Source organism: Gossypium hirsutum, chromosome A03 (assembly GCF_007990345.1).
Source record: "Gossypium hirsutum isolate 1008001.06 chromosome A03, Gossypium_hirsutum_v2.1, whole genome shotgun sequence".
Lineage (NCBI taxonomy): Eukaryota > Viridiplantae > Streptophyta > Magnoliopsida > Malvales > Malvaceae > Gossypium > Gossypium hirsutum.
The window spans coordinates 72,108,798-72,180,886 of record NC_053426.1 but is presented as its reverse complement, the minus strand read 5'-3'; the positions used below and the strand labels follow the sequence as shown (position 1 = coordinate 72,180,886).

Here is a 72,089-nt window from a genome sequence, read left to right as displayed (position 1 = left end):
TGTGCTAGACCATGTGACGAATTTAATTTTTAAATTTTTTTTCATAAAATAGGTGCAGACTTCGCACGCCCTAGACACACGCCCATGTCCCTAGGCCGTGTCCTTCACACGGTTGAGACACACGGCTGTGTCTATGCCTGTGTGGCAAAAAATAAGGCTATTTACCAAGTCATTTAGACATCCTTACTTGCACCAACTTGCACAACATCAAGCAACACCAAATTTGCATATACATACAACCAAATTAGCCACAAACAAGATATCAATACATCATTTGCACATACTAACATCTATCATGCATAAACATCACATACTTTCTTTTCCATTCATGCCAATTTCATCTTCATGATAAGCTTCATCACATACATATACCAATTACCAATAAATTAATATTTGCCAACTTCCAATGGCCATATACAAAATGAATCATTAACCATTACCATGCCAACACATTTGGCTAAACCAATATGACACATAATAAAATGACCAAGTCCCTATACATGCTATACTCAAATATATTGAAACCAAGTATACCCAAAGAAACCGTTTGATAGTGTGAATCGAGCTCCAACGACCTTCGATCCCCATGCTAGCTTGGCGACACTATAAGGAATGGAAAGAAAAATGGAGTAAGCTTTAAAGCTTAGCAAGTTTGAATGTAAATAATAAGCAGCATTAATCATACATTAATCATATAATTATTCAACATAAGTTAAAATAAATATCATCATGTATCAGGCACACCTTACTCATTAGCATTCTTACCAAGAGTTCATCTCATACTAAAGTTCATATTCATGAGTTATACATGCATACCTGTACCAACTCGTAACATAGTAACATACTTTGTCATACTCTTCGGATTACCCATTGAACACTTGGAATACTATGGGATACACGGAAAATCTTGCACGTAAGTGTCACATATGTAGCCAATGCTACCTCATATCTTATAACACATACGGCTCGCACACAAGCTAATTGCGAGCCTACTCACACAAGCTCCCAGACAAGACATAGCTACATGGACTGCTCACACAAGCTGTCAGGCATCCGCAACACATGCTGGGCTAACCAGCCACCGGTGGGATGTACATGACCAGCACCTGGATTCACATAGATCACATAACACATAGTTTCCTAGTGACATGTCACATGTATCCTAAACTATTCTTAAGGTTCAACAGGGATTTTCTCATCGTTGAAACTTCATTGAATGTTTACAATTTATGCAATATTAAGCATTAAATACATAATATAACATTGCATTATTTATACACAAACTTACCTCAGTACAAAATAGTAGGAAATGGACCTAATCGTCAATAACCTTATTCTTCCCTTGATTAAGGTCCGAACTTCATTTTTCTTAATCTATAATAGAAATTTTAACTTATTTAATTTTCATATTACTCAATGCTGTCCCCAAAATCAAATTATGGCAAAATTACAGTTTTACCCTAACTTTTTATATTTTTACAAATTAGTCCTTAGGCTCGTAAAATGAAATGTATCTATTCCAAAACTAGCCAAACCTAAATCATGCTCATAACAGCCCACGTTTTTTATCAAGTCACATTTCTACTACCCATTTTTACAACTTTTACAAATAAGTCCTTTTTATGCATTTTCACCAAAAATCACTTAGTAAAAGTTGTTTATCACACCTTAAACATACAATATCTTCCATCAAACATCAAAACACATACATATCACACATGGGTAAATTTTAAACATGAAACCTACTTTAAAATTATGTTAGATAACTTGTGCTACTCGGTTTTAAGCGAAAACTAGCAAAAGGGCTTAATCGGTAAAAATACCTAATAGTCATAAGTACATGTTAAAGTGAGAATTTGATGTTGCCATAGAAGGGAAAAATGATCAGCATGTGATAAAGCATAAGAAAATAGGCTGAAGTTTAATTTACGAGCTTTAGGGCAAAAGTGTAAATATGCAAAAGTTTAGGGGCAAAATTGTAATTTTTCTAAAATATGATTTTGGGTCAATTTGAATAATGTGAGTCCTAATTAGACTATATTTTAAATGATAGAGCAAGGAAAACTGAAATTCGGGCTAAAATGGAAAAATACCAAGTTGTGGACGAAATGGTAAAAGTAGCCATTTTCGCATACGAGGTAAGTTCATGTGTAAATAATGTAACATAATTGTTATTTTTAAGTTATTGATGTTAATTATATGATATGCTGATTTTTTTATCGTGAAATATTATGCTTTGTGGTTAATGTTGAGTAATATGCAAATTATGTTTACTACTTGATAAATATGAATTGCTACCGAGTATCGGTTCCGATATTCCATGGAAGACGGCAATGTGAGATCGAGGAAAAAGCCCGTTTGAACCTTAGGAATAGATTAGGATACAAGTGACATGTCACTAGGATGGTTGAGCATCCGAACTCGTTGAGTTGAGTCCGAGTTCACTTATGGATGCGAATGTCCGAACTCGTGGAGTTGAGTCCGAGTTCGTGAAATGTAACTAGGCATCCGAACTCGTTGAGTTGAGTCCGAGTTCACTTATGGATGCGAACGCCCGAGCTCGTTGAGTTGAGTCAGAGTTCACTTAGGGGCGGGTTACATGATTTCTTGATTACATATGCGGCACTTATGTGAAAATTATCCGTGTATCCGAGTTGTATTCCGATGTGTTCAACGGGTGAAATTTCTAGTGAACTGAAAGAACACTTAAGATGCAAGCGACGTTTTGGTAAGTGTTGTGAAATGGACACTTTGGACAGGTATGTTCTTAACCCTCGGGTTGATAATAGATACAACAACGATAAGGTAGTAAGATGATGAATGATGTTTAGAAATATGATATATGTTTTTGTGATACCATGCTAAAGTTGTTTGGTATATTTGTATTGTTATGTTACTTGTTATTTACATATGAACTTACTAAGCATTTATGCTTACTCCCTCCTCTTTATTTACTGTAGTTTTGAACAAGCCAGCTCGGGAATCGGGACGGGTCGAAGGTTCGATCACACTATCCAAAGGACTTTTATCTGGGTAAATGGCTTGTAAAACTTAAGTATGGCATGTATAGCAATATATTTATTTTGTGTAAATAATTTTATGATATGACCATGATTGGTTGAGAAAATGTTTGATATTGATAAGTCATGGTGATGGTTAAATTTAGATCATGTTTGATATCATGGAAGTTTAATAGGTTATCTAGTTCATAACAATTCATGAAAAAATGAAATTTGCCTTAAAACAGAATATTGCTCCAACAATGACATGAATTTGAAAAATCACTAAAAATAGTATAAATGGAATTAAATGATGAGCAAGTTATGAAATTGAATCTTAATGAGTCTATTTTCATATGGATAAAAAAACAGGCATATAAATTATACTTTATGATATATTTGAAACCTTGTGAAACAGGGCCAGAGTGATTTCTGGATCCTCTGTTCTGACTTTAAAATTTCATAATAAATTGTACAAAAATAATTAGAAGTCATTCTTTATATGTACAGATTCCTTATTGTGTCTAGTTTTAAGAGAAAGAAACCTTGTAGTCATTGAAATTCTGTATAGAGAGATATCTAATTCGTAATACACAGATGTTAGAGTAGTCAAACCCTGAAACAGGGGAGACTTTAACTAATAAACTGTACTAATTGACCCAACCAAAAATTCTATAAAAATATTAGTAAATAGATATATGAGTATAGATTTAGGGAAAATTTATAGATCTTGATTTCGAGTTTCGTAACTCGATATATGATTTTTCTTGTAACTGTGATACGAGTAGCTAGAAAGCTGTGAATGTAGAAACAAAAGATTTGAAGTTCTTAATTTGATAAATTATGTTCGGTAACTCCTCAAGCTCGACTCCGGCAACGGTTTCGGGCATGGGGGTGTTACAATGATGCTTTTCGTCAACACTTTGAAAGCCCCGTTCATTACCCATATGTTGGAAAGCACTACCCTGAGCTTCTCAGACATAATAATGTCTCGCGAGATGATTGAAAATGCAATCAGGAGCGGGAAGATAGACGCAGGAGAAAGTGCCAAGAGGTCAACCCCAAAGAGAAATAAAAGTGAAGTGAATAATGTGAGCAAAGGGTATTCCAAATTGGTCAAAGTAGGCCAGCCGATGACTGTAACCACTAGTTATCAAGGCTCTTCAAGGCAGGAATCTAACTCGAGGTTGAATACAGAAAGGCTCCGGTTTACACCTATCCCAATGTCATATAAGGAGTTGTATCAGAATCTCTTTGATGTACATGTGGTGTCTCCGTTCTACTCGGAACCCATGCAACCTCCATTCCCAAAATGGTAAAATAAGAATGCTCAATACGAGTACCACGTGGGAATAACGGGACACTCAATCGAAAACTGCACTACATTTAAAAAGTTGGTCGAAAGGTTCATTGAAATGAGAGTTGTGAAGTTTGACGATTCCTGAGAACCAAATCGCTCCGACAATGCAGTAAATGCGATTTGAAAGTGGGGGCAAAAGAGTTTCAATGCCTTGAACAAGTCAAAAGCCTAGAAGGAATATCGAGGAATTTGAATGATATATCCGAAGAGGGAACCGAGGGATAAAAGTCTCCAAACCTTTGCATACTTGGGAGTGTTTTGAACAATGGGACTATGGAAGATATCCCTGTATTTTTAGAGCTAATCTAGAGTAATATTCAAAATACGCTTATTAGCCTAGAAGTAATAAGAATCTTTTTGTGAAATAGACTGGTGTTCAAAATTTTTATTTCAATAAAATGCATCTTTTTGAACAAATATTCTTCTTTGGACTTTCTTTCAAAAATTCATTTATTCTTCATTCATAATCATACCATACAAATAATCATCTTTAGAATCATTTATTCTTTGGAATATGCCTTTAGTAAGTCTCCAGATATCAATGACGTGAGCGACGCTGTCACTGACTCCGAGTCTCCTTTTGCGCGAAATATTGGCCTAAAGGGATCTCATCACTTTGAAGATGACAGAGATGGTAACCTATCTTCAGATTTGTTAAGGATGGTAGAACAAGATATCCTACCTTACAAAGAGTCAAGGAACAGTAGGCCTAACAGAAGAGAAAAAAGCAAGAATCGAAGCCTGTGTCACCACAAAGACAAAGTGAAGCGTCCATATCAAGATATACCTGGGCTACTAAGACCTGCGGATGCTGTTAAAAGAGGTCCCTAAGCATGTCAGAAGGACACATACTAATGGCCGGGCTAATCATGAGATTCGAATTCTATTGGTCCAACATAGAAGGGAATTACATCAGTTATGCCGTAAATGCCAAATTCATGGAGACAAGATTCATTTGCCCTTTCATTTCTTCTAGACTTTCTCTATGTGGGGCATAGAGGTTATGGGCCGATCTCGTTGAAAGCTTCTAGCAGGCATCAATTACTTCGCCAAGAGGGTAAAAGTCACTTCATACGCCAATGTTACTAAGTCGATAGTCATCAAACTCCAAAAAAAAAAGGTGCCAACAAAAAATATAAAAAGGATCATGTCTAACACAACTGCACAATGTCAAAAGTTTATTGTCTGTTCAAATATTAGGTGCCATATCGCAGTGCAGCAAAGGCAAAAAAAAAGTAAAAAAGTAAAAAAAAACAAAAAGGATCGTAGAAGATAACCGAGACTTGTAAAAATTGGCATAAAGAAGTTACTATTTACCCTCTATCCTTATCAAACGCCTGCTAGGACCTTAGCTGGGGCAACACTTTGCTCATTGGTTTATGGGATAGAATCGGTTTTGAAGATGAGATTCCTTTTCTCTGAGTCTTGTTAGTGCTGAAGTTGGATAAGGCAGAATGGATCCAATCCTGATAGGATCAATTGAATTTGAAGAGAGAGGGTCGAAAGCTATTTGTCGAGGTCCAATGCACCGGAAATGACTGATGCAAGCTTACGATAAAGAGGTTTATCCTAGAGAATTCCACGAGGGGAACTTGATATTGAAGAAGATCCTTCCTATACAAAAGGACTTCAGATAAAAGTGGATGCCAAACTGGGAAGGACCTTATGTAGTAAAGAAGGCTAGTTCTGGAGGGGCATTGATATTGACTGAAATGGATGGTAAAGATTTGCCCAAATCGGTGAATGCAAATCCAGTCAAGGAGTATTCTACCTAAAAGGAAAGAGGCCAAGGTGATAACCCGCAAATGGCGCCTTAAAAAAAAGAGAAAAAAAAGCAGAGGGCATAGCGAAAACCCAAAAAGGGCGTCTTGAGACCAAAGGGGATTCGAGTTGAAAACCGGAAAATGGTAGCTCGAATTTGGATCAAAATGGGGCATATAGCAGTCTTGCTATGCCTGAATTAACAATGAAGAAGATGTTACATCTTGGGGCATCAACAAGAGTACTCTAGATCCCCTAAACACATATTGAGCTCAAAAAAGGGGTCCTCAAGAAATTCGTACAGAGATACTCATGCTGCGATATCTGGGGCACCTATTTTCCTTTTATTCACTTCGTATTCCAACAATATTTGCTTTCTGTGATTAATCTATTCCTTTCAAATTTTGTTTCTGATGAATTTCAGTTCTATCTATTGTTACGACCTTTTTCAAGCATTTGCATTGAAATAACAATTAATGGACTAATAATACTTTCACAAAAGGAGTTCTGCATATTACTCTAGAAGCTTCTAAATAATACAAGAACCTGAAACAGGACTATTTTTTAGAACTTACCAAGCCTAAGGGTTGGAAATATTGGAGAAAAATGATTATCTCTTTGGACTTTTTATTGGTTTAACAAAAAGACAAGACGTTTCGTCGACGATACAACTTCGACAAATAACGAGCAATGCCAACCCAAGTGTAAAAGGGGATCATTCTCGGGAAAAGAAAAATGATACTCTGCATTCATACAGATATCAGACATATACATCTGGTCATTACACTCAGGGAATGGTGTAACAAATTAATCGATTGAAGATGATACAAATCCTATACCTCTGAGTTGCAGCAGAATGAATGGATGAAACCAAATGTTATTCCCTTGAAGTTTCAGTGGGAGGTACAAACTTTATGTCCCAGAAGGTATAGTAGAAGGGACTCTACAATTACAGCAGAGCAAGCTTGCTGAACAGAATGTGATTGTTTCTTAGGGTTTTTTGTCAAGAATACCAGCCGAACAAGATGGCAGCATAATACGTCAGTGATAATGCCCTGATGAACAACGAGCGATGATACCTTAAGCAATTTAAAAAAAAGATCATTTTTATTTCTGCATTCATATATCATTCATAATACATCTAGTTAGACGCATTTGATTCATTTCGATCGTAGCATTCTAATTATTTGACACAAGCATCACATCTAGTTAGGAGCATTTGATTCATTTTGATCATAGCATCCTAATTATTTTGCATAATCATAGATTCATGAAACCGATTCTATAGATCATGTCCCTAGAGGATGGTGTAGCAACATCGGTGAATTCGCAGATCTTGACTCCCTAAGCAATAGTGGAGCAGACCGAATACGGTGAGCTTTAACCCCTTTAAAAGTAGGGAAACAAGCCGAATTACAGATCTTGTCTCCCCAAGCAGTAGTGGAGCAGATCAAAGATGGTGAGCCTTAACCCCCTAAACAGTAGGGTAACAGGCCGAATTATAGATCTTATCTCCCTAAGTAGTAGTGAAGCAGATCGAAGACAGTGAGCCTTAACCCTTTAAGCAGTAGGGTAACAGGTCGAATTACAGATCTTGTCTCCCTAAGCAGTTGTAGAGCAGATCAAAGACGGTGAGCCTTAACCCCCTAAGCAGTAGGGTAATAGGCCGAATTACAGATCTTGTCTCCCTAAGCAATAGTGGAGTAGATCAAATACGGTAAGCCTTAACCCCCTAAGCAATAGGGTAACAAGCTGGGAATTACAAATCTCTTCTCCATAAAATGGCGTTGGAGTGGCTAGAAGCCACAACAGATCTCTTTGAAGTTTCAGCAGATCTCTTCTCTCTGAAATAGCGTTGGAACGGCTAGAAGCCACAATAGATCTCTTTGAATTTTTAGCGGATCTTTTCTCCCTGAAATGGCGTTGGAGCGGCTTGAAGCCACAGCAGATCTCCTTGAAGTTTCAGCGGATCTCTTCTCCCTGAAATGGCGTTGGAGCGGTTAGAAGCCACAGCAGATCTCTTCTCCCTGAAATGGCATTGGAGCGGTTCGAAGCCACAGTAGATCTCCTTGAAGTTTCAGCGGAGTAGATTGAAGTTACAAGTCTTATCTCTCTGAAGTTGCAGTGGAGCAGACTGAAGATAGCAAATCTTATTTCCCTAAAGTTGCAGTGGAACAAATTGAAGTTATAAATCACAGATCTTATCTCTCTGAAGTTGCAGTAGAGCATATCAAAACAAACTTTACCTCCCTGAAGTTGCAGTGGAACAGGTTGAAGTCACTAGTCTTATCTCCCTGAATTTGTAGTGAAGCAGACTAAAAATAACAAATCTTATCTCTCTGAAGTTGCAGTAGAGTAGATCAAAACAAACCCTATCTCCTTGAAGTTCCAATGGAGTAGATCAAAGCTACAAATCTCTTCTCCCTGAAATGGCACTGGAGAGGCTCGAAGCCACAATTCGTATAACCTTGAAGTTTCAGCGGAGTAGATCGAAGCTACAAATATCTTCTCCTTGATATGACACTGGAGAGGCTCGAAGCCACATTTTGTATCTCCTTGAAGTCTCAGCAGAGTAGATCAAAGCTACAAATCTCTTCTCCCTGAAATGGCATTGGAGCGATTGAAGCCACAAGCCTTATCTCCTTGAAGTTGCAATGGAGCAAGTTGAAGTTACAAGTCTTATCTCCCTAAACTTGCAGTGGAGCAGACTAAAGATAGCAAATCTTATTTCCATGACGTTGCAGTGGAACAGATTGAAACTATAAATAAACAGATCTTATCTTTCTGAAGGTGCAGTAGAGTAGATCAAAACAAACATATCTCCCTGAAGTTGCAGCAGAGCAAATTGAAGAAAGCAAGTCTCAGATCTTATTTCCCTGAAGTTGCATGGAAAAGATTGAAGCTATAAATAAACAGATCTTATCTCTCTGAAGTTTCAGTAGAGCGAATCATAGTAAACCTTATCTTTCTGAAATTGTAGTGGAGCAGTGGAGCGGATTAAAGCAAGAATATGCAGTGGGCTGAACGAGGCTAACTGAAGAAGATGAGCACCAAAGAAGTCAAGACTCGGCAAGACCAGGAAAAATTGGTCTTTCTTAAAAGTCTTTGCTCTGTTGTCGTTACACGACAACGAGCAAAGAGGGGTAGCTGTACAATCCTAAATTTGCCGAGGCCCAACAAGCCTAAATCAAATACAAAGCAGACTCCAGCCCAATACCCACTAAACTAAACCCAACTGTAAGCCCAAATAGAAAGCAAAAAATCAGATTTTTCAAACCCTAGGTGCGGCTTCTGAACACCTGCTCCACCATCACATCATCAGCGCAAGTGGCACACCTACTTCACTGTTCTACCGCCGTTTACCTGCAAGAAGAACAGAGCAATCAAGTAGAAAAACAAGTTGTAAATTGGCTATATAAAAGCCTAAAGATCAAATGTAATAAAACTTTTTTTTGGATAAATAAAAAAGCATTCGTTTTTTAGCAAAATAGTGATTCCAGTGATATCAAAAACACAAGAATAACAACAAATTGGGGAACCAAAATACAAAGGACTAAGGTGATTTAGTTTTTATTTTCGTCCTATTTTCGATTTTATTTCCTCGTATATATACGTATATTATAAACAAAAATATACAAAAAAAAGAAAAACGTACCTTTTCGATTTTTTAGCCACCGTGTGCGGTGGCTGGAGCGGCGACGATTGGTCAAAACCCTTGCCGGAGTAGGGGCCTCTGTAGAAAAAAAAGGGAGAAAGAAGAATTTTTTTTAAACAGAGAAATAATGAAGTTTTTAAAAAAAAATCTGATTTATATAGGCCACCAAAACAACGTCGTTTTACCCCCTCCGACCCGATCCAACCCGCTCCAGTTGAAGATCCGCGTGTTTTCTAACGGAAGGGCTAATTACACTTTTAGCTCTTCCGCTTTTTACCATTTTGTAATTAAATTTTTCGTTATTTTTAATTTCGCCCAATAATTCATTTTTTATTTCATTTTAGTCCCGCGCAAAACGCTACATTTAGAGGGAGGGGATATTTTCTTTTTCGTCCCTTCACGTTGCGCGTGTGTTACAATCTGGTCCTCCCTTTCCTTTTTCATTTTGAATTCGTCCCAAAATTTCGATTTAAGTCTGAATTAGTTCTTTTTTTTGTTATTTTGCTGTTTTACTTTCAAATTAATTATTATTATTATTATTATTTGTCATTTATTATTACTATTAATTATAATTAGTACTACTTCTATTATTATTATTTTTCATACATATATATTATTATTTATATTATTACTATCATTAACGCTCTTATTATTGCTATTATTATTCATTTTACTATTACTATTATTATTACTATTATTACTATCCTTTTTATTCTTATTTTTATTAATATTATTATTATAATCTTATTTTATTACTATTATCATTTTTTTAAAATTATTGTTACTATTTTTTTACCATTTAATATATTATTATTACTATATTATTATTATTATTATTTTTTGTATTTACTTATACGTTATTATTTTTATATCAACTAATTTAATATATATATATTTTAGCACACTTATTTTGTTTTTATATCATTACTCTTATTGTTATAATTTCATCATTTATTTTATTTATATCTTTGTAAATAATTCCAACTTTAGATTATTTATTATTTGTATTATTGTTATTATTACTATTTATTATTACCATTATTATTACTATTACTTTTACTTTTATTACTATCACTATATTATTTTTATTTTTATTTTCTATTACTATTATCATTATTATTACTAATATTAATATTCTTATTATTACTATTATTATTGTCATTGGTATTATTATTATTTTTACTATTATTATTATTAATATTATTATTATCGTTCTCATTATTATCTTCATTTTTATTTTGTCATGTTTTATATTTTTATGTATTTGCTTATTTCATTTTTCTTATGCATTTATTTATATTTTTATATTACTGGCCTTGCTTTTATTTCATCTTTTTATAATTGCTCATATTATTGTTATTAACACTGTCGCACCTATTATTATGTTATTATACGTATTAGTACCATAATTTTTTTTTATATTTCACTATAAATCACGTCATATTTTTACTCGATACATTAAAATGTTGTTTTAAATAAGCAATATTCGTATTTCGAGATTCGAGAAAATCGTGCCCTAACTTACTGGGTTTCGATTTTCTCATTTAACCTAAATAATGGAATATACTTTTAAAATCGCAATACGAGTTTTGAATAAAACGGTTATTCTCAAAAATACAAGGTGTTATGCCCTAACTTACTGGATATGACATCTTGTTACCTCGGGATAAGATTTTTTTAATAAAGGAAATTCGGTATTTGGAAGTTCGAGAGATCGTGCCCTAACTTACTGGGTTTCGATTTTCCTCGTTTACTCTAAATAATCGAATATCCTTTTAAAAGGGTTAAAATACACGAATTTTAAATAAAAAGGCAAACTGATTCTCAAAAGTTCGAGATGTCGTGTCCTAACTTATTGGATGTGACATTTTATTACTTCGAGACGAGAATGTCTTTAACATTCGAATGTTTGTTACAAAAAGAGGGATCGTATTTTAAAGTCTTTCAAGTTTTCAATTTTCGACACTAAGACACTAATCAATCAACTAGGTACCAATTTTGGGCGTTACGAGGGTGCTAATCCTTCCTCGTGCATAACCGACTCCCGAACCCATTTTTCTGAATTTCGTGGACCAAAATCGTTGTTTAAATAAATCAAACCATTTATTAAAAACAATCACTTTTACGAAGTGACTCGATCACACCTCATCAAAAAGGATTGGTGGTGACTCCCCGCTCTTTCATTTTCGTCGATCCTGTTTTTAAAAAAATGGTTTCGATACTATACACAACTTATGAAAAGAAATATTGATTCTATAAATTAAAACCCAAAGCTAACAAATTGTCAAATTAAAAGTAGAGATATGAAACATAAAACACAAAACCATTAATTATGCATTATAACATATTTATCCTATCAATTCTAACACTACTCACAAAATTCATTAGTTTGAAGGAAAACATGAAAAAAATTCATAAGTAAATAATGTTGATGTCATGAATTGAAACACCAAGAGAAAACATTGGTCAAATTATGTAGTTATTTTTGCACTTTGACATTTTGTTTCAAAGTTAAATATGAACTTCATTTAAATACAAAAAGTGACCCTATATTTTAACAAAATTACTCTAATTAAACATGTCAATCTATTTTTTTTCCTCGTATCCTCTCTCCTACAACTATTAAATCTCTTTGATTATATATATATATATGTTGCAATTTAGAGATAAAATGAAGAAGATTCCATCTTCTCGAGAATATTGTTTTGATATATGTATAGGGGTAGTAGGTGATAAAAAGAAATTGGCCTTAATATAATATGATTTTAATGATTGAATGTAGACTACATTTTCCGGGTGCTTGCTGTGTGTCTAAACTAATATAATAAAAAATGAATGGAAGATTTTATTCTCTCTAATTCCAGACCAGCAAATAATCACAAAAGCCCATACGCATTCAATGTTGCGCCTTACTTTATCCCCCTACACAATCATGTAGAAATTGGCTATAATTTTTTTAATTCCATATATACACCCATAAATTTAGAATTTTTATGTTAAAAATCAAAATCAAAATAAAATTACAAATTTTATTGTTTAAGTAAAAAAATTTTACCGTCACTTAGCAAGTAATTACACAATGGTGACATGTTTAGATAACTAATATAATTAGCGAGTCCTACTGAATTTAGTGTAATTAGAGCACATCATTACACTTTTTAGTGAGAATTTAAGTAATTACGTAAATAATTACACTCAAATTAAATTTTAAAAATTTATATTTTATACAAGTTATTAAAATTATAATATAAGTTTGAACATGTATGAGGTTTAGGGTGGTTATCACAATAAAAATTCTTCTATTATAAATTCTAAAAAATATTATATTATAAAAATAAATTATGTGTATTTTATAAAGTTATAAAAAAAATCATATCATTTAAATCTTAAGAATTTTTAAGTTATGGTAAAAAAGTTTATTATCAAAATTTTACGTGTTATAATATATTTATTTATAAAAATTTATGGTCAAAAAATATAAACAACTTATTTATGTGTCTATACTAAATATTATAAAAATAAAATACTTACTCATAAAAAAAAGTGTTATAGTTTTTTTTATGATAACTTAGTTATAAAATATAATTTTCTTACAGTCAAAAAATAAGTTATTAAAAACGATATAAAAGCCTTTATTTTTATAAAAGTTTTATATTGTTTTTGGCTTAATTTACATATTATAAAAAATGCTTAATTTATTTATTATAAAAAATGGTTATAACTTAGCCTAAGTATTTCTCCAAATTAAGTTTATTTAAGTTTTTGTAATTAAAGCTACAAACTATTTGAACCATGAATCTAAATATTATATAATAGATGCTAATTATGTAAGTATAAATGGTATACTTGCACTATATCATGGGGTATAATACCATTTGAGAGAATAGAGTCTGGCACAAGCACCAGAGACAGCTCACAAGCTTTTAATTTGAGACATTCAAGGTTTAGAAATGTAGTTGAGAGGACATTTGTTGTTCTAAAAAATATTTCTCATATTAACATCACCTTAATGTAATAGGCCCAATTTGCCCGGGCCTATAATAAATCAAAAACCAAAAACCAAAAAATATGTGTATCAAATAGAAATAAATAAACTAAAGTGTTTATGAGGCCAACGTCCATTTACAAAATTCTGGGCCTAAATTAAACCCAAACCGATTAACCCAAACTTAATAGCCTAACAATTATATCCAAAATCCTTAACCCAATAAACCTAGCCCAAATAACCCAATAATCCTAACCCATGTACAGAATTTTGGGCTTAAATTAAAACCCAAGCAATCCACTCAATACCCAGACCCGATTCTAATAGCCAAATCCGAAACCCAACAGAACCCAAAGAAACTCAGCAGCCAAGAAACTTCTGGAATATGCCAGAATAGTACCAAAGGGTCGGGCTCCCATGAGCGGTTCCCCGCACGGCCTCCTTCACGCGCGCCTCCCCTCGTTCCTCTGTACGGTCGAACCTGCAAAAGAATACACCAGAAGGAGCCAATAACAGAATACACAACAAATGACAGTAGGAAAATAGGATTTTCGAATTTTTACTTATTTTGTAAATCCAGCTATAAAAAGCCATTGATTTAATCCTTTAATTTTTTACGCACACTACGCATACTGAAATACGAATACTAGATACAAAGAATCAGTAAAAAAATCAGAAGGTGATTTCAAGTTTTTCTTTCTTTCTTCCTTCGTCTTTAATATTTTCGTTTCTTTTTGTATATATTTTGCTTCATAGAATAATTTTTTTAAAAAAAGGGGAAATAAAAGAGGTTTACCTAGATGCACCAACGAGATCCTTGTTTCCTTCGTTGAAATCGGAGTTTGAAATGGGGATTTCAGAGTGAAAACATGCCATGAGTTTAGATTTGAGGGAAATAAGGGGCGCCTCTGCATCATCCACCAATTTTAATGGTGAACTGATGGTTGAATGGCCGGATTGGATGGAGGAGGGCTACTTGGCCGAAACCCTAGTAATTGGGTATTCGGTTTGTGGCTTGAAAGAAATGGCAAATTGTCATTCAATGGCTTTTAATTTTGAAACAAAATGAAATGATGCCGTTTAAGGGTAAGGAGATTCGCGCGTTGATCCATTCCCAGACCCGGATTCGCGCCTCTACACTTCGAATAGGAAATTCCACGGTTAATCCCTCTCTTTTGCGCCGCATTTCAGTTGACCCCTATTGGTCTTATTGGTTTTTTTAAATTTTCCCCAAAAGTTTGTGTGCTATTTCATTTTACTCCGCGCCTAGGTGCTGCGTTTTGGAGTCTGGAATATTTCCAGCTTTGGTCCCCGAACATTCGCGTGCGTTTCGTATCGATCCTTATTTCAATTCCATTAGTTTATTTTATTTATAAATTATCACTTTCATTTTAAATTTATTTTTATTAAGTTTTCCATTTATATAACTCATTTTTTTAAGGATATTCACTCAATATTTTTTATGTGTTGAAATTACTTTAATAATTTTACTCTATTTCAAAGAATTATTGTTTTGAAGTTTTTATATTATATTTTTTTAACGTTGTGTATAAAATTTTATATATATATATACTTGTGCACGTATAGTATTTTGATTGAGCCTTCTATTTGAAACATTTATTATTTTTTTAAAAATTCAGTCAATATTATTATGTATGTGTTAATCTATTTCGATAATTTTGTTTGGTTTTATTTGTATAATTGTTTTGAAGTTTGTTTTATCATATTATTTATATAACATTTTGTATAATATCTCATTTAAATATTTTTTTGTATATTTTTACATATATTATTTTGGTGGAATTTTCTATTTAAAATGCTTATTGTTTTAAAATTTACTTAATGCTTTTATGTATATGTAAAGTTATTTTAGGAACTTCGTTTTTGTGTTTATAAATTATTTTAAAATTCTTCTTTATATCATATTATTTTAATATATTATATAGTATTTCATTCAAATGCTTTTATATATATTTGTACATATATAGCTAAATTAATTTAATCTTGTATACATTACTCATTCCATGTTATTTTTACAAATAATTATTTCTAAATTTATATATATGATTTGTAAATCTATTATGCGTATAAATTTGCTGCCTAAGATTATATTTCATTATGTTTTTTACTCTCTTTTCATATTTTATGCATTATTTAAGTTCTCCTTTATTGGATGTACATTGTCAATTTTAAACCAATATTCTTTGACACTTTATATATTATTTGATTTTAAAATCCTCATTCTATAACGCATATTTTAATGAATACATATATATTTCTAGTTTGTTTTTATAAATAGTTTCAAATTCATCACATCAATTCATATATTATGTGTTCATCATTATTTAAAATTTGTCTTATACCACATTTTTTCTATTTTTTTATTTTATTATTATGTATATTTTGCATTGGTTGTATTATATTAGGCTATGCATCATTGTTGTACTATTTCTTTCGTTTTATTATCTCAATTGTTCTCCATACATTTCATTTTGCTTAGATTAGCTATACTCAATTATTTGATTTAGTTGGTTAAGTAAGGTTATGTTATCTTCGTTCACCAAATATTGTATTTCCTGCATGTATATTATCCCATGCTAATTATTTTTCTTTTGGTTTACAAAATGTTGCTTTATAATTCCCAACTCTTTAAAATCAACTATTCTATTGTATTTCAAATAAAATTAATATGTTTTGAGTTTACAAATCTTTTTTTAAAAAAAATCCTAAAATAAGACAATGTTCGGTATTTAGAAATTCGAGAAATCGTGCCCTACCGTTCTAGGTTTCTATTTTTCGTTGGACTAAATATTTGACACTCTTTTGTCATTTTTGACCTAAGAGCTTTTGGAAGTCGGAACTCGATCGTATTCTCAAAAGTATAAAGGATCATGTCCTATCGTGCTGGATGTGATGCTTTATACCTTTGAAACGAGAAAATTTTGACGACCAGCTTAAACTACTCAAATGTTTTAAAAGGAACCATGTTTCAAATTTGTTTGAAAAACCCTAGACATAAGGATAGCAATTAATCAATCTGGTACCAGTTTTTAGGCGTAGTGAGGGTGCTAACCCTTCCTCATACGTAACCGGCTCCCGAATCCATTTTTTAAATTTATGTGGACCAAAATTGTTTTAAGTAAAACAAAAATATTTTATTAGGTGATCCAATCACACCTAAACAAAAAGATTGGTGGTGACTCCACATTTGGTTTTAAAAAGTCGATCCCCGTTTTTTTTTCAAATAAAAAATGGTTTCGACACTTAATATAGAACAAAAAATAAGGTTGGGTTGTGCTAGCATGTGGCATGCTTCTTAACTTCATTCATGGGTGGAATTGGACTTAATCTATACTTCGAAGAGTACATGGAAGAATGAGATCTTGATAATCTTAATGATATAGATTAGAATTTAGATGATAATGAACTCAATTAAAGACCAACATAAGGAGCAGATGATATATATTTTTTTGTTATTTTTATTAGTAATCATGTTCTCAACTACTTTTAATTAGATTAATATAATACATATGATGATTTGATTTTAACTTTGTTACTTGTTTAAAAAAATTAAAATATAAATTATGTAACTATGCAATTATAATTAGTAATTACAATTTGTATATGAAACATGAAATAGAGAATTACGATATAATTCACTCTGTCAACCAAACACATCAATGAAATTATAGTTATTTGTAATTACAGGAGAATGTAATTATTACCCTAATAATTCCACTTTAATTCGGCGTCCACACAGAACCTCAATAAATTACTAATTTTCAAATGCAATTCTTTTCATTTAAACCGAGGGATAACAACCTTTATTGGATCCTTGTATGCGTATAAACATACTAGTTTGCATTTCCATATGATGTACAAGTTGGTGATGTGGATTTATTTGAATATGTTATATAATTTTGTTAAAATTTTTTTACAATATTTTTCATTGTTTGAAAATTAGAAGCATTTTAGTAAAGAAAAACTATAATTAGAAATATATATTGAATATTTGATGTGAAATTGTTATTTAGAATTAAATCACAAATTTGTATTATTAACAATGTAGATTATGAAAAAAAGAAAGAAAAGAGTAGTTGCTACACAAAATTCAAAATTTGGATAAATATATGTATGAGAGTGATAATAATACATTCAAATACAATATTTATACAAACTTATTATTCTTCCATAACTTCAATCACAGCCTTCTAAAGTGATTATAAAATATTGCAAGAAAATATTATTGTTTGTGGGGTATGATAATCTTTTTTGATATATATCATGCTTCATGTTCGTAGCATACATCATGAAGGAACGTAACAGTAGTTTTCTCCCTTCTGTAGTTGAAATTATAATTATTAAAGATATAAGAACCACTAATCAACCTTTTAAACTTAATTTCGATCTTTGCATATCCATAATGTTGAAACCATTTTTTTAGAAAAAGTATCGTCTTTCATTTAAAAATGAAAATGGAAGTCGCTACCTTTTTTTAGGTGTGATTGGATCACTTAGAAATTTGGTCGTTTTAATAAAATATTTTAATTTATTAAAATAACGATTTTGGTCTACGAAATTTGAGAAAACGGGTTTGAGAGTTGGTTACGTGCGAGGAAGCATTAGCATCCTCGTCACGCCCAAAATTGGTACCTAATTGATTAATTAACGTCTTAATGTCGAGAGTTGAAGTTTTGAAAAGGTTTTAAAATACGATCCCTTTTTTATTAACGTTCAAAAATGCTTGAATTAAATTGAAATGAGCATCAAAGGCCCTCTCGTCCCGATATAACAAAATGCCACATCCCGTAAGTTAGGATGCGACGTTTGAATCCTCGGGAATAAGTTTGCCTTTAATTGTTATCGAAAAATTTATGTATTTTGAAATCCAAAAGGATATTTGGCTATTTAGGTTTAACAAGAAAATCGAAACCCCGTAAGTTAAGGTACGATTTCTTGAATTCCCGAAACACGAAATATTGCCTTATTTTGAAAATTTTCTTTTTGAATAATAACGAGTGCAACACTTCGCAATGTGAGTTCATTTTGTTTGGAGTAAAATGAAACGATCTATATTGGATAAATACATTGGAGCTTAATACACGATGTGATAACATGAAATAAAATATAGTAATGAGCATGAAACAATAATACATGAATACCATATTATACAAGTGAATGATAATGATATGAAAATACGAATGAACGAATTATAATACACCCAATGGTAATAATCACATAACATATGTCTCTTAAATACCAACATTAATAATCAAAAAATGAAATAAATAACATAAGATACCTTAAAATGAATAATGAGACAATTTTAAAATAAATAATACATAAAAAATAAGTTTAAGATAAATGTTATAAAAAGCAATTTAGTGTGAATAGTGGAAAACAATTTAAAATAATTAATATACAAAACAATTTAAAATAAAATAAAGCAACTTAAAATAAATAATATGTATAACATTTTAAAACAACATATAGAAAGTCTAAAATATATAATGTGTAAAAAGAAATTTAAAATAAATAATATACATGAAATAAAAACAGTTTAATATAAATAATATATATAAAAAAATATAGAATAAATAATGTATAAAATAATTTAAGATAAACAATATATAAAAATTTGAAAATAAATAATCCATATAAAAAGAAGTTTAAGAATAAACAGTATATAAATTTATAATAATAAAATAATTAAAAAATATTATATAAAAAGAGTTTAAATTAAATAAATAAGTAATGTAAAATAATTAATATATAAAATAATTCAGAATAATATGTATTAAAACAGTTTGAAATTAATACTATATAAAGAAATTTAAAATGAATAATATATATAATAGTTTAAAATAAAAAGATATATAAATAATTTCAAAATAAATGAGGTATAATAGTTTGAAATAAATAATATATGTAAAATATTTAAATTTATAATAGTTTAAAATACATAATACGTAAAAAAGAGTAATGATAAAATGATTTAAAATAAATAATATAAAAACTTAAAATGAATAATAATAATAGTTTAAAATAAATAAATAAATAAATCAAACAATCTAAGGACTAGGCTGAAATCGAATTAAAATTTAAGGTAAAAATTGTAAATAATGAAAAGAAGGCAATCAAGGACCGAAATGAATCGTGCTGAAACAATGAGGGACTGACTAGGAAATATTCCCAGCCCCTATGCACATCGTTTCAGCATGGACCCAAATGTAATAAAAAATAAATTATGCGGTTAGATTTATAGAAATAAATAAAGTAAATGAAAGGGCCAAATTGTAGCGCACACAAAGGCGGAGGGACCTCGTGCACAAATATCCCAATAATTGGAAACACGCAGATCTTGGCACTTATGCAGGTCAGATTTCGAGTCATCACCAAAACGGCGCCTTTTTGGGCTATTTGGCTCAACCCCTAAACGGCGTCGTTTTACAGGGCCTATAAAAGCCAAGTTTTTTAAAAAAAAAACTTGAGAGGCTCTCCTTTCTCTCCAAAGTCCCCCATGGCCAGCCTAACTTCGGTCGTCGGTCCACCGTGGCGGCCGCCGGTCACCGACGACAGCGTCGTTGTCCACGGTGGCTGGAAAGACGCAAAATTTCCCCTTTTACACCCTTTTTAACAAGGGTTTTAGATCAAGAAGGCAAATTCCTAAAAAAATGAGAAAGAATAGAAAAGGCTCGGCCTTTGGCATTCTCTCTGTTGATTTCAACGCCGAAGATAACATCCGACAGCAACACAGGTGAGTTCCTTTCTTTTCTTTTTATTTTTATTCTTTTACATGAAAAAAAACGCATATTTTAAAAAGAAAAGAAAAGAAAAACTAAAAGAGTCACCTTTCTCGACTTTAAGTTTCTGTTTTTCTGTTAATATGGTGTCCGAAAAATTTACAAAATGCCTGTTGAGGCTTTTATAACCGGTTACACAACCTTTAGTCTTTATTTTTTGTTTGTTTCTACGTTGTCTTGTCTTGCTTGTTTTTTTTTTTTGCTGTTGCGTGTTGGTTTCTCTTTGCAGGTGTCAGACGCGCGTGAAGGAGGCGTGTGGTGGCCAAGGGTAGGCTTAGGGGTGGCTATGAGTGGAGGCAGCATTAGGGAGGCTAGGATTTTTTTTTTGCTAAAAAGTTTTAGGCTAATTGGGCTTTTAGGGTTTTAATTTGAGTCATGTAAGTTGAATAGTGTTTCGTAATTTTTGGACATTTTATTTATTATCTTTACTTTGAGTTTTATTTTCAAAATTCTTGAAAAAGGAATGTTAAAAATTGAAAAGCCTTGGTCACTTCTGCTAAACAGGAGATTAGTATGCTATACGATTTCATATGGAATATTAGGTTCAAAAAATATAACATTCTATGATTACGAGAATGTAAGATTATGACGGTATGTTATATTATTGCATAAATTATTAAAATAGTCATTTTTATTTATCTCAAATTATATTTTAGTTACTTATGTTTGAAATGTTACGTTGTACTCACTTACGTTACCATGGTATAACATTTTAATCACTCATGTAATAGCCCAAAATTGGGTCTAGTTGGAACAGAGGTTTCGGGACGACAAAATCCGAGATAGAAATAATTATTTTATGATTATTTTGAGGTCTATGATATGATTGCATGATCTTGTGAAAATTTCGTGAAGAAATTCTATGCATAAAATGCTCAATTTGAAGTTAGGGACTAAATTGAATAAGTTGCAAAACTTGCATTATAGAAGTTTCTAGTATGAAATTGCTTTGAAATATTAATTAGGAGGTCTTAAATAGCAATTTTATCAATTTCTAAGTTATGGACATGTAACGCCCCAATTTTCGGGAATTCTGTGAATGTTGGCAAAATTTCATGCTTTAATTTTTGTCATTAGTGAGTGAAATTATGAAATAGAACCTATGTGAAAATGTTTGAAAATGCTATAGGCTAAATTGAAGTGACCAAATAAATAGGAGTGCAAAATAGGAGGATTTGCATGACAAACCTCCCATTTTACATGAAGTGGCCAGCCATCATGTTGTTGTAGACAAAATGTATACTTGATATCCATAATTTATGGTACAAATTGATACAAATTGATAATAGGTTAGGTAAATGTTCCATGATAATGGGTTAGGTAAATGTTTCATGATGATGGGCTAGGTAAATGTTTCATGATAAGAATTTCATGTCTTTTGTATTAAAGAATTAAATGGATGAAATATGAAGTTTTATTAAAAGAAAAAGGGGTGAAAAGAACAAAGTTTTGTCCATCTTTGTTCATCATAGCTGAAAGTTAGAGAAGAGAAAGGAGAGGAGAAAGCTCTTGAGTATTCGGCCATTAGGAGGAGGAAAATTGAAGGTAAGTTCTTGGTACCTTGCTTCTATTTTGAGGTTCATGAGTTCTTCTTGATTCTACCTTAACTCTTGAAGTATATTTTGATTTTTAGTTGTGTTGTGAGCATTTAGTCATGAATTAAAATGAAGGAAATGGTTGTTGTTTCATGTTCTTTTGATGAAAAATGGAAGATAGGTGAAGTTGAGCCAAACAAATGAGCATGCATGTGCCTTAGATGTTAAAGGGAAAAATCAGCTAACATGTTGTGCTTTAAAATGATGAAATGGAGATTATACTTAAGTAAAATCATAGATATGTGATGATTGATTGGTGATATACATGTTTAAATAACATGCATGCAAGGTATGTGTGAAAGAGTAATTTGGTAATAAATCTGCTTGGGACAACAGCAATAACGTGACTTTGGAAAATCACCATAAATTGTGGGAGATGAATTAGAAGCTGCATAAATTATGTAATTAAAGCTTGTTGAGTCTAGTGTCAAATGAAATAAACGAGAACATATTTTGAATTCTGTACATTGATAAATTTGATTCGTAATGAAGAGTGGTCAGATTAGTCAAACAGTGAAACATGGGAAACTTTAAGAAAAATCTGGTATTGATTGGCCATACCAAAAATTCTGAAAATTTTATGGATAGAAGATATATGAGTCTATTTTCAGGGAAAATTAACGGCACTTGATTTGGAGTTTCGTAGCTCCAGTTATAAATAATTTAGTGACTGTTGCTCAGGAAGACAGCTTGCAGTGAAATTATGATTATGTGGTAAACATTGACAAAAATTTGTTAATGAGTTGCTTATTGTTTTCTTATAAGCTTACTATGATCTGTAGGTGTGGTTGGCCGAATATTGTAAGGGGTTAATACGTAGTTCGTATTTGAATAGTTAGATTAATGTGTTAGTAATCCAATTGTAGGCGGTTCGTGTGTGGATCTCGTCAGCATATCGTCGCAAACAGGTGTGTAACTAACACCCTCTTTCTTAGTCTGGATCGGCAAAAGTCGAAAAGCCGAAATGCCGAAAACCGGTATTTTGTAGATTTACGAGTGTGCGAATGCTCGTGAGGTAAATTGATTAATGTTTTTGGTAAGCTGTAATGTTTGGACTGCAAAGTGCATGATTTCTATGCCCTCGATATTTTTGGGCTTAATGGGCCAAAATTGGAATGATGGGCCAACGGGCCCAATTCGGTAAGAACCCTCGGTACGTGATTCTGTAGTATGTGAAAGGTAGGAATATGCATGAAAAACCCTAAAATAGATAAATTACTGAAATACCTTTAAAAGTGGAAAATTTACAGTTTTACCCCTAAAAGATAAATTACCAAAATACCCCTAGGGTTAAATTGACTTAAATGCATGTTTGACTGTTGTTATTTATTGCATGCCATGTTGTTATTATCTGATGCATGGGATTGGGATATTGACGGAGGAAGTACTGAAAGTGGCTTGTCCATGTACTGGAGGCTTTGCCTCAATTTACTGTTAACTGAGCAGCAAGGCTGCAACTGTGGAGTGTTGGGTTGGGTGGGTTGAGCTATTCCTCACATGGAGTGTATGGCTGGTACGGGTGGAGTGTAGTGGTTGGTGGGTTGAGTAGTCTCCCCAAATGGGCTTGCATATGTTTACTGATGTTGCATGTATTTTGAAATGGGCCAATGGGCCATACTATTATCTGAATAAGGGGCTAAGGCCCAGTTTATTGTAATCTGAAAAGGGCTCTGGCCCAGTACCACTGTTACCCAAATGGGCTTGCATATGTTTACTAATGTTGCATGTATTTTGAAATGGGCCTATGGGCCATACTGTTATCTGAATAAGGGGCTAAGGCCCAGTTTATTGTAATCTGAAAAGGGCTCTAGCCCAGTACCACTGTTACCTGAATGGGCTTAGGCCCAATGGGCTTGAGCTGACTTGGGCTTTGAATGGGTTTTCCTTACACACTGAGTTTCCCCAAACTCACCCCTTTTATTTTCATCCACGCAGGAAATCCCCAACCATAGTGGGCTTGGAGTTGTGAGGGAATTCGGAGTGGCCACCTATTCTGAAAGTTTGATTTTCTTCTGGTGAACTGGACATCCTTTTAATTACGTTTGAGGTTTTGGGCTTTTAAATGTACTAAGGCCGCTTATTTATTTTTGATGGTTTTTATATGTTTTATTAAGATAGGTAATATTTATATTTAACTGTTGAAATTGGATAGCTTTAGGGCGCGTTTTCAAAAACAGTAATTGTTTTCAAAATAACACGAAAACAAGCAAAGCTTCCGCAATGAAGATATTTTCCAAAATTAATCACTTTTCCTAAAAAGGACTTAATCAAATCGGTTTCCTAGAAATATACACGACGTTAAGGTATGTCAATGGTGGTTTGCATGTCTAGGATTGGATCCGAAGGGAGTTTGGTACTTAAGCAGTCTGATGGACTCACCTCCTCTTTTCTGGTTTCCTACCTGGTGCAAAGCTTCCATTCACTTTAACCTATAATGAAATTATCTTTTAAAACACTAAGTAAGTTTTTCTGGATCAACAATATAAAATGTTTTGAACGCTTCGATGTGGCATGTCGGATCCGGTCATAACGTCTGGGCCGGGTTTTGGGTGCTACAGGAAAAAAATTGGACATGGATGGAATTTTTGAAAGTTTAGTAAGGAAGGGCATTTTGGTCATTTGGTAATCAAAAGAAATAAAAAGGGAAAATAAAGCCAAAATTGACTCATCTTTTTCATGGAGGCCGAAATTAGCATGGGGGAAGCCATGGCTAGGGTTTTCAAGCTTTTCAAGCTCAATAGTAAGTCCGTTCTAACCCCGTTTTTCAAGTTCTTTACGTTTTTGGAACCTCAGTAATTTGATTAAGCTTATTCTAGCAATAATTTAAGCTAGGGTTCATATTTGGAAAAATACCCATAGGTGAAATGTGTTTATTTTGATGTTTTATGATAGAATATGAGGTTTTAAATTATGTTAGACAACTTGTGCTACTCGGTTTTGAGTGAAAATGAGTAAAAGGGCTTAATCGGTAAAAATACCTAATAGTCATAAGTATATGTTAGAGTGAGAATTTGATGTTGCCATAGGAGGGAAAAGTGATCAGCATGTCATAAAACATAAGAATAAGGGATGAAGTTTAATTCCCGAGCCTAGGGGCAAAAGTGTAAATATGCAAAAGTTTAGGGGCAAAATTGTAATTTTCCAAAGTTTGAGTTAAGGACTGTTTTGAATAGTAAATTAATTAAATAAGTAAAATATGATGTTTTAGATCTTGAAAAACGAGATTTGAACCTAGAATGAGAGAAAAATCAAAAATTGGGAAAGTTGGTAAAATGACCGTTTTAGTATCGAGGTAAGTTCATATGTATAATAAGCATTAATTTATGCATGTTTCAATGTAAAATTGATATATTTACTATGATTGCCGAGGTGTTGAAAGTAAGTAAGTTGGTGTGATAATAATACAGCAATAATGCTATAATTTATATTTGAAAGTTAAATTTAGTGAATTAATTGAATTATGTTAAATTAAATGTTTATGGTGCCCAATTTATGAATTGATTTAAAAATATGTCTATGGTACATGAAGTGCATTGAATTATCATACATAAATGTGATTTCTATGATTATGGATATTATGAGAAATTGTAAGTTCATATGATTTTTAATAAGGCAATGTGTAATTTAATGTTATTACCTTGATATTAAATGAGATGTAAGTTTATATGTAAGTAATACATCAATTTTACTTGTATTATGATATTTTATAATAATGTTGGAAATATGTTTGTTGATAATTACTTGATTGGTGAAATTGTTGGAAAAGAGAGAGAAATCCCAATTGAACCTTCGGAAAGATTGGATGATACAGATGGTATGTAGCTAGGTCACATGTATGGTGTTGAGTGCACATCATGTGTACAAGAGAGTTACAAGACATTATGATGTAGCTAGGTCGCATGGGTGATACTATGTGTACACCATGTAGACAAGAGAGCTACGAGATATATGTAGCTAGGTCGCATGCGTGGTTCCAAGTGAAGGACACCATGTAGACAAGAGAGCTACGAGATAAACTGGCTAGGTCACATGGGTGGTACTAAGTGTTCACCATGTGTACAAGAGAGCCGAACTATATATGCTGAAACCACCAAGTATCGAGGATTGATCCGAAGTGTTCAACGGGAGACTCTCTATGTATTGCTTTGTGAGTTTTGTGATGAATAAGTGCAGGAACTTGGTTATGTGAATGATGTGTACATTAAGTGACCAGGATGTGGTAAGGTTATAAACAAGTAAACTATACGTGAGGACGATTTTATGGTGACCTTGAAATCATGGGCCTATACTTGTGATGTATGAAATGTGGTGAAAATGATTTGTGATATGTATGTTAAAATGAGGTTAATACAAAGAAAGTGTGAAAGAGTGAATTAGCAATGAAACTGTTTTGGATAGTAGCAGTGACGTAATTTTTAAAAATCACCAAAAATAGTATAAATTGAATAAGAGACTGAATGAGATATCAAATTAAAACTTAATGAGTCTCTTTTCATATAAAAGAAACAGAGCAAGAAAAGGAGTTCTATATTTTGAGATATTTATGTTTTTGTGAGACTGGTTCAAAATGATTACGTGATCCCTTGTTCTGACTTTGGAAAATTACAAAAATTTGGAAAAAAAAATTAGAGGCTAAAACTTATATTTTTAAAATCCCTAATGAGTCTATTTTCAAGATAAATCAACAAGAACATTATCTGATTTTGTACTGTGAGATAATTAATTTTTAGTGAAGAGAGGTTAGAACTGTTAGAAAGTGAAACAGGGGAAAATTTAATGAATAAACTGTACTAATTGGCTAAACCAAAAATTATGAAAATTTTATGGTGGAAAGATATGTGAGTCTAGTTTTAGGAGAAATTTACGGATCTTAATTTGGAGCTCTGTATCTCGAATTATAAATAAGTAAGTGAATATGACTCGTGTGGATAGTTTGTTGTGAGCATTTATTAGTAAATTGTGAAATCGTACTTACAAGAATGCTATATACATTAAGGATATGGAATGGAGAGGAGGAGGAGGAAAATAAATATATGTGGAATACATGGAAACTATGGTATATGAAATATTGATATAATGAAATAAATGATATGTGTTTATAAAAAAACAGAAAGAGAATGATGTGTATCATGACATGTATATATATATGACTAGTCTCAATGTAATGCTTGTTGGGTATGGAGTTGAAAAGAAATGTTTCAGGCAAACATGTTATTCTGCGCATCTGAATTGTGGTATTTTATAAAGATATGATCTAGCTTTAAATATGAATGCTTGATGATTAAGCTGAAGATATTTGGTAAGATGATAATCTTGGTATAAATGTATAAGTGTGTAAGAGATTAAGGTTGACCAAAGCTTAGAAAATGGCCTAGGTATATTCCACACAGGCAGAGACACGACCATGTGTCTCAGCCGTGTATGGAACACGACTTTGGGACACGGGCGTGTGGGACCTTAAAGCATGAAATTTCTAATATTTTCGTAAGTTCTCGGTTTAGTCCCGAACCCTTTCTAAAGTATGTTTTGGGCTCCGTAGACTCAAATAAGGGACTATGTGTAAGTGAATGAAAGTTTTGAAATATGAATGAAATTTTATGGCCTGTATTTTACTTTAATGTTTGTATGTTTGTTCGGTAACGCCTCGTACCTTATCCCGGCCTCGGGTACAAGTAAGGGGTGTTACAACTCAACCATTAATTGTCGTTAGTGGTGTAATGGTTAGCTGACGTGTCACGTTAAATAATCATTTCAAACAAAAATTTTAGATTAAATTTGTAACACCCCTTATCCGTGTCCGACGCCGGAACAGGGTTCGAGCATCACGGGACTTAAACACAAACTAACATACAAAACTGAGACATAAATTTCCATCCAAATTTAAAACTTTTCATTTACCAACATATTGTCCCTAAAATGAGTCTACGAGGCCCAAAACATGCATTAAAAGTGGTTTGGGACTAAACCGAGAACTTTAGAAAATTTTAAAACAGTTAGAAAATTTTTCATCAAAATAGGGTCACACGCTCGTGTGGCTTGGGACGCACCCGTGTGGGTAGGCCGTGTGGTCACACACACTCGTGTCCCTAACCTGTGTAACTCTCTGTTTATGACATCATGCACCAAAGGAAGTCACAGCCAAGCCACACGCTCGTGTGCTAGACCATGTGACGAATTTAATTTTTAAATTTTTTTTCATAAAATAGGTGCAGACTTCGCACGCCCTAGACACACGCCCATGTCCCTAGGCCGTGTCCTTCACACGGTTGAGACACACGGCTGTGTCTATGCCTGTGTGGCAAAAAATAAGGCTATTTACCAAGTCATTTAGACATCCTTACTTGCACCAACTTGCACAACATCAAGCAACACCAAATTTGCATATACATACAACCAAATTAGCCACAAACAAGATATCAATACATCATTTGCACATACTAACATCTATCATGCATAAACATCACATACTTTCTTTTCCATTCATGCCAATTTCATCTTCATGATAAGCTTCATCACATACATATACCAATTACCAATAAATTAATATTTGCCAACTTCCAATGGCCATATACAAAATGAATCATTAACCATTACCATGCCAACACATTTGGCTAAACCAATATGACACATAATAAAATGACCAAGTCCCTATACATGCTATACTCAAATATATTGAAACCAAGTATACCCAAAGAAACCGTTTGATAGTGTGAATCGAGCTCCAACGACCTTCGATCCCCATGCTAGCTTGGCGACACTATAAGGAATGGAAAGAAAAATGGAGTAAGCTTTAAAGCTTAGCAAGTTTGAATGTAAATAATAAGCAGCATTAATCATACATTAATCATATAATTATTCAACATAAGTTAAAATAAATATCATCATGTATCAGGCACACCTTACTCATTAGCATTCTTACCAAGAGTTCATCTCATACTAAAGTTCATATTCATGAGTTATACATGCATACCTGTACCAACTCGTAACATAGTAACATACTTTGTCATACTCTTCGGATTACCCATTGAACACTTGGAATACTATGGGATACACGGAAAATCTTGCACGTAAGTGTCACATATGTAGCCAATGCTACCTCATATCTTATAACACATACGGCTCGCACACAAGCTAATTGCGAGCCTACTCACACAAGCTCCCAGACAAGACATAGCTACATGGACTGCTCACACAAGCTGTCAGGCATCCGCAACACATGCTGGGCTAACCAGCCACCGGTGGGATGTACATGACCAGCACCTGGATTCACATAGATCACATAACACATAGTTTCCTAGTGACATGTCACATGTATCCTAAACTATTCTTAAGGTTCAACAGGGATTTTCTCATCGTTGAAACTTCATTGAATGTTTACAATTTATGCAATATTAAGCATTAAATACATAATATAACATTGCATTATTTATACACAAACTTACCTCAGTACAAAATAGTAGGAAATGGACCTAATCGTCAATAACCTTATTCTTCCCTTGATTAAGGTCCGAACTTCATTTTTCTTAATCTATAATAGAAATTTTAACTTATTTAATTTTCATATTACTCAATGCTGTCCCCAAAATCAAATTATGGCAAAATTACAGTTTTACCCTAACTTTTTATATTTTTACAAATTAGTCCTTAGGCTCGTAAAATGAAATGTATCTATTCCAAAACTAGCCAAACCTAAATCATGCTCATAACAGCCCACGTTTTTTATCAAGTCACATTTCTACTACCCATTTTTACAACTTTTACAAATAAGTCCTTTTTATGCATTTTCACCAAAAATCACTTAGTAAAAGTTGTTTATCACACCTTAAACATACAATATCTTCCATCAAACATCAAAACACATACATATCACACATGGGTAAATTTTAAACATGAAACCTACTTTAAAATAATGGTAGAAATAGATAGATTGGATGATAACAACTTTAAAAATGTAAAGAGCATTAAAAACGGGGTTAGGATGCACTTACAATCAAGCTTGAAAGTTGAAGAAACCCTAGCTATGGTTTCTTTAGGGAATTTCGGCTATGGTGAAGAAGATGGACACCAATTTTGACTTTATTTTCCCTTTTTATTCTTTTATTTACCAAATGACCAAAATGCCCTTAATGCATAACTTTAAAATTTTATCTATTCATGTCCATTTTTGTCCACCAACTTATCTAATGGTCTAATTACCAACTAAGGACCTCTAATTTAAAATCTCATAGCAATTGGACACCTTTAACAAGTAGAACTCCTTTACACTTTTTACGATTTAACCTTTTTGACTAAATTGAGTGCCCAAATGTCAAAATTTTTGAATGAGATTTTCACAGAATAGTTCCATAAAACTATAGACCATAAAAATATAATAAAAATGGATTTTTCTACGTCAAATTTGTGGTCCCGAAACCACTATTCTGACTAGCCGCAAAATCAGGCTGTTACAAAACTATCAATTGGTCCCCATATTTTTTCGTTGAGTAATTTAATTTTTTTTATGTTCTTTAAATTTTCTTTTTTTTTCTTTTCCATTCTCTTCTGCTTCTCCTTTTGTTTTCCTCCTTTCTCCATTTTTTTAACGTAGTTTTTCTATGTTTTCCATTTGTTAAAACTTTTTTATGTTTCTGAAAAAAGAAAAAGACGAAAGCTTAAACCAAAATAAAACTTGATTCGCTTATTCTCACCCCACAATTACAAACTCTCATCATCCATCGCCACTTTAACGAACTAATTTGGATCTCTCAATGACCTAGTCCACAAGCTCACCTCACTCGAAGACCTCGCCAATCGTGATTTATGAGAGTCTAGCCTCAACAAAGTTTCCTAAGTTCGTTCCCTCAACCTGTTAACCAATCCCCCACGATCACCTTATCTATCTTACCTACAACATTTTTGCCCTTTTGAAATTACATTGTTTCACGAATTCTTAAAATGAGCTCTACACTCTCAATGACTAAAACTGTAACACCCCAAACTCAGCCTAGACGTTAGGGCCAAATTTGCAGTAACTACGTAAAATGGTTGAAAATTTAAATTTTTGGAAACATTGAAAAACAACGCATTTTCTGTTACTTAAAAACTCCAATTTAGTAGAAAACATTTTTAATTGGTTATTTAGTTGGAACCATGTACAGTTACACTTACTAGAAATTAGTTAGTTTGCAGCGGAATCATTTAGGTTGTCATTCTTTTAGAAAACCCAGTTTGTTGTTTCAAAATTGATTGATTTACGGGAAAACCAATATTTTTTTAGAAAATGTGTTCAATCAACTATCACGCGTAAACCAGAAATAAGTTTGAAAACCCAAACAGTCCCAAAAGTCTAAAATTTATAAAAATAAACACTTTAACCCCAAAATAGAATAGTAATGAAAATAAACTAATTAAATGAATTGATTTTATATCTAATGTAACGGCTTGTTTTCAATGAAATTGGAACAGTGGTTTCGGGACCACAAATTCGATGTTGTAAAATTTATTTTAATATTATTTTGTGGTCTACAGCATGCTAGAATTATGGTATAAAAATTTCGTTAAGAAATTTTATCGTTTGTATGCTTAATTTGTGAAAAAGGATTAAATAGCATAAAGTATGAAAGTTGTGTTCTATTAGCTAAAGGTGTTAAATAGCTATAGAACTTAATTTGGAAGTCCTTATATGGTAATTAAACCATTAAAAGAGATAGTGGATATACATGGAGTGTAATAATGAAAAGTCAAAGTTGGTAAGGGTTGGTAATTTGATGACTAAAGTTAAATTAAATAAAATAAAACTAAATGGTCATCTTTCTCCTTCTTTTTCAACCGAAAATTTCAGCAAACTAAGAGTATAGGAAAGCTTGAATTTTCAACCACAAAGTCCCTTGCATGTAAGTTATTTTGGTGGTTGTTTTTGTTGATTTTTATGTTTTCGGAACCCTTGTAGCTTAAGCTACCTAATTTGGGGACTAAATTCAATATAATTGAAAGTCTAGGGTTTTTCCATGAGAGAATTTTGGTTTTTTTTTGTGTTTAATGGAAGAATATGAGTCCTTTTTGTTAATTAAACAACTTTTGTTAAAGGACTTTTGATGAAAATGTGAATTAGGGGATAGTTTGTGAAATGTGAAAATTTTGAGCTAAATGTGTAAAATTGTGGAAAGTATTGGCTGATATGAGTACATATGAAATTCGGCTAGGCTTTTATAGGGAAGAAATGGCATGAATTTCATTTTACGAGCCTAGGGACTAAATAGTAAAAAGGTCAAAAGTAGAGGGGCAAAATGGTAATTTTGTCATAACATGAAATTTAGATTGAATTGAATAGAAAGTGAATTAAATTAGTTAAATTTGATTATATCGATCAAGACAAGCAACCTTCAGATTTAAATCGGGGAAAAAAAAAGTTGTGGACTAAACGATCGTATTCTCAGTTTGAATTTAAGGTAAGTTCATATAGTTAAACAATTAATGTTTATTATTTGATTGATGACTGATATCATGGAATTATTCATAGTTATTGTTGACTTTTGAAATGGAACTAAATGTTCAAACAAGTACATCGCAGGATTGAGCAAAATCGTCTTATGCAAGTGATGAATTAACGGATAAGACCATGGTTGGACCATGGTAGTATTTGTATGTAAGACCATAGCTGGGCTATGGCATTCAAATGATAAGACCATAACTGGATTATGGCACCACAAGTGTAAGACCATGGCAGGGCCATGGGAATTCACGTATAAGACCATAATTGGACTATGGCACAAAGAAAACGATGTGCTCATATCTGTAAATCATTATCAAATTTGGAAAGACAAGGTAAGTATAATTATCGATATTTAAAGAATTCAATGAGCTCCGTGATAATACGAGGTGATCCGAGTTAATACGAATTAGTATATGTATTCGTGAGAAATGCCAAAAATAATATATAGTGATTGAATTCATGCATTACTAACCTACTCGTGTTTACTTCATAGGCTATATTGGCTGAATTGGAATTTGTCAATGTTTATTTATGCTTATTTAAATTGTGGATGAATTGGTAAGTTATATTGATTAGTGTTACGAACTTACTAAGCTTAATTGCTTGCTTGGTTTATGTTTCCACGTTTATAGTATTTCGAAGCTCGCTTGATTCAGAAGCCGTCGAAGATTGTGTTGCACTATCAAACTCTCATTTTGGTACTTTGGACTTTGTATATTTTGGGTTAAATGGCATGTATAGGTATTTTGGTTAAGGTGGCCTATATGTTGGTTGTGTAATTAGCCAAGTGAGTTAGCTTGTGAATGATATATGTTTTGATATGTATGGCCTTTTGATATATGGTGTATAATGGCCTTGTGAATGCCTTGTTATGGATTGGTATCTTGTGTAGCAAATGGTAGGAATTGAAATGAGCATATATGCTAAGTTAGGCACATGGTATAAAGCACGTAATTGACCATGTAGTTATACTTTAAAAATATCTTTGGTATGTTTAAAAGTGCTCAAATGAATGTGTTTGTGGATATCATGTTATTTGTGTGGTTTGTGTATGATACAAGTTTGATATTGGTTGGTTTAAGTGCTTATTTATGCCCTGGTTATATGCATGTTGTGATGTGTAGGTTGGAACCACTTTGGGTGAGAAAAAGGGCATCGAAAATAACTTATTTTTGTCCACGTGGGCAGAGACACGAGTATGTGTCTCGGTTGTGTGTGACACATGGCCAGAGAACATGGCCTTGTGTCCCTTGATACCTCTTTTGAAGCAAGTTAATAGCTTCACACGGTCTAAGGCGTGTGGTTTGGCCATGTGGCACAAGTAGTATACCCTCCAGTTTTCGCACGGCCTAGCACACGGGCATGTGAGGCCATTTCGAAGGGTACACGGCCTGGCACACAGGCGTGTGGTCTGGCCATGTGACCCAAGTCAAAGAGTTACACGAGGTCAGACACAGGCTGGGACACGGCCTGAGACACGTGTGTGTCTATTGGCCGTGTGAGACACATGGCCTGGCCACACAAGTGTGTGTCCCCTGCACCTTGAAAAATTTTCATATTTTTCCAAAAATTTCTTGAGTGTTCGGTTTAGTCCCGAATCATTTTTAATGTCTATTTTAGGGCATCGAGGGCCCATTTTAGGGACTACATGAATGAATCTGAATGGTTTTTTGTTTTGAATGAGAATTGTTAATAAAATGTTTGAATGATTGAGTTATAAGTGTGATAATGCTTCATAACCCTATTTCAGCGTCGGATACGGGTTAGGGGTGTTACATCCAAGCTCCCGTCGGAACGACCTGCCTAAGTCTGAGGATTACTTAAGAAAATCAATCAGACAGAAAATGAGTTTTTGAACTCAGTGTATAACGAATTACTTGAAACAGTTAATGCATATCAGACAGATTTATCAGAAATAGATTTATAACAGAGCAGAACAGATACAACATATGATCCTACCCCCAACTGCTACACACCATCTTCGACCATCCCAACACACTATACGGGTATAAAACACACATCTATTCATACACACCACTTAGTGTCAATAGGACACTCCACAAAGTAGTTGTAGGTGAGTTGCTAGGTCAATAGGTGATTTACAACTTTTTTACAGAAACACTTCCTCCACATGTTATGTACAACTCAACCCAAATGCAGATACGAAATTTAGCAGATATCAGACATATTTAGAGTAGAAATCATACATGCTGTAGTTTACATGCACAACATATCAAATGCAAATTATATACTTAACATAAATTTTTAGGTTTATTTATCATTTGTGTAACGCCCTGAATAATTATTTCTATTTCTATAAATATCTGACACAAATGTGTTTTTGCTTCAGTGGCTAAGTGTTCTGGTGTGTGTAAGAGGTCTTGGGTTCAAGTCTCACATTTGCTAAATTTTTTTTATTTTTGATCTAAGCATTGCTCTTGTTGGAAGGGCTTATATTAAATTTTCTGTTAATTCATACTAGAATGAGCCTACTAGCTCGAGTGGTAAGGGAGTTGGTGTGTTTGAGGTCTTGTGTTCGAATCCCTGCACTAGTATGAATGTTATATTTTTACTCCGTTCTCTTATAGAGTTTCGGTTGAATTGAAAGTCAGGGAAGGTTGTAAGTTAGTGGGAGAAAAATCGGGGATTTGGGATAATATTATTTTATTCATTTTTTTTCAAAATTCTCTCTTTCAAAAAAAACTGACGTTCTTTTCTGTTCCTCTGTCTTTTTCTTCCCTTTTTCTTTTCAACTGGATTTTTCTCATTATTAAGAAAATTGTGATACCTTATCACAGTGTTTCAAATTTTTGCGTTTACTCGTTTGGTAAGTAAAAGTGGTATGTTTTGCTCGAGTAGGTAGTCTTTTCTTTTAACTCGTTTAGAGCTATGTTAAATTTTTCGTTGATGCTGAACTTATGTTTTGGTAGCAGCGAATTGAGAAGATTGTGACTCTACTCTTACAGAATCGTAGTCAATCGTTCGGAGTGTTGAGGGTAAGTGAGGAACGCTTGATTTGAACTATTTTTAGTCATGAGTTTTTGGTTTAATTTTGTTTTAAGACTGATTTTGAGCGTTGGCATATCAATTCTTAGGTTCTGGAGGGCTTGTGTTTGCTATAGTATCAAAATCGAAGTAGGTGTGTTCCCAAATAGAGAAAAGAGATGTTTCGGCGAAAGCTTAAATTGTCTACTGTCGACGCCATATGGGCATGTGGCTAGCCATGTGGGTGGCTGTGTGATCGATGAAGGCATGGCTTTGCGTAAGACACAACTATGTGGTGGCTTAAGTGTGGCCGTGTTGGCTACACAGGCTAGGCCAAGTTGGACGTGTGGGCCACACGGGCTAGGCCAAGTTGGGCATGTGGGGCCACATGGGCTAGGCTAAGTTGGGCGTGTGGGGCCACATAAGCATATGGACTTTGGGCTAGGCCGTGTGGGCCATACGGGCAAGGCCAATCTAGGCGTGTGGGTCATACGGGCGTGTAGGCCCATTTTTTTGAAATTCTCCCTAAGGTCGCACAGGTTGTTCCGATCGACTATGGGCCTACTGTAGGGTCAGTAAGGGCTAACCAAACCCTTAAACTATGTGATCTGATAGTCTGATGTTTAGCTCTGAGTATAACACTGTTATGCTTGTCTGATTAGTCTGATATATATACACCTGATATCTGTATATGAGCATGTAAGCATGTTAATCTATATCTATATACTGTATCTGTATTTTGTATCTGCATTTGGGCTGGGATTTGTATATGAGGAGGAAGTAATCTGTATGTCGACATTTCATCTATATTCTGGCAGCTTGACTACGTATTATCTGTAATGTATCGTTTCAACACTATATGGTGTGTAGGGATGGGTGGGTGTTTATAACCCCATATGGTGTGATGGGATGGGATGGTTAGAGATGGTGTGTAGAGGATGGGGGTAGGACTCACTGTATCTGTTCTATTTATCTGTACCTGTATTCGTAATTGTAACTGTAAAGGACTATAGTCTGACTCTGAAACTGAAGCTAACAGTGTATATGATATCTATTTGTTATGCTTGTCTAATTCTGTTGGGTTACACATTGAGTTTACGAAAACTTACATCTGTTTGTCTGATCTGTTTTGGTAATCAGCAGACTTAGGCAAATCGGTGCGACAGAGACTCAACGGTGACCACTCGACTGTAAATTGTTTAAACTTTGCAATTTATGGTTTTATTTATGACTTTGGTTTTCATTTGAGAGTTTTTAGTTTTTGGGACTCTCCGGACTATTGGTTTTATTTTAGTTTGGATGTATTTTGACGTTTTCATTGCAATGCTTGTTTGAAATCATGATTTTACGAAACAAGGTTTCCTAAAAATATGAATTGCCCTTTTAAAAATATAACGATTTAAAGGCTTTTGTTGTTAATCATGTTTTGGTAAACAAACTAATTAAATGGCAGTTTCAGAAATAATTATGAATGAATATAGGGTATAAAAGTTGAATGGTTTATCGATACAAACTCAGTTTTCAAAACCATTCTTTGTGGCACCTCCGGATTTGGCCATAACGTCTAGGCCGGGTTTGTGGTGTTACAATTTGGTATCTTAACTACTCTTATAGATAGTAAAAAATATACTAACATATGTTTAGATTTCATGTTTTACAGTACATTTACTCACATACCAACCTTACGGAAGGCCTACGGTCGATCGGGACTTCGTGTATGGCCCTAAGGAAAATTTCAAAATTTTGGGCCCACACACCCGTGTGGCCCACACGGCCTACATGGTCAGCCCGTGTAACCCATATGGCCTGGCACACGGCCTCACACACGCTCTATAGTCCACACGAACCAAAATAGCACAAATTGTATGGTGTCAACAGTAAACTTTTTTGACTTTCATCGATTACTATTTTTTTGTTTTTCGATACACACTGGATAATTTTGATGCCAAATCATGCATGAGTAATCCTATAACCTAAATTGACAATTAACACAACCAGTTTCAATAATGATTCGTGAAATCGTAACTAATAATCGTTCCCAATCAAACTAAAACAACCTTTCATAACACACCCACACACTTACCAATGAACGAACAGCTACTACGAAAATTCTAGATCGCTGGAGGGTCGCCAACTGCCTATTGTGCTATTCCTAAAAAAACATATTAGAATTAATACAATATCACTATACTGATTTAACGCAACCCAACGTCCAATACAATTACAAATAGCACATAACATACTGAACTTAAACACCTTACCCTTGGATTTGCAGTCAAAGGATCGTGAACTATTGCCTCAAGAATTAATAGTAGCCTAAACGATTGAAGAAAATTCCCAAAACAAGAAACAAAAGAACATAAGAAAAGATAAATGCAAAATTTGGAATTGAAATTGGCGGCGTGGGTTAAGGAAATAATAGAAGTGATAAACATGGGTTTTGATTTTTAATAAAAAAAAAGAAAATTTATTTAAAAAGGAAAGGATAAAAACAACATATATTAAATACTTTATTTTATTTATTTTTAAAACAAAAACAAAAAGATAAAATATCATATATTAATTAATTGATTTTATTTATTTTTAAAACAAAACTAATTTAAAATCAACTCAAATTTTTTAACAACAAAACATATTTTATTTTAACTCAGATAGGCCTAGGAACAAAAAATAATTGAATTTTGAGATTTAAACCTAAGACTCTAACACATAACTAGAGCCCTTAACCACTAAAACAAATACTTGCTAACGATAGAATCTAACAAACCATGAATACTAAAATTTTAGGGCATTACAAAAACGACCACGATATTAAACTTAGCCTCAATTTTACCCAAACCAGTTTGGTTCCATGCTCCCTTTCTCTTGTTGGTTCATCCATGCTCGATGATAAATGCTAAAAGTAGCATGTTTTAACCTCATTCTTAATGTATTTTTGGGTGATTATTCGATGTTAATTGTGAATTTTATATTTCTAATCCTTTAAATTCATGTTTTAATGTTTAATAGAGAACTTGAAAGCAAAAGGAATGAAAAACGAGCAAAAACTAGAGTGTCGAAGCAAGTTGTATGAGCCACAAAGGCTAAATAATTCCCCATGGACGTGTGGTAGGCCGTGTCAGTTTTAGAGGATTTCACACGAACTACAGAAATCACGATTTTTAGGTTTTTCAGGCATTCTAAAATGTATATATGACAAAAATAAGAAGATAAAAGAGAGTCGTTAAAGGATATTCAAGAAAAAAACTCTAAAAGCACCATCAAAACCAACTTTGAAGTAGATTTCTGTAAAGATTGAAGATTCCCAGTTGATTTATTAGGAAGTTATTATAAGTTTCTTTATTTCTTTAGGTTATACTGAATCTTGGATGTTTTTATTTTCAAGCATGAACTAATTTTCTAAATACCTAAGGAAGATGAACCCTATGATGGATTCTTTCGTTTATTTTATGAAATAAATACTTAGCTTCTTGTTCTTAATTATATGTACTTAATTCTTGGTATGTATTTTTAGATTATTAATCCATGTTCGATGTGTTTAAATCGGACGTTGAATAGACCCTGTTTAAAGTAGATCTTGCGTAATTGAGTGGAGTTGCATGCAATCCTAGAAATAAGATGACATAAATCTATCAGATTAGAGTCAAATCTAATAAGGGAATCTATAACATGAGCTAATGCGATAATATGAGTTTTAATTAGAAAGTAATTTCAATTTATCAGCCTAGAGTCAGTTGCTCTTATGCTCGAAATAGATATTAACATAATTTAGGAATTTCTACGGATCAAGGTGCTATGTAAAGAAATTGCACACTTTAGATTGATAGTGGCAAATGAAATCTAGACAGATTATTTCCTGGGTATTATTTTGCTCCTTGGTTGTTAATTGATTATTTTCATGTTTTCTTATTTGTTGTATTTGTTAGTTAATTAATTTAGTTAATTTTAGTTTTTAATCAATCACTCAAATTATTTGGTTAAATAATAGAAAGACGGTAATTACTAGTACTTTTAGTCTTCATGGGAATAATATCTTTGCTTATCGTAGCTATGCTATTAATTGATAGGTACACTTACCTTAACTAAAAATTGATAGCCATGCTATTAATTGATAGGTACACTTACCTTAGTCAAATTTTTAGTTAGTTCTGTGGACATCACTCGACTTCCAATCAAGCTTGCTTGGGAATGTCCAAGAAGGTTTAGATCAATTTTATCGTTTGCTTAATTTTATTTGTCAGAAAATAAAAGAAAAGGAAATGAATAATATACACAATCCTGTAAAAATTTGGAAATGAATTTTTTTTTGAATATAAAGAATTCAATTTATGTTTAGATTTGATTAATGATATGGTTTTTTATATTGATTAGTTAGATCTAATTTTAGTTCAAAATTAGGGTATATTAAAATTGAGATTTAATTAAGAATGATTGGTATTCGGTTTTGAGTGAAATTCAATTTAAGAATAATTTGAAAGAAACAAGGACTTGGTTTATTTGTCGACAAAGATTATGTTTCTGCAGTGAAGAATATGAGAAAAAAGAAAAATAAAGGGAAATAAGAAAAGGAAAACAAAGAAAAAAAAATTAAATTGTTCAAAAAAGTAAAAGTTTAGGGGCTAGTTTTAATAAATGGAAAACATAGAAAAACTATGTTAAAATAAATAGAAAAGGGGGGAAAATAAAGGAAGAAGTAGAAGGGAATGGAAAATAAAGAAAAAAAAAGGAAAGTTAAAAGAATATAAAAAAAATTAAATTTCTCAAAACGAAAAAATATAGGGACCAATTGTATAATTTAATCTAAAATTTTCGTTTGAAATGATGATTTAACATGCCACGTCAGCTTGCTGTTACATCGTTAACGACAATTAACTGCTCAGTGACTAAAATATTATAACACGATAACATAAGTGACTAAAACGTAAAATTTCAAAAATAAGTGACTAAAATGTAACCTAAGGCAAAAAAAAAGTGACTATTTTAATAGTTCACCCTATATTATTTTATTTGATTTATTTGATTAGAATGTAAAATTCAAGTGTTTTATTAATAGAATATAAGATTGCCTAAAAATACATTTTACTAAAATGTCTTTGTTATAGAAATGTTTAACAAATTTAGTTCCTTAAATATTTTTCAATCTTAATTTCTATAAAATTATGATAAATTATTTCAGTTCTTACTTTCTATTACAAATTATATATTAATTAGTGAATATATATTTTGAAATAAATTCATAAATCATAATCATAATAATTCATGAAAAGTAATTGCATCACCAAGTATAATTATAACTATAATTAATACACTAACAAATAAATTATTAATAATTTTAATTTTAATGGCATTCAATGTAAGAGATATATATTTTGTTCTTAATAATAATTAGTGTTGAATTTTATTTGAGAAAAAAATTTTAAATTGATTAAAATAATAAAAATAAAGGATAAATTGATCTAAAATTTAAGATTATGCCTGTAATTTAAGATAATTTAAAGAATAGGTTATCATGAAATTACATTAAATGTTATATCATATTGACACTATTTGAGAATATAAAATTACGAGATTGATTGAAATGTTTAGAATCCAAATAATAGAATAGAATAAAATATTAGAGATTGTTTCATGTTCCCTTGAATTAATTTTGTGTCGGTTAGGGTAGGATATCCTACACATTATGTCGTGTATGTGTGCGTGATGGAGTATTGATCTATGGTGGAAAAAGTAAATTACTAAAATTACGCTAATAATCTTAAAATAATACAATATTTAATATTGATTCATGATTATGATTGGTATGATAATAATGTGAATTGATATATTAAAAGATTATGTATTAATTTTGTTGTATATAATTCAAAGTCTTTTTAAAACTTCAGTACATTTTATACCCCTAATATTATATTAATTATAAATTACCTTTAATTATGTCAATTAAATAAGTATTGTTAGTGTCTCTTTAATGATCAAGTTTCTTTAAAACTATGCTTCTTAAAATTCCCATTAGTTATGGTTTGAGAAATTTATGTTAATTATGATATAACAAAATAACTTATTTAAAATTTTTATATATTTAAATTTTAATAGAGTAATTAAAGGAATTTTATGAAATTAAAAGTGCACGATGATATTTGATTGTTCTTATTTTTCTTTTTAATTACTTTGCAATCATTACTACTTCCATTATCGACGTATAGCATAACAAAGAATGTGATTATCAAGAATATAACTTTATAATGTTTGGTATACTAAAAAAGTATTAATTAAATTCTCGAGAAAATTATATTGATGTGTTTAATTCATTAAGCAATTTATTATGGATGTGATGATAAAATTCGAACTTACCCCATAAAATAAAATACAAATTTGATTAATTTTAACATTTTTAATTACATTTATTAACAAAAGTTAGTTTATTGTTAACAAGAAAATAATTTTATCTATTTATTTTTAATAATATTTATTTATTATTTAAAACAAATATATTTATATCATCACTATATTATTAAATTGAAAATAAATTTTAAATATTTCATATTATTAAATTAAAATATAATTCAATAGTATTTAAAATTGATTTAAAATTAAATTTTTTTATATTATGGTGAAAATAGTATTGAATAAAATAATATATATAATAAAAAATAATAATTTTTGTCTTAAAGATAAATTTTAACTTTTCCACTACATAAGAAAATTACTTTCCTACCAATATTCAAAAGTATCACATTCCCATGGTTGATGGAAAGTAACTCAAATAAAAATTACATTTTAAGAAAAGTTAAATGTTTTTAAAATACCAAATATGGTAGTCACTCTCCCACCAATTAAATTCCTCGAGAGTGATCATTTTCCATCATACCAAACGTTCTCTCGGTAAAGTTTGATTGAATCTTTAGTTAGTATTATGTAATGTATAACGCCCCAAAATTTTTCGGTGCTTCGTTCGAGACTGTTTTGATAATTTTATTTGCATATCTGATGAGAGAAATTTATTTTTAATAGATTTAATTATTTTTAGATTATTTGGAGGTTATTAGAATGCGTATTGGGTTTTGGTCATTCTATATCAAAATATGATTAAATATTAATGTTTGTGATAGGTGTGGTGATAAGATGATTTTTGAATTCTAAAATGAATAAATTTAGAAAAGAACCTCTTAATTTCAGACCACTAGTTGGCCATATCAAGAAGAAGAGAAAACTCTATTTTGTTTTATCTTTCACCATTTCCCCTCCATTTTCTTGCAAAATGAACATCTAAAAGACCTATTTGAGCTTTATTATGTTAGTTGAGCCATTAATATGGCTATTAAATGCAACTTTAAGATTTTGACATTTGGAGAAAATTGATATTTTGTATGTATTTGAAGAGAAAGAGCTTGCTAGGGGTGGCTCTAGCAATAAGAAAGAGAATGTGGTAGATTGAAGGCCTTGAAGAAGCCTTTATCATTTTTATTGCTTTAGGGAAAGGTAAGTTATTAAGGAACATATTATACTTTGATGTTGTTGTGTGTAGTAGTTAATTTAATGTATTAGTTGAATGTGAAATTATGGTAGGAACATCAAGATAATTAATATGATAGTCAAGAGAGCATGAAAACATGATTATTGTCTTGAAAATGTATAATTATTGGTTGTGATAATAGGAAAGTTGAAAAAGGATTTTTGTATGCGTACAATGGTATGGTGACTTGCATAATGTAAATGAATGTTAGGTTCATAAGTTATGTAAAGAGAAAAACACGAATGCCTATGAATGTTGTAACTTTAGACAAATGAACTTGTTTATACAATGTTCATTTGATTATTGTGTCCATATAAACTTGGTAGAAAGGTTAGTATATGGTTGGCATGTCAATTAGGGTTATATGTGAATATATCTATGGATTATTATAGAGATAGATCTATATCGTGTCATTCAATGGTTTATCATTTATTCCAAATCATTATGTGTACAACTTCTTTTCAAAGACTATGTTGGTATGGTAGAGGGATGTGCATGATGCCTTTGGGATTTGCACTTATGTATCTTGGTGTGGTATAACTCTATTCTCTTATGAGCATTCTTGGTGTGGTGGTGGATTCCCGTGTGTCCATGTCTATTTTACTAAGGTTACATTGGGTGAAAAGCTTTATACGGATAGATACTTGAATATGACTAATGAATATGAAATGGTTGTACTATAAACTTTAAAGGAAAGCTAAAAGTCTTTACATGTTTTGCCATGATATGTGTGTGTGTTCCATGAGATAAAAAGAATATATATTAACAATGTTATATGTGCTACACTAATTTTTGGTTGACATGATTATAAGTTCTTATGCTTAACTTGCCTTATGTGTTGTAGTTGAGAATGTTGTAATAAGTATTTATGCTCTTATGGCATTTGGTATGCTCACCTTTAGCAAGTTAAGTATAGTGAATTCCATTTAAACTTACTAAGCATTACTTGCATACGCGTTGTTGTTGTTGTTTTTGCCCAGATTGTTGATTCGAGGAAACTAGAAGCCTAGCTTAATTTAAGACATCACACAATCATCAAGACTGTCAAGAGTATGAAAGTGGCATTTTTTTTTATTTGTGGCATGTACTAGAGTATCTACATAGTAAATATCTTGGTCCTTGTGTTGAACGTTGTTTAAATTTAAGCTTGCAAGCTTCACTTGTTATTTCATCATCTTATCTTTCTTTTGGTAAATCAATGATATGAATGGTTACTTATCTTTGGAGATTATAAGTCGCGAACTTTAAGTGTTTTATAGTGGCTTTTGTACATATTTGAATGATTTTTAAGCATGTGTTAGATATATCATGAATAAAGGGACTTAGGACAACATTCTGAAGTGTTCTGGGTATACTCAATGAGTCAGGCTGCGATCATAGAATTTCGAGGTCTCAACCTCGCCACCCGACATCCAAACATCACATACTCAAGTCATAGAATTTTAAATTATTTTCCAAAGCAAGATCTTGGTTGTGATATCTAAAGTAATAAACAATTAATCAAAATTGTACCTTTTCAATTCGTCTAGGATGAGCACTTCGACTGAGTAGTCTTTCCCACTATCCGCAAACTCATGTTGCCAAGTGTAGGCTTGTTTTGAATCAGAAAATTTTTCACAAAAATTACCAGTGGGGTAATTTTTCAATTTCTCTAAACTTTTGGGTTAAGTTGTAAACCAGAAAAATATCTCTAGAAAATTTATGGAGCAAGCTATTCAAAGAATTTTCTCTCTACAACTTTCTCTTGAATTCAAGTGTATGTAAATAATACTCTCTTTATATAGGGAGAGTTTAGACAGTTCAACTATGATTAAACTTAATAACTTTAATATTGAATTTAAATTTAATCTAATATTAAACTATTAAAATAATATTATTTTTAGAATAGTTAATCTGAAATCAAATTCTTTGGTAGAGTCCTAGTAGGAGTGTAACTCTTCCACTGCTCAACCACCGATGACCAACTGTCGTCGGCCATTAGGACGTTACTGTCGCAGCAACCGGTACTGTCGTGTCCAGTGATGCAGGTGAGATAGCCTTACGATACTCCAAGTTGGTTCAACTACTGTCAGTTCGGTCCGGGTCAATGACGACCTGACCGGTCCGGTCTAGCCACCGATTGGACTATCGGCTTTGTTTCACATACCGAGCTCGCTTCGACTAATTTTTGGATTTTGATCTAATTTTGGGCTCTGTGGCCCAATTTTCAAGTTCAATTACCCATTAGGCCAATTGTCTAACTTGAAAATTAATTTCCAAAAATATCATATTAATTTTAATTAATTTGATTAATTTAATTTTACTTCATCAAAATTAATTTTTTTCCAAAATTCACTTAAATTTTTCAAATTAATTTTTCTAGAAATTCTTTAAACAAATTCTCTAGTTGAACCACTGACTTTAGGTTTGAACCACTTGTACTTTAATTAACTGACTAATTAATAAAATCTATCAAATCAAAATTCACAATAACACTATATTTAACTCATAAATATTAAATAATAATATTTACGGGCTCAATAGTTGAAATTGTGGTCTCAAAACTACTATTTCAAACACCATTAAAAAATGGGATGTTACAATACTCTTCCAAATAAAAGAACTTTACCTTCTAATGAATCAAGAAACCCTTCATTCAGGAAATATTTGGCTTTGAAAATACGGAACAAAAGAGACTCAATCAAAGTGAGAAATCTCCTCCCTTGTTTTCCGAGCAATGCTAAATTGAAGCAGTAAAGGTTGTGGAACCCCATTCCGCTGTACTTTTTAGGAACACAAAGACAATCCCAAGAAACCCAATGAATCTTTTGACGATCACCATCAGAATTACACCAAAATAAATTCATCATTTTCTGCAAGTTGTCACAGGAATTATGAGGCAACAATAAAACACTCATGCTATAGACAAGGATAGCCTAAGCCACAGTTTTAATTTCTTTTCCAACTGTAGGAAGGAACATGTGTTTCCAACTAAGGATTCATTTTCTGAAATTCTCTCTAATGAAAGCAAAAACATGCTTCTTATTATGCTTAGTAAGTAACAATAAGCCCAAGTATCTTCCATGATTGAGAGGAGTAGTAATTTCAAAGATAGTACAATTTTTTAACCGAATATGTTGTTTAGCATTTGAACTAAACATAATACCGGATTTGGTAAGTTGATGGCTTGTCCAAAAGCCTCATCGTATTGAATGAGCATATCCTTTACCATCCTAGCCTCCACCCAGTAGCTCAAAAAAATAAAAATCTATGTTGAAAAATCAGAAATTTGAAACCATAATGCTCCCTCGACCTATATTGATACCATCAAATTGCCTCTACTCCTCACTTTTCGCAACCAATAGCTAAATCCCTTTGTGCACAAAATAAACAAATACAATGAAATCAGGTCACCCTAATGAAGACCATTGTGAGGAGAAATAGGACCAAGCTCAATACCATTAAAAGAAACAAAATATTTAACCAAGGAAACATAGAGCACCATCCAATCAACCTAACCTTTATGGAACGCCATACGTTCAACAATGAACATAAGAAAAGACTAGTCCACTTGGACATAAGCTATATTAATGTCAATCTTTAAAGCAGCTTCCACAGAAGAGCCTTAAATTTTATTCTCCATATGATGGATGATTTCGAAGGACACCAGAACATTATTTGTAATAAGACGCCATGGCACTAATGCCGATTCATTCTGAGAAGTAAGCTTAGGCAAAAGCAGTTTTAAACAATTGGCGATTACTTTAGCCGCCAATTTATAAAAAACATTGCACAAAACGATGGGTTTGAGATCTTTTAAAGAAGTGGGCTTTTACTTCTTAAGAATAAAGATGATAATGGTGTCATTAACCTTTGCTAGGACTCCCCTCAATTAAGCCAATCATATCATTTTGTAAACACACCTCGCCAATAATAAACCAACACTTTTAGTAAAATGCAAAATTCATGCCATCAAGCCTTGACTCTTTATCAGGATGCATTTTAAACAAAGTTCTCCTAAATTCCTCAGGTTTGAATGGGGTAATCAAATAGTTATTATCTGCCTTAGTAACTCAAAAGTCAAAACTTCAAAAAGCAGTAAAATTTAAGCTGAGAGAAATTGAATACAAGTACATGAAATAATCAAGGACAATTGATACATACCAGGAACATCAGTACACTATCGCCCACCATCATCATAAAGCATCAAAATATAATTGACCTATTGTCGATTGCTAGCCTATGCATGAAAAAAAATAGAGTTCACATCACTATGAGGCGTCAATAACTCCTTTGTTCATTGTTTCCAAAAAACTTCCTCTTGTGCTAACAATATACCCAACTCATATCTGAGCCAAAGTAAGTCATCACCATTAGTCCCAGAATCTCACAATTCAGACGACCCATCTTTAAATTTTTTTTTAGTTCTTCCCTAAAAGTTGCTCTCAATGTTTCCTTCAAACGAGTAAGAGAAGTTGTACTAGAAGTAAGATGATTAATAATTGGATCCCTTAATCTAATAGACCATGCTCCTTCAATAATTGAGAAGAAACCCGACTCACTGAACCAACTATTTTCAACCAAACGAAGGTTTTTGTGTAAAAAAACTCTTTTGTCCCATCAATTTAATAAGAGAATGATATGAGACAGTATTGGTGATATTATACATGTAATACCCAAAAATATAGGGGTTTAATTGTAAAGAATGACTAAATAATTGAATAGGCTTGTGGTTGAGTTATTAGTGAACTCCTTAGAGGTCCTAGGTTCTATCCACCCTTTCCCATTTCTTTACAGTTTATTTTCAGCAACCAAAGATGAAAATCACATTAGAATATATATTAATTAGAGTAGAAACTAAATAGTAATGGGCACTAGCCAAAATGATTAAGCAACACTCGTTCCCCCTTGCTTGCCCAAGTTCAAGTTACACCTTCCTCTCCATATTCTTTTAATTTCGGTAGAAAAGGGAAAATTGCCATGCAGCTCCCTAAGATTTCCAAACTTTAATTATTTACTCCAATATTTCCTAATTAGATATAGATTTTAATATCTTTCCAACCCTAAATAGGTTTTTTTTTCTCTTCTCTTTACATTCTTATTTTTCTCTTATTTTCCCTTTTCGTTTATCAACCTTTACATCTTTTAGCTGAGAATTATTTTGATATCTCGACTCAAAATCGATTTCTGTTAACTCATTTTCATCATTAGTTTCATAATTTTTGACAATCACATCCCGTATTTTCATCAAAAGTTAATATTTGATTTAGGTACCTCAAACTAGATTTGATTGAAAGAGTCGTTTCTCGAGATCCCAAAGATAGGTGTGTGTTCTTTTACAAGTGAATCGGAACAAACAGTGTCTCTAATTAAGGAAACATGGGTGTGTGAACCAACCATGTGGGCCACATGCCCCCTCACACGCCATGTCCCCTTGAAATCCTAAGTTTTCTGATTCTCATACGACCCAAGACCCTTCACACGGTCTGCCACACGATTGTGTCTCCCCTATAGGTTGATTTTGCAAATACCACATGGCCACAATTTGTCACACCGCCTAGCCACATAGTCGTGTACCTCATCCATACGGTCCAAAGCTTTCCACATGGTCTAGTCACATGGTAGTGTGTCCCTTATTTTCCAAATTTTATAGTTTTGCCCCTATTTTTTGGATTTTATAATTTTTTCCAAAATTTTATATTTTGTTCAGTTTAGTACCTAATTGGGTCCCAAATTGTGTTTAGTGTTTTATTTTGTTCAATTAAGCCCTTGATAATATGATTTGTAGTTAACCCATTTTTCCCGGGCCCATTTAAGGTATTAAAATGAGCCAAACAAATAGGCCCAAATAAATTAAAATAAATAAATAAATAAAGAATCCAAATTTAAGAGCCCAGTGTCTGGTTACAAATATTTGGGCCTAAATTAAATTAAACCCAAACCCCTTAATCTAGACCTAACCCAATTACATAAAACAGCCCAAAAGAACTATACCAAAAATCCCTAGCCCGATTTACAAAAGGCCCAAACCTGAAAGGATCCAAAAGGAATCTTAGCAGCCGAGAGCACCAGAAGCTTCTGGAACATGCCAGAACAGCGCCAGGGGGTCGGGCTCCCACGAGCGATTTCCCTGCACGGCCTCTTTCACGCGTGCCTCTCCCTACTCCTCCGTACGGCCATACCTGCAACAGAATACAGGAGAAGAAAGCAGGCTAATAGAATAACAGAAATGACAGCCAGAAAATATGATTTTCATTATTTTTTTCCATTTTATTTATTTTGTAAATTCGGCTATAAAAAGCCATTGATGTAATCTGTAAAAAATTACGCACACACACTATACGCATACTTAATATAACAGTTCAAAAAACGATTTCAAAAGGTGATTTTTTTTTTCCTTTCTCCTTTTAATTCTCTGTTCTTTTTACCTATTTCCAATGATCTTTTTATCATTTACATCTTAAAAGCAGAAGTAAAAGAAAAAGAGTGATCTTACCTTGCGAATAGGCCGTTGGTTCTCTTTACTTCATTTAAATCGAAGTCTGGAGAGAACCTCAAGGCTAAGAATCGACTCTTCGAGGCCTTGAAACTGTTGACCGCCGTCGTGGTGGTGGATCGATGTTGAGGCTAAAAGGGGTCTAGGGTTTGCTGGTGGAGAAGAAATGAGGCTAGGGTTTGGGTTCGGCCGAATATGTTGGTTTAAGCCTTTATATAGGACCACAAACGGCACCGTTTTAAGCTTTGCCCAATAGCTCTCAAAACGGTGTCATGTTGATCATACCCGGCCCGATTCGATCTTTTACCCCTAAGATCCGCACGTTTTTGCGGAGAGGGGATAATTTCACGATTGGTCCTTCCCTTTTTGTAAGGGCATTCAATTGCGCCTTATTTATTTCATTTTTTTTATTTTGGCTTTGTAATTTACACATATTTGCAATTTGATCCATGCCTAAACACTGCGTTTTGGGATCTAAATTATTTACTGCTTTAGTCCCTGTGTATTCGTGCGCATTGCGCATAGGTCCCTATTCTAATCCCAATAGTTTATTCTATTTGTAAATTGTCCCTCTTATTTTAATTCAATTTTTAATTTAGTTTTCTATTTGTAACACACGCCACTTTAAAATACATTTAATATATTTTTTTATATATGTGTTGATCTATTTTAATATTTTTTCTGTTTTCATTTGTATAATTAGGTTGAATTTCTTCTTTATATCATATAGTTTTAACACTTTGCATAATATTTGTCTCAAATCTTTTTATGTACATGTACTTATATTATTTTATTTGAATCTTTTATTCATTATTATTTTGAAAATCCATTTGTTTTTTTGTATGTGTGTTAAACCATTTTGATAACCTTACTTTATTCTATAAAATCATTATTCTGAAATTTGTATTTATATCATACTATTTTAACTATTTACATAATGTTTTGTTTAAATATTGTTTGTGTATATTTGTACATATATTATTTTAATGGAGTTTTTATTGTTTTAAGATCCATTTAATGTTTTTATGTATATATGCAGCTATTTTAGGAACCTCATTTTGTGTTTATAAAATTACTATTTTAGAATTCTTCTTTATATTATATTATTCTAATAGATTATATAGTATTTCATTTAAATGCTTTTACGTATATTTGTACATATATAATTTGTAGATTAACTTAATTTTATATGCATTATTGACTTCATGCTATTTTTACAAATAATTATTCTTAAATCTATTTATATATGTATATGTTTTGTAAACCTATTGTGTGTTTCCTAAAATTATGTTTTATTATGTATTCTTGCTATTATTTTATATTTTATATATTATTAAATTTTCCTTTAGTGTATGTATTTTAACTAACGTTTTTAATATTTTGTATATTATTTGGTTTAAAAATATTTATTCTATAATACATATTTTAATGATTATATATATGTCTCTAATCTGTTTCCACAAATAAATTCAAAATCATTAATTCATCAATTTATATATTATATATTATGTGTTCATCATTATTTTAAAATTGTCTTATACCACGTTGACTTCTAATTTCCATTTTGTTTTGTATATGTTTTGTTGATTGTTTTATATTGTGCCATATCTATTGTTGTTGCATGTTATTTATTCATTGTTTTATTTGTTCTATTAATTGTTCTCCATCCATGCTTAAAAATTTGGTTACATCTTTCTCAGATTAGTTGTAGTTAATTGTTTGCTTTAGTAGTTGGTTAGATAACGTTGTGTCATCTTTATTCGCTAAGTATTGCACTTTATGTGTGCATATTATTTCATGTTTATAATTTTTTTTATACAAATGTTGCTTTGTAATGTCCATTTTTTTAAATAATTAATTATTCCATCTCATTTTAAAACAAATAAATGTGTTTTGAGCTAATTTTCAATTCTCTTTATTATTCAAAGATTCTAAAATAGGGCAATATTCAATATTTGGAAATTCGGGAAATCGTGCCCTATTGTGCTGGATATGATTTTTCGTCGGACTACATATTTAGACACCCTTTTATAATTTTTGGCGTATGAGCTTTTGAAAGTAAAAAAATCAATCGTATTTTTAATGGTATAAAGGATTGTGTCCAATCGTGCTGATATGATGTTGCATACTGTTAAAACGAGAGAATTTTGACGTTCAATTTGAACCACTTAAGTGTTTTAATAAGAACCATATTTCAAAATTCCTTTTTTTTTTTAAAAAAATCTAGACATAAGGATATCACTTAATCAATTTGGTACCAGTTTTTGGGCGTATTGAGGGTGTTAACCCTTCCTCATACGTAACTGGCTCCCGAACCCATTTTTTTTACGTGGACCAAAATTGATTTAAATGGTACAAAATGTTTTTGTAGGTGACCCAATCACACCTAAACAAAAAGATTGGTGACGACTCCACATTTTTGTTTTAAAAGTCAATCCCTGTTTTTCTTCAAAATAAAAAATGGTTTCGACAGCTTGGTGACTCCACTGGGGATTGAACAAGAGAGTCAAGCTATAAAATTGATTATTTTCTGTCTTTTTGTTTAAAGTTGAAAAATTCATTTTAAAATCATGATTCTTTGTTGCATTTGTTTGTATGATTGTTGCGGTCCAAGTCTTGTAGAATAATATTGCATTGCATTGCATGACCCTTGCAGTTATACCTTTAAGTGGGAGTGAGAAGCTATGCCTCCGTGAGGTTTTCACCTCCGTATGGGCTAGTGGATTGCTTCCGGGATACATCTATACCTATGATTTCGTGAGATTTTCATCTCCGCATGGTCATAGGGAAATGTATTCCCCTGAACCGAACTCGATCCATATGAGCCTATAATGGGTGAGGATTGAGGAATCTGCTGGTTCAGGTACCTTCTCTTTAGAATCGAGCCACATATAGTGAACCCTAAGAGCCTTCTTTAGGTGGAGCTAGGTTAAACTTTAGTAGTTGCCCATATATGTGTTTTAATCATCTTTGTTTTGCTTGTATTTTATTATTTATATCTGATACTGACTTGTTGTGTTTTGTTTTGATTGTGTTTTGCATAACATTGCATACTAAAGGAGGTGTTGATTCGTATTCGATTACTAAGTTAGAAGATTTAACATGGAGAATGAATTTCTTGATAAATTTGAGGATAATGCGGTTGTCCGTGCGTGGTCAGAGAAGTTACAATCAGAGAAAAGGGATAGCCTGGTAGAAGGATATACATCAGAGTTGCAGAACTTCACTCGCATCAATGTGACATAGAATGAGTTGCAAGAGTTGCGAGATATATGGGTTCGCTGGGATGAGGGAACCAAATAGTTGTTCTATTAGAGTTATGGTGATATAGCCTACTTGCTTGATATTAAGGTGGACAAGCATCTGTTTCGAGTGATGGCTCAATTTTGGAATTCTACTTACAAGTGTTTCACTTTTGGGGAAGTGGATTTGGTGCCTACTGTGGAAGAATATACTATCCTGCTGAGGTGTTCAAAAGTTCAAGTCAGAAAAGCTTATGCTAAGGTTTTTAATGGTCCAACTTTTGCAAAGAAATTGATGACTATTTCGGGGATGAATGAGCCTTGGGTCACTACTTGAATTCAACAAAAGGGGGATAGTAAATGAATTCCTTGGGAGAATTTGAGAGATTTGGTCTTAACAAATCTAGATGAAATGAAGAGGGTCGATATCTTCGCCTTAAGCATTTATGGATTGGTGATTTTTCCTAAGGCTTTAAGGCACGTGGATGAGGCAGTCACTGACTTATTCGATCGTCTTGAGAAGGGAATCACACATGTACCTGCAATACTGGCTGAGACGTCAGATCCTTGAGCATGTGTAGGAAGGCAGGTGAGGGGAGATTTATTGGATGTGCACAGTTGTTGATGGTTTGGTTTCATGGGCATTTTTAGAAAGTGAACAGGGTTTCTTATTGGGTCTTCTCTGAAAGCTATTCCCCATTAAAGGAGGAGGCAGCTATGCAAAAAAGAGATGATATTTCAAAGGAGAAATGGATAGAAATTCTTCAAAATCTCAAGGAGGAGGATATAGAGTAGAGAGCTTTTTGGATGGTTCTTGATGAGATCCTGTATCGATGTGGGAACTTTGATTGGGTACCATTGTCAGGAATTTGGGGAGCCACTGGATATACTCCTTTGCTGGCATTAAGGCAGTATAAATAGAGACAGTTTATACCCACGACTTACAGGCTTGCTTAGTGTGAATTCCCATATAAAGGTGACCACTATAAGAAGAAAGTTCGGGAACTATCTGATGCCTGGAAGCAAACTCACTGGATGAAGAGGTTGGCTATTGGTTCTATGGTGACACCTGAATACAATGGATGGTTTAGAAAAAGGGTCAATGACAATATTCCTAGACCATGTGTAGAAAGCACCAGACCAATGCAGGAACAATTACAAGTCGCCCCGTCAGAGTTGGAAATTATAAGGGAAGACTTTGAGAAGAAGAGTTTTGAGCTTGGGAAAAGGATCAAGCAGTTGGAGGAAGAGAAAATGAACTTAAAATTAGATGTGGAGGTTCAGAAGTTAGAGGCAGAAAAGTTACAGAAAAGGAAGATTGAAGTGGAGGAGGATTTGGAAAGTTTAAAGACAGATTATAAGAAGTTGCGCCTGTTGATGAGGATTACTGGGTTAGGTAAAACGTCAGAACAATGGCATTAGGAAGCTCGAGAAGAAAAGACTAAGGTAGATCAGTGGGAAAAGAGGTTCCAGAAGGCTCAAACTCGAAACGAGGCCTTGGAAAAAAGTTTGTCGGAGAGTAAAAATGAACAAGATGAATTAAAGGCTAGAGTAGCGGAACTGGAGAGATCTCTATGTCTGTATCAGAATCGCAATTCTATGACGGAGTTGAGAGCAAGCTTAAGCAAGATCGAAGAGATGAAAGGGAAAATAGAAGAATTAGGGACGGCATTGCAAAGTTGTGAAATAAGGATCGAGTTCTTGGAGGCAAATGAGGAGCAATGGAAGGGTCAGCTTCATCACTCTTAAGACGAAGTTAGAAGCGGTGATTACATCATGGGAGAAGCTATAACACAAATTCGAGAAGTAGCTGATTACTTGCAGACTTTGACGGTATAGGCAGACGTATTAAGTGTAAAATATGAGTTTGGGTCAGATAGGGGACAATAACTAGCTTCATTGCTTAGGAAAATCAAGGCTCTAAGCATTAGGGTGAAGTCTTATTTCTAACTCAATTTTATGTAAAGAATTTTATTTTCTAGTAAAGTTTTCTAAATGAAATTGAATCAGAATTGATGCCTCCTTTGCATTCATGCATTTGCATTACATTACATCATATGCATTAAAGGCTATAACAAGATTTTAATTTATTTAAAAATTATTTCAGTAATCTGGAAACCAACAAAAACACACCAAATACACATCCCTACGGTACAAGGAAAAAGACCAAGTCAATGGAAAAAAGGCTTAAAAAGTTAGAGCAAATGTAAAAGGCTATGCAAGAACAAATGCAGTCACAGATGCAAGAGCAGTTGGCTAAGATTCAGCAAGAGATGAAAGAACAAATGATGGAGTCCCAAAGAGAGATAATGAATCAGTTGTCCCAATTGCTGATGGGAAGAGTGGATAAGGGAAAATGTCCTATGGATAATGTTGGGGAAAATAATGAAGACCCTTAATATCCTCCTGGCTTCACTTCTACACATGTGCAGACACAACCTGAGATTAATTTGCAAAAACCATCTGTTACGATCAGGCCTCATCAATTTCAAGCTGGAGTTTCAGTACCAATGAATTTTTAAGCTAGCTCAGGTTTTAATCCTGGTAATAACTCGAATAATCCAATGGTGCCTAATTTGGATAAAGTTGCGTAGAGGAAAGGGCAAGGATGGAATCACAGAAACAGTTGGAGGAGCGGTGTAAATGGTTGGAGGAAAAGGTCAAGGCAATGGAAGGAATTGATAGACATCCTGGAGTCGATGCAAAAGATCTGAATTTGGTCCCAGACTTAGTACTTTCATACAAGTTCAAGATGCCAGAATTTGAGAAGTACAATGGAACGAGCTGTCCTGAAGCTTATATCACTATGTTTTGCAGAAGAATGACTGGGTATGTTAATAATGATCAATTATTGATCCATTGCTTCCAAGACAGTTTGGTGGGAGTAGCAGCTAAATGGTACAATCATTTGGTCGAAATAGAATTAGTTCATAGAGAGATTTGGCACAAGCATTTATGAAGCAGTACAACCATGTAACGGATATGACTCCTGATAGAATTACTCTACAGAATATGGAGAAGAAACCAAATGAAAGTTTTAAGCAGTATGCACAGAGATGGAGAGAAGTAGCCATCCAAGTCCAGCCACCGCTCTTAGAGAAGGAAACTACAATGCTCTTTATTAATACCTTAAAAGCTCCGTTCATAACTCACATGCTAGGAAGTGCTACAAGGAGCTTTGCGGATGTGGTCATGACAGGAGAAATGATTGAGAATGCCTTAAGAAATGGAAGGATAGATATAGAAGAAAGTACAAAAAGGTCTGTGCCACGGAAAAAGGAGAATGAGGTGAACAATGCAAATGTGGGGTATTCAAAGTCTGTTACTGTAAGTCAACCAAAGGCCATAACTACTGGTCAGGGTTCATCAAGGCAGGAATCTGGAGCAAGGAAAAACAGTGAAAAGCTTCAATTTATACCAATCCCCATGACTTATAAAGAATTGTATTAAAGTTTGTTTGACAGACATGTGGTGGCATCTTTTTATCTAAAGCCATTACAACCTTCATTCCCTAATTGGTACGATGCCAATGTTCAATGTGAGTATCATGCAGGAATCGTAGGGCATTCAATAGAAAATTGCACTATTTTTAAGAAGCTAGTTGAGAGATTTATTCAGATGGGCATCGTGAAGTTCGATAATACGCCTAGTGCAGAAAATTCGTTACCTAATCATACTGACAGTGGGGTAAACATGATAGATGGAAGTATTGGAAAAAGAATCTAGATGGATATTATGGAAGCAAAAGCTCCTTTGAAATTGGTCTGAAAGGAGATGGTAAAACAGGGGTTAGTTACTTCGAATTCAGAAGGAAGTGATGATGAGATAGAGAATTATTGTGAGTTCCATCATGAAGAGGGACATAGAATTCAGGAATGCGAAGAGTTCAGAGCTGTTATTCAGGGCCAAATGGATAACAAGGAGATAGAATTTTATGAGGAGGTTAAGGAGGAAAGTTATATATGTGCGTCGGAATCTACAATGAATGTCCCAAAATTCAATCGTCCTGTGGTCATTATTTCACGTCCTAAGAATGAAGCAGGAATTCAGATGACACCGAAGATCAAAATTCAGAAGCCAGCGATTTTCTCTTACAAGGATAGAAAAAAGGTTCCTTGAAATTATGATTGTAATGTGACAGTCCCGGGAAAGAAGAGTTCGGTCAGCCCGTTAAGGGAGGATCAAAATATAGGTTCTCACACGCGCAGTAGAAGATGATATGATTTGACAAGTGCCTGAACAAAGCCTGTAAAAGGAAAAGATTTGACAGTCGAACAAAAAGGGGAAAAGTAGTCGAACCTGAGGTGCCTGTTAATGAACTGGTGAAAGAATAAGAAGCTAAGGAATTCTTGAAATTTCTGAAGCACAGTGAGTACAGTGTGGTGGAACAGTTGCATAAACAACCAGACCGCATATCTATATTAGCTTTGCTTCTAAGCTCAGAAGTACATCGAAGTGCATTGATGAAACTGCTAAATGAGACATATGTGACTAATGATATTTCTGTCAACAAGTTGGACTGGTTAGTGAATAACATAAGTGCTGATAACTTCATCTTCTTCAATGATGACGAGATACCACCAAGAGGAATGGGATCTACAAAAACTTTGCATATAACTACTAGATGTAAAGGATATACATTGCCTGGGGTTCTGGTTGACAATGGGTCAGCATTGAATGTATTTCCCTTGTCCATGTTAAACAGGTTACCTGTGGATAGCTCACACATGAAGGGATGTCAGAATATAGTGCGAGCATTTGATGGCACAGAAAGGAGAGTCGTGGGAAGAATAGAAATGCCTTTGCTGATTGGCCCAATTACGTATGAGGTAGATTTCTTAGTAATGGATATTAAGCCCTCTTACAATTGCTTGTTGGGGAGACCTTGGATACGGCAGGGGCAGTGCCTTCGTCATTACATCAGAAGTTAAAGCTAGTATCAAAAGGGCGGTTGGTAATGATAAATGCTGAAGAGGATATTATTGTAGCTGTAAGCAGTGACGCACCATATTTAGAGGCAGATGATGAAGCTATTGAGTGTTATTTTCGATCTTTGGATTTTTTGAATGCAACATTCATCACTGAGGGAAGTAGAATTTTGGAGCCGAAAATGTCTAAAACTACGGTGATGGGTTTACAGTTGATGGTAGGACGTGGAGTTTTACCAGGAAAGGGACTTGGGAGATGTCTCCAGGGAAGAATTGCAGTTCCAATGCTGAAAGACAAGCATGATCGCTTTGGTTTGGGGTTCAAGCCAGATGCAAGACAAAGGAAAAGGATCTGGAAAGAAGGCAGGAAAGAAGAAGAGCACGTGTGAGTGGTGGAGAAATTAAGTGGGAACTCATGATAATTCCTCACATTTCTAGGACTTACGTATCAGAAGGGATTATTTATCCTGAACAAGGGATGTCAGAGAAAGAAAACGTGGAAGGAGAATTGGAAAATGTGTACATCAATGCCATATTTAAAGAGACAATTGAAGAGGGGATTTCGTCAAATATTCATCCATATGAGCCTGGGAGTGTTCTAGACAATTGGTCTATAGAATACCTTCCTGTAGTTTTTAGAGCTTACTCAGAGTGATGTTCAAAACAAACTTGTTGTTTTAAGCCTAGAGACAATAAAGATTTCTTTGTGAAATAGGCTCATGTTCAAACATCATTATTTTAATGAAATACATTTTTGCTATTATTTTGAGCAAACATTCTTTTATTCTTTTTGCAAGCAATTATGTTATTTTTTCATTTAAATAATTATCCTGATTCTTTCTTCAAATATTCTTTTATTTTATTCATAAACATACTATACAAAACAATAATTATCAAATTCATTCATTCTTTGTATATTTTGTACCTATAATAGGTCCCTGGATATCAATATCATGAGTGACGCTGTTACTGACTCAGAATCATTATTTGAGCAAGACATGTGTTTAAAGAGATCTCAGCATTTTGAAGATGACAGAGACTGCGATTTATCTCCGGACTTGTTAAGGATGGTAGAACAAGAGGAAAAAAATTCACCTCATAAAGAAGTAGTGGACATAGTGACTTTGGAAGAGGGAAAAGTTGTAAAAATTAGAACATGCATAACTGAAGAAACAAAGTGAGATCTTGTCAGATTGCTCAAGGAATTCAAAGATGTTTTTGCATGGCCGTACCAGGATATGCCCAGTTTAAGTACTGACATTGTAGTACATCGCCTTCCCATAAAAGAAGATTGCAAGCCAGTACAGCAGAAACTTCGAAGAATGAGGCCAGATATTGTCTTAAAGATAAAAGAGGAAGTCAAAAAGCAATTCGATGTCGGATTCCTTTAGGTGATCAAATACTCAGAATGGGTAGCCAATTTGTGCCTGTCCCCAACAAAGACAGCAAGGTACGGATGTGTGTGGATTATAGAGATCTAAATAAGGCTAGCCCAAAGGACAATTTTCTCTTGCCTCACATTGATATGCTAGTAGAAAATACGGAGGGCTACTCATTGTTTTCCTTTAAGGATGGCTTCTTAAGGTATAATCAGATCAAGCTGCATCCTAAGGACATGGGAAAGACTACTTTCATAACTTTATGGGGCACATTCTGTTATAAAGTGATGCCGTTCGAACTAAAGAATGCTAGAGCGACATATCAAAGGGCCATGGTGACCTTATTTCATGATATGATGCACAAGAAGATCGAGGTTTATGTTGATGATATGATAGTCAAATCCCGTATGAAAAGGAACACATCCACGTGTTGAGAAAGTTGTTCATGAGATTGAGAAAATTTTAGCTAAAGCTTAATCCGACCAAGTGTACCTTTGGGTCTAGATCTGGAAAGCTATTGAGCTTTGTAGTCAGTGAGAGAGGAATTGAGATTGATTCAGACAAAGTCTGGGCTATACAAGAGTTGTCTCCACCGTTCACTCAAAAAGAAGTTCGAGGCTTCCTAGGAAGACTAAATTACATTGCTCGGTTTATTTCTCAATTAACGGAGAAATGTGACCCCATATTTTATCTTCTTAAAAAGCATAACCTAGGAGAATGAGATGACGAATGCCATAGAGCTTTTGATAAAGTTAAAAAATATTTGTCGAGTCCTCCAGTGTTATCACCACCTAGTTCAGACAGGCTATTGATACTGTATTTAACTGTGTTTGGTAATTCTATGGGATGTGTGCTTGGTCAACATGATAAATCAGGAAGAAAAGAAAGGGCGATATATTACCTCAATAAAAAATTCACTGAGTGTGAATTGAGGTATTCGCCAATTGAAAAATTGTGTTGTGCTTTGGTTTGGACAACTCGGAGGTTGAAGCAATACATGTTGTACCATACGACTTGGTTAATTTCAAAGTTGGATCCTCTAAAGTATATGATGGAGTCAAATGCCTTGAATGGGAGGACGGCTAGGTGGAAAATTTTACTTTTTGAATTCGACATAATCTACGTGAGTGAAAAAGCTGTGAAAGGGAGCGCAATAGTAGAGTTTCTAGCCAGTCGAGCTTTAGAAGATTATGAGCCCTTGAATTTTGATTTGCTCAATAAGGAGATAGTGTATGTAGCAGCTATTGAAGAGGACACTACAAAAGATCGCTCTTGGAAATTGAATTTTGATGGAGCCTCAAATGCTATGGGTAATGAAATTGGAGCAGTTTTGGTATCTCCAGGTGGAAATCATTATCCATTCACATGTAAATTGGATTTTGATTGCACGAATAATATGGCAGAGTACGAAGCATGTATCATGGGACTCCGAGCAGCTATAGAGCGTAAGATCAAGTCCCTGGAAGTATATAGAGATTCTGTGCTGGTAATTTACCAACTTCGAGGTGAATGGGAGACAAGAGATTCTAAATTAATCAATTACAGAAGGTTGGTGTTGGGGTTAGTTGAAGAATTTGATGATAGTAGCTTCAATTATCTCCCACATGATGAAAACCAGATGGCTGATGCTTTGGCTGCTTTGGCTTCCACGGTCAAAGTAGGCAGACAAGAAGATGTGAAGCCCATTTAGATGAGTATTTGTCAGGCTCCGTCTTATTGTTATAATATAGAGGAAGAAAAAAGAGATGATCATCCTTGGTATCAGGATATATTGCGATATGTAAGAAATCGTGAATATCCAGGTCAAGCCACGGAGAATGAAAAAAGGACATTGAGAAGGCTCACTTGTGATTATGTTTTAGATGGGGAGATCCTATACAAAAGAAGGAAGGATCAGGTACTTTTGAGATGTGTGGATGTTGTGGAATCCAAGAAAATCTTGGAAGAAGTGCACGAAGGGGTTTGTGGAACACATGCTAATGGGTTTACAATGGTCAGACAATTTATGAGGTTTGGATAGTATTGGTCAACTATGGAAGGAGACTGTACCAATTATGCTAAGAAATGTCATAAATGTCAAATTTATGGTGATAAGATTCATGTACTTCCTTCGCCCCTACATGTTATGACTTCCCCATGGCCATTTTCCAAGTGGGGCATGGATGTCATAGGACCAATCTCACCGAAGGTGTCAAATGGGCATCATTTCATCTTTGTCGTCATTGATTATTTTACCAAGTGGGTGGAGGTTGCTTCATATGCCAATGTAACTATATCGGCAGTCAGCAGATTTTTAAACAAGGAAATTATATGTCGATATGGGATGCCTGAGAGGATCATATCTGATAATGCATTAAATTTGAACAACAGTACAATAGCAGAGGTCTGCACTCAATTTAAGATTAGACACCATAATTCATCACCATATCGCCCAAAAATGAACGGGGCAGTAGAAACAACCAATAAAAATATCAAGAGGATCGCGGGAAAGATGACCAAAACTTACAAAGATTGGCATGAGAAGTTTCCATTTTCCCTCTATGCTTATCGAACATCTTTCAGAACTTCTACTAGGGCAACGCCTTTCTAATTGGTTTATGGAATGGAAGCAGTTCTACCCATTGAGGTGGAGATACCTTCTCTTCGAGTTTTGTCAGAATTGAAGTTGGATGAAGTAGAATGGGTACAGTCTCGATATGATCAGTTGAATTTGATTGAAGCAAAGAGACTAAGAGCTATCCAGCATGGTCAAATGTATAAAAAAAGAATGATGCAGGCTTATAATAAAAAGGTTAGCCCAAGAGAATTTCATGAAGGAGATTTGGTTTTGAAAAAGATTCTTCTTATACAAAAAGATTTCAAAGGAAAATTGATGTCAAATTGGAAGTGGCCTTATGTGGTGAAGAAAGCTTTCTCCAGAGGAGCATTAATCCTAGCCGAAATGGATAGAAAAAACTTGTCTAATCCAGTAAACTCGGATTCAGTCAAAAAGTACTACACCTAGTGAGGGGAAGAAGCCAAAGTGAAAACCCGCATAGGGCGCTTTGAGACCTAATAAAAATGGAAAAGATAAAGGGCCAAAGTGAAAACCCGCAAAGGGCACTTTGAGACTCAATAAAAAAGGGTAAAAAGGAAAATAAAAAAGGAAAAAGGAGAGGCCAAGGTGAAAACCTACAAAGGGCGCCTTGAGACCAAAGGGGATTTGAGTCGAAAACCCAAAAAGGGCGGCTTAAATGTTAATCTAAAGTAGGAAGGCGATGATCTTGCTATACTTGAATTAACAAGGAAGGGGGTATGTTGCATCTTGAGGTATTGACAAAGTACTTTTGATCTTCTAGACACATGTCAAATTTGAATTGGTCTTCAAGAAGTTTGTACGGAGAAGCTCGGTTTGCGATATCAGGGTACCTAGTCTTCATTTTATTTCCAATAAGTTGGCTATCTTTGAATTAGTCTTTCTTTTTCAAAATATACATTCCTAAATTAATGGCCATTTTTGTTCTTTTGATGATTTATTCACTTTGAGCTCAAAATTCAACTCCATTCTTATCCCTTGTTTGATTTTAAACATGTTGCATTGAAATAATGATGAATGAACTATTAATGTTTTCACAATAGAAGTTTTGCATATTACTTAAGAAGTTTCTAGATAATACAGGAACCTGAAACAGGACTATTGTTTAGAATGCACCAAAATTCAAGGACATACTTGAATAAATCGCCTCTTTGGATTTTTGTCCAAATGATGATTGAGAAAAAGGACAATATATGGCGTTGGTGATACAATTTTGAAAAAATGATCAATATACAAAGGAATTATTCTCAAGAAAGGGGAAATTATATTTTGTATCCTTGCAAATATCAAACATGCACATCTGGCCATGACACTCGAGGAGTGAGGTAGCAGATCGAATAGGGGAAAATTCAACTATGAGTTACAATGTTTTTTGTCTCAGAAAGAATAGTAGAAGGGGCATTGGAATTACAGCGGGGCAAGCTTGCTGAGCAGAATATGGTTGTTTCTTTGGGATATTTTGTCAAAATGTTGATTGAGCGAGATGACCGTGTAATACGGCAGGGACAACATACTGATGAACAACGAGTGATGATACCTTAAATTTTAAATTGGAATCATTCTCATTACTGCATATGTCATACCATATTTAGTTAGGAGCATTGGATTCATTTTAATTATAGCATCCTAATTATTTTGAATGAATATGCGCATATAAAATGGAGATTAAAGATGGCGAATCTTATCTCCATATATTGGCAATAGAGCAGATTTAAGCCACCAGCCTTATCTCTCTGAGGTAGCAAGAGAGCAGGTTGAAGAATGAGTCTTATCTTTCTGAAGTAGCAAGAAAGCAGATGGAAGATCTTATCTCCCTGAAGTTGCAGCAGAGCAGATCGAAGATGGAAAATCTTATCTCCATGTATCGACAATGGAGTAGATTTAAGCCCCAAGCCTTATCTCTCTGAGGTAGCAAGAGAGCAGGTTGAAAATAGAGTCTTATCTTCTTGAGGTAGCAAGAAAGCAGACTAAAGATTGAAGATCTTATATCCCTAAATAGTAGCGGAGCAGATCGAAGATGGCGAATCTTATCTCCATGTATCGGCAATGGAGCAGATTTAAGCCCTAAGCCTTATCTCTCTGAGGTAGCAAGAGAGCAGGTTGAAGATTGAGTCTTATCTTCCTGAGGTAGTAAGGAAGCAGACTGAAAATTGAAGATCTTATCTCCCTAAACAGTAGCGGAGTAGATCGAAGATGGTGAATCTTATCTCCATGTATCGGCAATGGAGTAGATTTGAAGCCCCAAGCCTTATCTCTGAGGTAGCAAAAGAGCAAGTTGAAGATTGAGTCTTATCTTCATGAGGTAGCAAGGAAGCAGATTGAAGATTGAAGGTCTTATCTCCCTAAATAGTAGTGGAACAGATCGAGGATGGCGAATCTTATCTCCATGTATTGGCAATGGAGCAGATTTAAGCCACTAGCCCTGTTTCCCTAAGGTTACAGTCAAGCTTCGGCAAAATCGGGCAAAATTGGCCCATTTTGAAGTCTTTGCTCTATTAACCCATTTTTCCCGGGCCCACTTAAGGTATTAAAATAAGCCAAACAAATAGGACCAAATAAATTAAAATAAAAAAACAAATAAAGAATCCAAATTTAAGAGCCCAGTGTCTGGTTACAAATATTTGGGCCTAAATTAAATTAAACCCAAACCTCTTAATCTAGACCTAACCCAATTACATAAAATGGCCCAAAAGAACTATACCCAAAATCCCTAGCCCGATTTACAAAAGGCCCAAACCCGAAAGGACCCAAAAGGAATCTCAGCAGCCGAGAGCACCAGAAGCTTCTGGAACATGCCAGAACAGCACCAGGGGGTCGGGCTCCCACGAGCCATTTCCCCGCACGACCTCTTTCATGCGCACCTCTCCCCGCTCCTCCGTACGGCTATACCTGCAACAGAATACATGAGAAGAAAGCAGGCTAATAGAATAACAGAAATGATAGCCAGAAAATATGATTTTCATTCTTTTTTTTCCCTTTTATTTATTTTGTAAATTTGGCTATAAAAAGCCATTGATGTAATCTATAAAAAATTAACGTACGCACACTATACGCATACTGAATAGAAAAGTCCAAAAATGATTTCAAAAGGTGATTTTTTTCCTTTCTCCTTTTAATTCTCTGTTCTTTTTACCTATTTCCATTGATCTTTTTATCATTTACATCTTAAAAGAAAAAGTAAAAGAAAAAGAGTGATCTTACCTTGTGAATAGGCCGTTGGTTCTCTTTACTTCGTTGAAATTGAAGTCTAGAGGGAACCTCAAGGCTAAGAACCGACTCTTCGAGGCCTTGAAACTGCTGACCGCCGTCGTGGTGGTGGATCGATGTTGAGGCTAAAAGGGGTCTAGGGTTTGGGTTCGACCGAATATGTTGGTTTAAGCCTTTATATAGGACCATAAATGGCACCGTTTTAAGCCTTGCCCAATAGCTCTCAAAACGGTGTCATGTTGATCATACCCGGCCCGATCCGATTTTCTACCCCTAGGATCCGCGCATTTTTGCAAAGAAGGGATAATTTCACGATTGGTCCTTCCCTTTCGTAAGGGCATTCAATTGCGCCTTATTTATTTCATTTTTTTTTATTTTGGCTTTGTAATTTACACATATTTGCAATTCGATCCGCGCCTAAACGCTATGTTTTGGGATCTAAATTATTTACTGCTTTAGTCCCTGTGTATTCACGCGCATTGCACATAGGTCCCCTATTTTAATCCCAATAGTTTATTCTATTTGTAAATTGCCCCTCTTATTTTAATTCAATTTTTAATTTAGTTTTCTATTTGTAACACACGCCACTATAAATACATTTAATAATTTTTTTATATATGTGTTGATCTATTTTAATATTTTTTCTGTTTTCATTTGTATAATTAGGTTGAAATATCATATAGTTTTAACATTTTCCATAATATTTGTCTCAAATCTTTTTATGTACATGTACTTATATTATTTTATTTGAATCTTTTATTCATTATTATTTTGAAAATCCATTTGTGTTTTTTTTGTATGTGTGTTAAACCATTTTGATAACCTTACTTTATTCTATAAAATCATTATTCTGAAATTTGTATTTATATCATACTATTTTAACTATTTACATAATGTTTTGTTTAAATATTGTTTGTGTATATTTGTACATATATTATTTTAATGGAGTTTTTATTGTTTTAAGATCCATTTAATGTTTTTATGCATATATGCAGCTATTTTAGGAACCTCATTTTGTGTTTATAAAATTACTATTTTAGAATTCTTCTTTATATTACATTATTCTAATAGATTATATAGTATTTCATTTAAATGCTTGTACATATATTTGTACATATATAATTTGTAGATTAACATAATTTTATATGCATTATTAACTTCATGCTATTTTTACAAATAATTATTCTTAAATCTATTTATATATGTATATGTTTTGTAAACCTATTGTGTGTGTTTCCTAAAATTATATTTTATTATGTATTCTTGCTATTATTTTATATTTTATATATTATTAAATTTTCCTTTAGTGTATGTATTTTAACTAACGTTTTTAACACTTTGTATATTATTTGGTTTAAAAATCTTCATTCTATAATACATATTTTAATGATTGTATATATGTCTCTAATCTGTTTCCACAAATAAATTCAAAATCATTAATTCATCAATTCATATATTATATATTATGTGTTCATCATTATTTTAAAATTATCTTATACCACGTTGACTTCTAATTTCCATTTTGTTTTGTATATGTTTTGTTGATTGTTTTATATTGTACCATATCTATTGTTGTTGCATGTTATTTATTCATTGTTTTATTTGTTATATCAATTGTTCTCCATCCATGCTTAAAAATTTGGTTACATCTTTCTCAGATTATGTAATGCCCCAATTTTTGGGAATCCTGTGAATGTTGGCATAGGTTTAATTATGTTAGTGGGCCTCTAGAAGGCCCAAGCTTAAGATAGAACCCGGTAATTTTAGTTAATTTTTGTTCCATAAGAAAAAGGGAGTGAAATTATGAAATAGGACCTATATAAAAATGTTTGAAAATGCTATAGGCTAAATTGAAGTGGCCAAATAAATAGGAGTTCAAAATAGGAGGATTTGCATGACAAACCTCCCATTTTACATGAAGTGGCCAACCATCATGTTGTTGTAGACAAAATGTGCACTTGATATCCATAATTTATGGTACAAATTGATACAAATTGATAATAGGTTAGGTAAATGTTCCATGATAATAGGTTAGGTAAATGTTCCATGATAATGGGTTAGGTAAATGTTTCATGATAATGGGTTAGGTAAATGTTTCATGATAAGAATTTCATGTCTTTTGTATTAAAGAGTTAAATGGATGAAATATGAAGTTTTATTAAAAGAAAAAGGGGTGAAAAGAACAAAGTTTTGTCCATCTTTGTTCATCATAGCTAAAAGTTAGAGAAGAGAAAGGAGAGGAGAAAGCTCTTGAGTATTCGGTCATTAGGAGGAGGAAAATTGAAGGTAAGTTCTTGGTACCTTGCTTCTATTTTGAGGTTCATGAGTTCTTCTTGATTCTACCTTAACTCTTGAAGTATATTTTGATTTTTAGTTGTGTTGTGAGCATTTAGTCATGAATTAAAATGAAGGAAATGGTTGTTGTTTCATGTTCTTTTGATGAAAAATGGAAGATATGTGAAGTTGGGCCAAACAAATGAGCATGCATGTGCCTTAGATGCTAAAGGGAAAAATCGGATAACATGTTGTGCTTTAAAATGATGAAATGGATATTATGCTTAAGTAAAAATCATAGATATGTGATGATTGATTGGTGATATACATGTTTAAATAACATGCATGCGAGATAGGTGTATGAAAGAGTGATTTGGTTATAAATCTGCTTGGGACAACAGCAGTAACGTGACTTTGGAAAATCACCATAAATTGTGGGAGATGAATTAGAACTTAATAAATTATGTAATTAAAGCTTATTGAGTCTAGTTTCTAATGAAATAAACAAGAACATATTTTGAATTCTGTAAAATGAGAAATTTGATTCGTAATGAAGAGTGGTCAGATTAGTCAAACAGTGAAACATGGGAAACTTTGAGAAAAATCTGGTATTGATTGGCTAAATAAAAAATTCTGAAAATTTTATGGATAGAAGATATATGAGTCTATTTTCAAGGAAAATTAACAGAACTTGATTTGGAGTTTCTTAGCTCCAATTATAAATGATTTAGTAACTATTGCTCAGGAAGGCAGCTTGCAGTGAAATTATGATTATGTGGTAAACATTGACAAAAATTTGTTAATGAGTTGCTTATTGTTTTCTTATAAGCTTACTATGATCTGTAGGTGTGGTTGGCCGAATATTCTAAGGGGCTAATACGTAGTTTGTATTTGAATAGTTAGATTAACGTGTTAGTAATTCAATTGTAGGCAGTTCGTGTGTGGATCTCGTCAGCATATCGTCGCAAACAGATGTGTAACTAACACCCTCTTTCTTAGTCTAGATCGGCAAAAGTCGAAAAGCCGAAATGCCAAAAACTGGTATTTTGTAGATTTACGAGTGTGCGGATGCTCGTGAAGTAAATCGATTAATGTTTTTGGTAAGCCGCAATGTTTGGACTGTAAAGTGCATGATTTCTGTGCCCTCGATATTTTTGGGCTTAATGGGCCAACGGGCCCAATTCGGTAAGAACCCTCAGTACGTGATTCTGTTAGTACGTGAAAAGTAGGAATATGCATGAAAAACCCTAAAATAGATAAATTACTGAAATACCTTTAAAAGTGGAAAATTTACAGTTTTACCCCTAAGAGATAAATTACCAAAATACCCCTAGGGTTAAATTGACCTAAATGCATGTTTGACTGTTGTTATTTACTGCATGCCATGTTGTTATTATCTGATGCATGGGACTGGGATATTGACGGAGGAAGTACTGAAAGTGGCTTGTCCACGTACTGGAGGCTTTGCCTCAATTTACTGTTAACTGAGCAGCAAGGCTGCAACTGTGGAGTGTTGGGCTGGGTGGGTTGAGCTATTCCCCACATGGAGTGTATGGCTGGTACGGGTGGAGTGTAGTGGTTGGTGGGTTGAGTAGTCTCCCCAAATGGGCTTGCATATGTTTATTGATGTTGCATGTATTTTGAAATGGGCCTATGGGCCATACTGTTATCTGAATAAGGGGCTAAGGCCCAGTTTATTGTAATCTGAAAAGGGCTCCGGCCCAGTATCACTGTTACCTGAATGGGCTTAGGCCCAATGGGCTTGAGCTGACTTGGGCTTTGAATGGGTTTTCCTTACACACTGAGTTTCCCCAAACTCACCCCTTTTATTTTCATCCACGCAGGAAATCCCCAACCATAGTGGGTTTGGAGCTGTGAGGGAATTCGGAGTGGCCACCCGTTCTGAAAGTTTGATTTTCTTCTGGTGAACTGGACATCCTTTTAATTACGTTTGAGGTTTTGGGCTTTTAAATGTAATAAGGCCGCTTATTTATTTTTGATGGTTTTTAATATGTATTACTAAGATAGGTAATACTTATTTTAACTGTTGAAATTGGATAGCTTTAAGGCGCGTTTTCAAAAACAACAGTTGATTTCAAAATAACACAACAACAAGCAAAGCTTCCGCAATGAAAGTATTTTCCAAAATTAATCACTTTTCCTAAAAATGACTTAATCGAATCGGTTTCCTAGAAATATCCATGACGTTAAGGTGTGGCAATGGCGGTATGCATGTCTAGGATTGGATCCGACGGGAGCTTGGTACTTAAGCCGTCCGATGGACTCACCACCTCTTTTCTGGTTTCCTACCTGGTGCACAGCTTCCATTCACTTTAACCCTTAATGAATTAATCTTTTGAACATCAAGTACGATTTTCTGGACTTAGAATGGAAATTTTTTTTTTAACATTTTTGATGTGGCATGCCGGATCCGGCCATAACTTCTGGGCCGGGTTTGGGGTGCTACATTTAGTGGTATCAGAGCCAGGTTGCAACAACTCGACTGTGGAATGGGTTTACAAAAAAACAAAGATTTTCAAAAACAAATTTTTTTTGTGAAAAATGCGATTTTTAAAATTTAGATCTTTAGAAGGTGGCATTCCGAATCTCCGGCCCAAGCCTGTAAGTATTACTCTGAACTCTTCTAAATATTTTTCTGACTTATCTGTCTGTACTGAAATCCTGCTAGGATACTCTGGATAGGATGATACTGAAACCATAGGAAAATCTGACAAGAGACTGAAACTATAGCTAGACTTTGATTCTGCGAAAACAAACTCTGAACTACTGTCTGATTCATAAAAAATCTTTAATAAACACTGGAATATTAATTGATGCATAAAAATTCGTAATCAAGATAATACGATATGAGTACAAGAGGCCGTAGAGGGAGCCGAGGAAGTGCTCGAGCGAGATCTTCGTCTTCGAGACATATGCCGGCGGTGGATGCACCGGTACCACCGGCAACAGAGGTAGAGTCTCATGACCGCGGTGCCGAGGATGATGCCCTGTCACAGGCAATGCTTCGTGTTCTGGAAAGGGTTGCCGGGACAAGTTCGGGCAACGAAATTCGAGGATCTATTTCTGAACGACTTCGGGCTAACGGAGCGGAGATCTTTAGGGGCGTGTCTGGTATAGCCCCGAATGTGGCGGAATATTGGTTGGAGACCACAGAACGGATTATGGACAACTTGGACTGCTCTGAGGAGATTGTGAGTAGGGTATCTGTAGTAAGTCCTTTGGGTCACTCGGTTAGGGTAGACAAACTGTATAGGGATGTACCCTTAGAAACTCAAGGTAGGATTTTCCCTGGAGATCTGATGGAGTTTCCATTCGGAGAGTTTGATCTCATTTTGGGAATGGACTGGCTTGTTAAGCATAAAGCGACCCTGGATTGTGCTGATAAACGAATGGTGTTAAGGACCACAAAGGATGAGAAGGTTATGGTGATAGGTGAGCGAAGAGATTATTTGTCCAATGTGGTGTCGGCATTAAGAGCCGAAAAGTGGACTCGGAAAGGTTGTGAGGCCTATTTGGCATTTGTAAGTCAGTCAGAAGAGGAGGGATTGTCAGAGGATAAGGTTAGGACTGTAAAGGAGTTCCAAGATATTTTCCGGAGGAGCTTCCAAGATTGCCTCCGAACCGAGAAGTGGAGTTTGGAATCGACTTATTGCCTGGAACGGCACTAGTGTCTATCGCACCGTATAGAATGGCACCGAAGGAGTTGGTGGAGCTAAAGGCACAAATTCAAGAGTTGTTGGATAGGGGCTTCATTAGGCCAAGCGTATCTCCATGGGGAGCACTAGTGCTATTCGTGAAAAAGAAGGATGGTACGATGCGGATGTGCATTGATTATCGCCAGTTGAACAAACTGACGATTAAGAATAAGTATCCACTACCAAGGATTGATGATCTGGTCGATCAGCTTAGAGGAGCTTCGGTATTTTCCAAGATTGACCTTCGATCTGGATACCATCAGTTAAGGGTAAAGGAAGTGGATATTCATAAGACAGCATTCAGGCCTCGATATGGTCATTACGAGTTCCTGGTTATGCCGTTTGGGTTGACGAACGCACCTGCCGCTTTCATGGATCTAATGAATCGAGTGTTCCAACCTTACTTGGACCGATTCGTGGTTGTTTTCATCGATGATATTCTGGTATACTCGGTAACCGAGGAGAAACATGAGGAGCATCTACGTATTGTGCTGCAAGTGCTGAGAGAGAAGGAATTGTATGCAAAGTTTAGTAAGTGTGAATTTTGGTTACGAGAAGTGGCTTTTCTAGGTCATGTGGTTTCTGCTGGAGGAATTAGAGTGGATCCTCGAAAAGTTGAGGCAGTTCTGGGATGGAAGCCACCAAAATCAGTATCGGAAATTCGAAGTTTTTTGGGTTTGGCAGGCTATTACCGAAGGTTCATAGAAGGATTTTCTATGATTGCTGCACCATTGACGAAACTGTTAAAAAAAGGGGTAGCATTTGTCTGGACTGAGAGTCAGCAAAAAGCTTTTGACCATTTGAAAAAGGTATTGACTGAAGCACCAGTGTTGATTCAACCGGAGTCTGGGAAGGTCTTCACTGTGTATAGCGATGCGTCACATGTGGGGTTAGGATGTGTACTGATGCAAGAGGGTAAGGTGGTCGCTTATGCTTCGCGGCAGCTTAAGTCTCATGAAGCGAACTCCCCTACGCATGACTTAGAGCTAGCAGTAGTGATCTTCGCGTTGAAAATCTGGAGACATTACTTATATGGAGAAAAGTGTATCATATACACGGACCATAAGAGCCTAAAGTATCTGTTAACTCAGAAGGAGTTAAACCTTAGGCAACGAAGATGGGTAGAGTTGCTTAAGGATTACGACTGTTCGATTGAGTACCACTCAGGT

The 72,089-nt window shown here is 33.8% G+C and overlaps 1 protein-coding gene and 1 long non-coding RNA gene across 2 annotated transcripts; one reads left to right on the top strand and one right to left on the bottom strand.

The window, feature by feature from the left end:
• Positions 1-13,846: 13,846 nt before the first annotated feature.
• On the bottom strand, positions 13,847-15,166 carry LOC107887469 (uncharacterized). The gene is made up of 2 exons (XR_001681201.2): positions 14,557-15,166; positions 13,847-14,241 (listed from the first exon to the last, which is right to left on the bottom strand). It is a non-coding gene; the product is annotated as an uncharacterized lncRNA (long non-coding RNA).
• A 45,033-nt stretch (positions 15,167-60,199) lies between these two features.
• Positions 60,200-60,838, top strand: LOC107887955 (uncharacterized). Its single transcript, XM_016812166.1, has 2 exons — positions 60,200-60,491; positions 60,585-60,838. The coding sequence occupies exons 1-2, from the start codon at positions 60,200-60,202 to the stop codon at positions 60,836-60,838; spliced, it is 546 nt and encodes a 181-aa protein (XP_016667655.1).
• The last annotated feature ends 11,251 nt before the right edge of the window (positions 60,839-72,089 follow it).

What these genes read in the sequence shown, in the direction of transcription:
- LOC107887955 (XM_016812166.1), top strand. Translation starts at nt 60,200, where the DNA reads ATGGAGTCAAATGCCTTGAATGGGAGGACGGCTAGGTGGAAAATTTTA. An exon ending in AGCAGTTTTGGTATCTCCAG is followed by an intron (nt 60,492 to 60,584) that starts GTGGAAATCATT and finishes GACTCCGAGCAG; the next exon opens with CTATAGAGCGTAAGATCAAG.